A 72,089-nucleotide genomic window follows, 5' to 3' on the forward strand; every position below is an offset into this window, starting at 1 on the left:
GGTGTTCTAACTGATTTGACCTCAATGCAGCTGTGTTTAAAGAATGAGGAAAGCCCCAGGTCCCCCTATTTCTCTACCACTTTAACTCCTCCCTCTCTTCCACATTTTCCACAGGTAACAATGTGGCTTGAATGTGTAGGCAACACTATTACTCACTTGGTCTGTTCTTCTTTAGCAGAATCCTCCTAATGTCCACTGGACAGATTGAAACCACCCAATCTAATTTTAAGGAATTCTGGGCCACAGAGAACTTACAGAATTCATCTGACCCATCTCTCTAATTCTTTCTTTCTTCTTTTGAAATGTTAGAAACCTGAGGTTCCTGTGTGGCCCAGTCAGTTAAGCACCCGACTCTTGGTTTTGGCTCAGGTTGTGATCTCACAGTCCTAACATCAATGCCCGCATCAGGCTCTGTGTTCTGGGGAGGATTGGCTTGAGGAATAGCTCTCTCCCCTGCTCTCCTTGTTCTCCCCTTCAGACATGTGTGCTCTGTCTCTGTCTCTCTCTCTCAAACAAATAAATAAATAAGTCTTAAACAAATAAATAAAAAAGAAATGCCAGGATCCTCAAGGAGGGGGAATGAGTTCCAGGATTCCCTCATACACTTCCTTCTGAGTGTCACTAAGACCCTAATTTCAATTTTCCTACCTTCTTACTTTGGGTCTACAGATAAAGAGAAGTTCTCCGTCTTCTACCAATTTTACCATATAATAAGAGATAAATTTTATATAAGTGGAAAAATTGAGAGCCTGGTATAAGGGCTAACATAGATTTAATTTTTATGTATTAGAAAGTTTTTCCTTCTAACTTGAATCTTTGTTGCTTTTGTCAAGTTTACAAGATAGGGGAAGCTATTTTTACAACTCACTTGGGACATTGAGACCAAATGGTGAAATTATCTCATGTCAAAATCAAAGATTCGAACAGTTAAGATTGGTAGATTTGAGATCATCTAATCTCATATTCTCAGTCCTCATTCATTCATTTCAACAAATAGAGTGGATTGTCAAGCAGGGGCTTTTCTAGTCCTGCGGATAGAAAATAGACAAGTTTTCCCTCATGGAGCTTACATTATCTTCAGGAGAAAGAGGCAATAAACAAATTATATAAATAAACCCATATATACCATAAAATACTACTTAGCCATCAGAAAGGATGAATACCTAACTTTTGCATCAACATGAATAGAACTGGAGGGGATTATGCTAAGTGAAATAACTCAAGCAGAGAAAGACAATTATCATACGGTTTCACTTGTTTGTGGAACATAGGAATAACATGGAGGACAGTATGAGAAGGAAAGGAAAAATGAGGGGGAGACTTAGAGGGAGGAGAGGAACCATGAGAGACTATGGACTCCAGGAAACAATCTGAAAGTTTTAGAGGGGAGAGGGATGGAGGGATGGGTGAGACCAATAATGAGTATTAAGGAAGGCATATATTGCATGGAGCACTGGGTGTTGCATGCAAACAATGAATCATGAAATACTGCATCAAAAACTAATGATGTACTGTATGGTGACTAACATAAAAATTAGTAAAAATTAAAAAAAATAAATCTAGAATGTTAAATGGTATAATTCTGTGAAAAAATTATAGCAGCGCTATGGATTGAGAAGCGCTGGGTTTCTATAGGTGTAAGAGGAACTGGATGAGGATTCCGATGCTGAGAGATGGAAAGAGCCTTGTCCATGAATGGGCAACAGGCTTGAGCCAAGGTCCCTTACTGACAGTCTTGTGTTCATGCCTCTACTCCTCCTGCATGTGCTGAGATCAGAAGGTAGCCTTGTGAAACTACTGGATCCTGGTTACACTAATGAAATTCAATGGGGACAAAGGTTGAACAGTGCCCTTTTCTTAAAATATAGATACAGTAATCTGGATTGTGATTATAGCATAAAAATAAAATTTATAGGTGAGTTTGGGGAGTGATAGCTTGTAAGAAGAAACAATATAATGCTTTATTATGTATATGATTTGCAGTTAACAAAGCACTCTTTTATCCTTGTGTCTGATATTCATGACAACAACTTTAGAGAAAAGCTGCTTTCACATTATTATTCCCATTTTTAAACAATAAGGAAACTGAGGCCCACAGAGAGTAAGCTATAAATTTCAGTTTTCTAAAGTTCGCAGGGTAATGTGTGTCCTCTGTGGCCAGGACAAAGCCACTGTGCCCTGTTTGAGTTATGACGTGTGCACCTGGCAAGGTCTATAAGGCTGTGAACCCATGCATCCTCATAGTCTGTTTGCTTTCATGCACAGAAATCATCTGCTTTCATATGATTCTTTATCACTGACTAATTGTAGTCATAGCAACATGTTAGGAAGGTGAAAATTATATTAAGAAATTGTAATTTTGTCATGCACTAAACAACAATGAAAGAAATTTTCTTATGAGAAAAAAATTTTTATAAAACAACTTTCTGGGGTGCCTGGGTGGCTCAGTGGGTTAAGCCTCTGCCTTCGGCTCAGGTCATGATCCCAGGGTCCTGGAATCAAGCCCCGCATCAGGCTCTCTGCCCAGTGGGGAGCATGCTTCCTCTTCTCTCTCTGCCTGCCTCTCTGCCTACTTGTGATCTCTTGTCTGTCAGATAAATAAATAAAATCTTAAAAAAACAAACAAACAAACAAACAAAAAAACTTTCTTTGGCATTGCTCAGAGCCATTTGTTATTTCAGTTCAGGTCTCCTGTCATAGCCCTTGATGGAAACATCTCTGCTTGGAGACACAAGTAAGGAAAGACAGATCGATGAGAAGTGTCTTCTCTGAGTACCTCCATGTTAGTAATTCAAATACTCACACTAACAAAGAGGTAGTTAGGGGAAATGATCATGGGCATCAGCAGATAATACGATAGACATTTTCAATTAGATCTTAACAAGCACTGACCATCAGAATTCTCTGCCCCTATACAATTCATGTTATTAGCTGTGCAGGTTTTAAAACAGGCAACAGAATATGTACTGAGTGAGGGCAGGAAATTGCCCACAAATTGAGAATGTATCTTGAGGGGCACCTGGATAGCTCAGTCGGTTAAGCATCTGCCTTCAGCTCAGTTCATGATCTCAGGGTCCTGGGATTGAACCCTACATTGGGCTCCCTCCTCAGCAGGGAGTCTGCTTCTCCCTCTCTCTTGTGCTCTCTCTTGCTCTACCTCTCTCAAATAAATAAAATCTCAAAAAAAAAAAAGCAAAAGAAAACCCATGATTGAAAATTGCCAAAGAGTACAAGCTGATGACCAGATAATTGAGATACTTGTCTCATGAGAAAATACTGCTTTCCTACTTTAAAGTCAGCATGTCCTAAAAACTCAATGAAGCTCAAAAATGGAAGAAATCCGAGATATCTTTTTTAAGATATCTTTTTTAAGATATTTGTTTCCCAGGATAATAGAATCTTACCTAAAGTGATTAATAAATGCAAGGCATGATTCTCTGTTCCCTATATGGAATAACTCATTCAGTGCTCATAGCAAGCTTATGAATGGAGTGAATATTATCATTATTAAACAAGATGGCCTTAATGTTTCCTTTAACTTGATTAGGCTTTAGCAGGCTTCTTCCAGATTCTAGAGACTGACTCCCATTTTCTTATAGTGTTACCTTTATAGAACTTAGCATCATTGTAAATTCTTCCTCTGTCCCTTTGAGATGTAAATCTCCTCCCAGAGTCTGGCCAGTTTTATAACTTATGGAAGCCTTTCTTCAGGACAGGGAGTCATCTCTTTGAAATATAGTCATCAAAGAAGATTAACACTTTATCCCCTAATTTCTGTGGGAGGATAGGAGCCTAACATTGGAGGATGCCTAGCTCCAAGTAGCAAAATTATCTCCTGTCATACAGATATGAGAGAGATTTTTCCTCTGATAAAGTCAGTTAGCAAATACAGATGGCCTATGACCTCCTCTTAAGGTCCTCTGTTACTTTTCCATTAGCTCAGTCTGGCTCTTAAAAATTCTATCGCCCAGGATCACCTGGGTGACTCAGTCACTTAAGCATCTGCCTTCAATTCAGGTCATGATCCCAGGGTCCTGGGATGGAGCTCTGAGTCCTGGAATCAAGCCCCGCATCAGTCTGCTTGCTCAGCAGGGAGCCTGCTTCTCCCTCTCTCTCTGCCCCTCCCACCCGCTTGTCTCTCTTGTGTTACCCCCTCAAATAAATAAATAAATAAATAAATAATAAAATAAATAAAATCTTAAAAAAAATCCCCCCACCCCCAGTTCTATCACCCCTGCTTCAGCAGAGCTGAGGTCACACTCAGTTCTTTCCTCTCTCCCCTACTGCAATAACCACAGTGAAGTCTTTCTTGTCTGTTTAATTTTGGTGTGGTTTTTACGTCGACATTATCCACAACTTACTGATTAAAGAACCCAAGGCACAGAACACTTGAGTCACTTGCCTAAGATCACATTTGGTTCTAGGACTATCTCCTCACTTTGCTGACATACTAATGCCATGAATCAGGGTTTTCTGTTTCATTTGAATCCTACATAGAATAAATATCAGTGTCTCTAAAGCACTTTTATTCCATTATTTTATTTGATCCAACCCAATAAACTAGACAGGCAAGTAATTGTATCTTTATAGTTACTTACGGATATTAAACACCTTGCTTATTCACATAGCTGGGTAGTGAACAATCCAAGTTCATTCTTTCTCTTCCTTCCTTCCTTTCTTTTTTTCTTTCTCTCTTTCTTCTTTCAAGATTTTATTTATTTATTTGACACACACACACACACACACAAAGCACAAGCAGAGGTTGGGGGCATAGACAGAGGGAGAAGCATGCTCCCTGCTGAACAAGCAGCCTGATGCTGGGCTTGATTCCAGGACCCTAGGATCATGAACTGACAAAAGGCAGATGCTTAACAGACTGAGCCACCCAGGTGGCCCAATATAATTTTTCCTATGAGTTATTCTATCTAAACCCAAGCTTTGGGGTTCAAATCCCTACTGCACTCTGGAGCTGTGAATCTGACTAGAGTCAGATACCTGGGAAGAGCTAACTTGAAATCACCACCAGAGTCTGGGATCTTAGTAACTCTGGAAGCCTGCCCAGTTCCCGCCTCTCCCGTCTCCTGTGTGGGTAAGAGAGATGGAGTGGGTAGCAGGGCGGGCACCCAGATTAGGAAAAATGGATGGGAGGCATTAGCATTTCCGTGGTTAGGCAGGTGACTAAATTGGTCCCTTCCTCCCCATGCCAGTAGTAGGCACTCCCTTTCCCTCCCCGGCTCTTCCACCCAGCAGACTTCAGAGGCCTCTCTGTGGTTCAGGAAAGCCACCTCCTAAAGGCTTCTCCACCCACATTACTTTCTTTTGAACCTATTTGCTGCAACCACCCTGGGATTCCTTAGCCTTTTAGAATATACTTAGGAACTCCAATTTGAATGTAAATACTTGTCACTTCGCCTTGTGGGGCATGGAGGTATGAGCTCCAGCCTGTTTCTTGGAGGTCCCACCTCCCAGATTGGCCTCTCTTTATTATACACTGTTTCCTAGGTAATTCAGAGTGTCAATGAGGCTATGGGGCCATGGGTTTGGGGCAGGGGTAGTTGTGGCAGGGACAAATCAGCACTGAAAGGGTGCTGGTGAAAAAGGATTGTGTGGAAATGCTTGGATAGCACAAGAGAATGGTTCTAGTAGAAAAAACCCACAGTGTGATCTTGGTTACATTTATTCATTTTCCCTGGGCCCTTTTTTCTTTACAATCAGACAATTAAGTTAGTCCTTTCAAGCTGTGACATTCAGTGATTCTCAGGCCTCAGTTTTCTCAGTGGGAATGGGAATGTCAACCTTTTCCTTGTTGGTCTCACTGGGGTGTATGAGCTCAGTTGTCCTGATGGGGACAGCTGGTAAGGAGGGGTACATGGATCTCTGGGAGCTTTACTGAGACTACAGCACCTGCACTCCCCCTGTACCTGCCTAACCATGGAAATGCTAATGCCTCCAATCCATTTTTCCTAATCTGGGTGCCCGCCCTGCTACCCACTCCATCTCTCTCACCCACACAGGAGACGGGAGAGGCAGGAACTATGGATTGGCTCTGGGAGCTGTGAGCAGTTATCCAGCTATGACCAGCCTGGAGCTCTGTCCCACCTGACCCTTTCTCTGTCACTGTGGGGCATTTTTTTTTTTTTTTTTAAATTTCATGATTGTTACTAGGGACAAGGGTGGAACTGCCTGAATGTCCTTAGTAGGGAACGGGAGGAGGCGGAGCAAGGCAATTGCTGGAGAGAGCTAAGGCAAGAGAGAAGCTGGAGGAGCCTTTGTTTCCCAGGCTAATCATGGAGTCTTATCCAGATGATTCTGATTACTGTCCCAGTTACTGGGAATCTGCCTGGGAGGGGACTAGCAAGCAAATGCATTGTTTTTTCCCTCTCTCAGTTATTGCCTATGAGGATCCATCAGTTACAGACCTGAGAAGGTTATCCTGTCCATTCCTTTGGACAGTGCATCTGGCAGGAGCTCCATCTCCTGCCAGATGCACTTTCTAGAAGCCTTCAGTAAGTCACTCCTGTAAGGAATCTGGCAAAACCGAATGTGAAGGTTACCTCTTTCTGCAGCCCCAACCCATTTCCTCTATGAGATGGGGTCAGATATAGACTTTTAGGTTCTTTAAATGAGATAATCTCAGATCTTTCTGTTCTCTCTCATGGCCAAGATGGCCTTAATGTTTCTCTCAGCTTGACTGTAGTTGGACTCCCCCCCACCAACTCTAGGCTCTGACCTTCTTTTTCTTACAAAGCTTAATTTAGAAAGCTTGTACTGTAAATCCTTTCTCAGACCCTTTGAGATACAAATCTTCTTCTAGTCTTATTCCAAATTTACAACCCAGGCAAGTCTTTCTCTGGGACCTGCAAATCACCTCTCTGAAATGTAAACATCAAGGAAGATAGGGCCCTATCTCCCAAGTTCTGTGGAAGGGTGAGAACCTAACTTCAGTGGGGCCCCTAGCTTCCAGTCATCACAAAGATGCCAGAAAGCATACTTTTCTTTTCGATAAGGCCAGTCAGCAAACACAGGCGATCTAAGATTCCTCTACCCCAGCTCTTAAACTCTCTGGTTCTTTATTTTCACCTAGTTTGAGCACCAGACTTGGTCAATGCTCCCCAATTTCTCCCCTCTGGCCAGCAATATTATTGAAATAAAATCAACCTTTGTCTGCTCATCATACCTGGTATGATTTTTTTTCTTTGACCCTCATGGTTATGCTTTCTGTCAAAGCCCTCTCATCTGGTCTTTGCTGTCTTGCAATTTATTAGGCAACTGAGTAATACATTACTGAAAAAAAAATATATATATATATATGTGCACAGTGTGTGTGTGTGTGTGTGTGTGTGTGTGTATGTGTGTATTACCTTTCCTACTCTACCAACATTTTCTTAGGGGAGGAACATGTCTAAAATGCTCTGTACCACATACTGCCTCCTAGAGTATTGTAGGTGCTCAAGTCTTGTTTGTTAACAAAATATTTTCACTACTACACAAACCACAACTGTTAATTCTCTTTTAAAACATGCCAAGGTTTTAAAAAATATTATTATTTGTATGCTGAGTAATACATTACTGAAAAAAAAAATATATATATATGTGCACAGTGTGTGTGTGTGTGTGTGTGTGTGTGTGTATGTGTATGTGTGTATTACCTTTCCTACTCTACCAACATTTTCTTAGGGGAGGAACATGTCTAAAATGCTCTGTACCACATACTGCCTCCTAGAGTATTGTAGGTGCTCAAGTCTTGTTTGTTAACAAAATATTTTCACTACTACACAAACCACAACTGTTAATTCTCTTTTAAAACATGCCAAGGTTTTAAAAAATATTATTATTTGTATGCTGTTTCTGCCTGAAGAAAATATGGTGATTGCTTTGTAATGGCTAAGAGGAACAACGCTGAATCTCATTCAACTTTTTTTTTTTTTAATGAAGATATAAAGTTTGAGATAGAGGGAGAAATTTGGAATAAGGGGGAGGCTTTTCAGGTGAGGCTTCAAGAAGTAAGACAGGTGTCCTGGAAGACTTCCTCAAATTTAACTGGGAACACATAAGAATATAAAGAGGTTCTAAGGGAACCCCAGGGCTGGATGCACAGGTTTCAGAGCCAGGTGGTGGGAATTTCTCCTTCTTCACTTAGCTTGAGTCCTTTGAGAATATTCCAGTAGCAATCCTTGTTCTCCAAACTTGACCATTGTTAAATCCTCTAACTGCCCTAAACAGTGTCAAACCTTGGGAGCAAATTAAGTCTTTGTCTAGTTTAGCACTGTCTATCTTGTATATTTTAATACCCAGATGGTAGAAAAACCAATGCGCAGAGAAGTGAAATGATGTGCATCAGGTCTTTCTCTGTGTATGCAGCATGCACCATAGCCTTGGGGCGAAGATTCCAAGTCTCTCAGTCTGGTCTTCTTTCCAGTGTACAGTACTGTTTTTCTCCTACCAAGTTCAGGTGTTTGCAGGGCCAGGGAGCAGGACCTGGGTGTTTGGGGGCAGTACAACAACCTCTTCTAAAGAGAGGTGGGAATTAGACTGCTCTCTGAAGCCCGTGCTATCAGAGCATGTACGGTTGTGATGGTGGAGAAAGCCTGCAATGGGAATGAGAAGAAATGCATCATGCATTTTTGAGACAACTCTGGGGACTGGGGTTGATAGATGCTTGCCTACACCACCTGTTGAAATGTTTCTCACTACTGAAAGTCACATTTAGAGGGATTAGCAGCAGCAGCAGCAGCAGCAGCAAAGAAACCCTCATGTAACAGAGTTTCTGCTGTGCTCACCATGAAGTTCCTTGAAAGGTTCACTTCTTACTGTTTTTATACTTATAAAGATATACTTTTATTCTTATCTGTTTATATTGATTGCTGAACACAGCTAGAGAAAATTATTATTTTTTTTAAAGACTGAATTTGAAGAGAGTGTGTGCAAGCACCAACGGGAGTGGTGTGGAGTGGGGAGGAGGGGCAGAGGGAGAGGGAGAATCCTTTTTGAGCAGGGAGACTGAGGCAGGACTCCATCCTGGGACTCAGGGATCATAACCTGAGCTGAAGGCAGGTGTATAATGGACTGAGCCACCCAGGTGTCCCAGGAGAAAATTATTAAATCCCCATCAATACATATTCTGCACCTTAATCTGAATCCTAATATTATTCCCCTATTCAACATGTTTCTACTAATAAACATTCATCATTTATTTTTCATAGTGACAATCTCAAACCTTTACTATTGTCTTCAAATTTCCTGCCTTGCACTGTAATGACCCTTTCTTTAGGAAAAAGAGAGAAATCAATAGGCAGAAATTTCTTGACTTCTCCAGGTGACCAATGTAACTGTATTCATGCTTGTCCTTTTTCTTTTCCTCTAATCTCATACAAAGATCTATACCTCTAGCTCATGGCTAAACCCTCTGAAAGCACTTTGTTTTTATTTTTAAATTAAGTTCTCAAAAGTGATTTGGATCACAACTCATTCCAATTTTCCAGTGACTTCATATCATCATTCTCTTTTCCTTCCTGAACTACGGACTCCCCCACCCTACTGATTCTTTCAGCAAATATATGTGCTTAAACCTTCCCCATCCTAGAAAAAAACAGAACACTCCTTGGAGTCTCTTGACCCCATATCTACTTTATTTGCACAATTTCTTATTCCCTTTTCACATTAATATTTAAAGCCCTGTCATGCAAATAAAAATTCTCTTATCAATGTTTCTAATCATTGTATAGATGCAATTTTTTTTTAAAAAAAATTATTTATCAGGCAGAGAGAGAGGAGGAAGCAGGCTCCCTCCTGAGCAGAGAGTCCTATGTGGGGCTCCATCCCAGGATCCTGGGATCATGACCTGAGCTGAAGGCAGAGGCTTTAACCCACTGAGCCACCCAGGAGCCCCTATAGATGCAAATTTAATGGTATCTCTGCATTCTCCTTCTTGCTGGGTATTTTATGACATATGTTACTGAAACTATAACCTCTTTCTTGAAACAAATCTCACTTGGCTTCTGTCTGAAACTTTGTTTTACCAATCCACATGGCTACTGGTTTATGAACATCTTGTGTTTGATTGATTTTTAAATATAAATGTTTCTAAGAGTTACCTTTACACTTGGACTTCTGACTCTGCATAATTTCCCTAGGTGAACTATTATTTCTCATGCCTTCACATATTATAATTAAGCTTTGAATTCCAACAAAGTCTTTCCTCAAGTCCATATATCCAGCTTCCTTATGGACTTCTTTCTCCATTTTAGTATTTCAGAATTACCTCAAACTCATCTTATCTAAATCTTAATTCATCAAATTATTCTAGACTTGAAAACAAACAAGATTACCGGACATTCTTTCAGCAGAATGCTAGTCTTGAGTTTCTCTTTCCAGGGCTATTTTACTACTCTGTCCGGGTAGGGGTTACCTCACAAATTTATGTTGCGAAGAGATGCAAGTACTTTATTTTTGTGTAACCAATAATCTCTGAAATGAGATTTATGGTGTTGCTTCTTGGTAGCTAATGTTGTACCTAACTCAGGTTGTCTGTTCATAACTAACTTCTCAAATACTCTTAAGGACCAGTTCAAACACATTACTGGAATTCTTATTAATTGGTGAATTGAATAAAATCTTTGAACATGTTTGTCTTATCTTAACACGAGAGTCATTATTTTGCCTTTTTGAAAATTATACTTTAAAATATTTGCCTTCCAACTTGCTACTGCTACTGTATTTTGTTCTTAGTAAAAGAACATTAGTACTCACTTAGTTGTTTAAGAAGAAACCACGAAATTTTGCTGTTTTTTTTCTTTTTGTCCCCTTCTCCCTAACACAAGTCTGATTGGGCCTCAGTTTAGCCACTGAGCATATTAAATATCTCAAAGTAACACTTGTCCCCTCCAATCCTAGTATGCTTGTCTTATTTCTGGTTGTCCCATTTCTCCTCAGTCTTTTGTGGTATGCTTTTAAGTGATTTTCCTTTCTTCTTTGGTTCCCGATTCCATCCATCTCCCATATTTCTGCCTGAATGAGCTAAAAGATAAATCTCATCATATAACTTCTTTTGTAAATTTTTAAGTGGCCCCTTATCTTTCTAGATTAAATCTAATCTTTAAACAACATTGATGATTTTTGTTTCATATCTAATCTCCTTTTGTCTTTCTAGTCTTAATTTTGATCTCCCACACATATTCCCTTTCTCCCATGTGGCACAAGGTGTAGTTTTTGAAGATACTATGATATTCTGTTTCTCTTTGCCTTTGAACATATTTATCTCTCTATCTAGTGTATCAGTGTCCCATTGCTGCTGCTTCTACTACTCCACACTATTCTTCTCCTGTTGGACCTTTCCTCAGGTGTCCAGATTCATCTGGACATATCCTCTGGGAAGTTCATTTTCCTATGTCCCTGTGGCATTTAATGAAATTCAATAAAAGTAATTGTTGATTTTCCTTGTCATGTCTTTTGCTAAACTGTGAGCATTCGAGCTCAATCTGTATAACATTCCTCTTGTCAGTGAGTTTCTAAGAAGGCAAGCAAAATCCAAGGGTGGCAAGAGGGTATGGCACTTAGTGCAAAGGCTTAGGACACATAGTTCATGATGGTCAGTTTCAAGTACATGTTTCGAGCCTTGCTCTGATCCACAGCCACAACCCAAACTGTTGCACACTCAGAGCAGTGTGTTCTGATGAAAAGAGCACGCGTTTGGGAGTGAGGGGATCTGCATTTTAACTGGTTAGTTATGTGATCTTGCTAAGTAATTTTTTTTCTCATCTACTCTATATGATTAAAAGACTGACATGAGGTAACAGCTCTGAAGGTGCTATCATGAGGGCTAGGTAGGGTATTGCGAAGGCAGACGGGGCCTCTGCTCAGCACAACTCCAGGGACCATGTTTGCACTGCGGGCCACTTGCAGGTTGACCCCTGAAGCCGTGTGGCTTGACAGTCTTGGATATAGCTTTGGAAATCCACCAAAACATTTGAAATGTAACACAGAAAATAGATGTTATGCAATGCAGGTAGAGATGATCCTTCCACCTTCCACAGCTCCAAAGCAGAATGGGGCAGTATAAGTAAAGGGAAGGCCAAGGAAGAAGAAAGATGCACACACAGGTGCAATGGCAAATACAATTTAAAATAAGAGGCTTAATTTTCCCTGTCCTAGAAAAGGCTCCCCCCTCCTTTTCTGAAAGTGTGTTTCTTTAGAAAACTTCTAAGTTCTTTGTCTCTTTGAAATGTATATAAATCTTTTTAAAACACAAAATAAGCCTCTTGCCAACTTTACCACCCCTGAATGCCTTTTTCAAGGATTATGGAAGCCATTGCTTTGAAATGCAATCATCAAAGTCCCTCGTGCCCCTATCTCTCACTCCCCATGAAAGGGTAGGAGTCTAACTTAGGTGCCTGGCTCACATGGCAAATCCACCTCTGTCATGAAGATATGAGAAGTCTTATTATTCCTTTGGATAAAGGCAATTAGCTAACACAGTTGGCTATCCCAATTCCAGGTTGCATTTAGAAAGAACTGTGTGACAATGGTTTTGCAGTTTCTCTTCCGTGAGGATCAGTCATTTTGTGCATCTAAGGGGTTTTATCTGCCTGCTTACAGAAGAGGGTGGGATTTCCTTCTGTCTCTTTAGTGGGTGACCTCTGACACACATCATATTAAAAAACAAAAACCCTTTTCTTTTTCTTATACTTTTCTTTTTCTTTTTTTTTTTAATAAAGATTTTTATTTATTTATTTGACAGACAGAAATCACAAGTAGGCAGAGAGGCAGGCAGAGAGAGAGAGGAGGAAGCAGGTTCCCTGCTGAGCAGAGAGCCTGATCCAGGCCTCTATCCCAGGACCCTGAGATCATGACCTGAGCCGAAGGCAGAGGCTTTAACCCACTGAGCCACCCCGGCGCCCTTCTTATAGTTTTCTGGAGAGGTTTTCCGCAATGGCAGAATATTTTGTTTTTAGATTTTTTTTTTTTTTTAAAGTAGGCTCCACACCCAGCATGGAGCCCAGAGCAGGGCTTGAACTCATGACCCTAAATTGAGACCTGAGCCGAGAACAAGAGTCAGATGCTTAATCAACTGAACCACCCAGGTGCCCCAGAAGATTTTGTGTTTAATTATATTTCCCCAATAGATGCAAAATAACTTGGTAAGAATTTCAAGTGAGGGAGAAAAATAATTGTCACATTCTCATGATATCCTCTTGCCTTCCCCTCTCCCTTCCCCCATCTCTCCCTAAACCTTCTATCTGATAGTCTCTCTTCGGAATTTATTTTGGTATAAAATTAACTGTGTCCAGTGTGATCATCTATAAAATGGAGAACAATAAAAAAGTTATATCACTGGATTAAATGATTTAATTTCCATATAGTGCTAAGACTTGTGCCTGACTTAAAGTAAGCACTATATAGAAATATTTGTGGTTAATATTGTCACATGGGTAAATCTTACAGCAAAGAGCAAGTCTATAGCTACCTGGTTCATATAGGTTCCACTAAGTCCCAACTGATGGCTTTGAATTACCTGCCATTTGGGACCATGTAGGACTAGTTTTCTTCTTTATCCTATATTCTGCACTGGCCTCCCTGTTTAATCCTGCCTGTTTCCTCCCACTGCCCCCAGCAGAGCTGCCTAGAAAATGCAACTCCCATCTCTAGATATGATCACTTTGCAAATAGATTATATATATTAGTCTGATACCTCAGATCTGGCAAAGGAAAAAAACAGTAACAAAAAATAAAACATTAGGCCTGCTTCTTATAAACTTGATAAAGGTCAAACAGCTTACATTTCAGCAGCGGGGCACTAAGAGAAAGGGCTGTGCATCTGATATTTATGAATACAGTGTAAACTATGAGGAACGATGTGGGTCATCCTTTCCTAGGATCTGGGGGGAAGATTAGGACTTCTTCTCTGGCAGAGACTAAATGAGAGTGGAAGGGATGAAAACTGACAGCTGGGGATGAGATCCACTTTTAACAGAAGGTGGCCTTGTTTTAATTGCAGAAAGGCACTCACCTTAAGTAGATGAGCTAGAAAAAACAAAACAAAACAAAAGGAACTCCCTCTTAGAAGATGAAGACCCTTGAGATTAGCAGAGCTGAATTTTGATCCCCTTTGTCTCTTTGAGTGTCTTTGTGCAACATGAAGACTATAAATCTGGACCCCATGGCTGTCTGGGGTCTGCTACTCCTTCCCACCCATGCTCACACCTGGTGACAAGTTGTAGGTAACATGTGTAAGCTCTGCTTGCTACAGAGCTTCTGGAAGATCTTTAATCCCCAGGAGATCAGACCCTGGAGGAGGCAGAGAGGACTTGCTTCTCATCCCATCAGAGGAACTGCCCCAGCTCACTTGGCCTTTGATAGTAGTAGGTAAATTTCCCCCTTCCCTATTTATCACATAGCCTTTCATCTTGGTAGTCCTGAGGTGTTTTCATAGGTATTCCCCCCCTTCTTGTGATCTCTTAAAGGATGATAGAGGAATGGATTGAGAGAGATAATTAATAGCTTTGAGAAAAGATAATTAAACAAATGTATGGAATATCTGAAGCATTTGGAAACCTCTGTGACCCCCTGTCTCAGCCAAAGATTATGTCAGTGAAGAAGCAATCCCTTAGTCTTCTAGGGAATCATAGAAGGGAAATCTGCAAAATAATTTTCTCATTTACCTGAGAGAATAAGTACATTTAATTTCTAAAGTTACAGTGTTTTATTGAATCTGATAAACCACTTTTGCAAGACTCAATTATTTAATATTTCACTATGGAGGTAAAAAAAGAGACCTTGGCTGACATAATAATTGTTAAGACTCATTATATCACAGAGATATTAAAATGTGGGCAAATGTGTAACTTAGAATAAACGAGATACAGCATTTCTAACCACAATCTCTTGTGCTGTGATGAGATCCCATAACCCTGGAGGAAAATGGAATCTAGTTCCTTATCTGAAATATATAGCTCCTAGCAATATTTTCTCCTTGGCAATTCAGTTTCAATCTTTCTGTACATTGGCAGTTGGCCAAAGGTGGGGCAGCTGTGTGAGAGGAACTGGTATCCTGGATATTGCCCAGAAAGGACCTGATAGGTCCGGCACCCAGCCTGCTCTACTGGACATCTTGGCATTTTCTTGTGCGAGGCTGACATCTGCTGGACAAATAACATCTGAGCAAAGCTTTGCATTTTAGAGTAAATTAGGTTATTGGCAAAGTAACCTAGCAGTGGAGCATATACTCCACATTTTCTATTTTAATTTGATAAGTCTACCGGTTAGTTTCCTTTTCAAGTTTGTACACTGTGGCTGAGTCTGAATGAGCTGTAGCAAGAAAGCTTACCCTCAGTGCGTCTTTAATATATGAGGGTATTAAAACAGAGAGAATGATTAAAGCAGAGAGAATGAGAGAGAAGAGCAGGGGGAGGGTCAGAGGGAGATGGAGAAGCAGACTCCCCACTGAGCAGGGAGCATGACATGGGGGCTTGATCCCGGGCTCTGGATCATGATCTGAGCCAAAAGCAGATGCTTAACCACCTGAGCCACCCATGTGTCCCTAAAGCAGTTATTCTTCACCCTCATGGTGCACTGGAGCCAATGTGATGGACATTTATAAAATGGCACAACAACCCTCCCATTCCACATGGCTTTTTGCATTGTGATCTTGCCACTCCTGTTAAAACGTAGTCTATTTTCCTTTTCTTTGAATCTCGGTTGGCCTTGGGACTTGACTTAACCAGTAATGTGGTAAGGGGAACATTGTGAAACTTGCAACACATCCCTAAAAGGAAGCATTGCAATTTCTGTTTTTGCCGAGCATCCGCGTGAAACAAGCCAGACTGCCAAGGAATGACACGGCACACAGAGAGATCGCCCCCTGCCGGTCAACACCAACGTTCTAGAAGTGGGAGGGAACCCATTTTGACCTTTTGGTAGAGGCCAGCCAAATAGCCAAAAACAGCTGCATAAGAGAACACAGGTTAGAAGAGCAGAAGAACCGTCTGGTAAACCCACAAAATAGTGACAAAAAATAAATAACTTTTTCTTTAAACCATTACATTTTGGGTGGTTTGCTATGCAGCAGTAGGAAAGTTTTAAGAGAAGAAGAAACGATGATGCCCAAATCCAAACCTCAGAGATTTGCATTTAAGTCTATCGAAAATAGCAAACTGAGGGTTGCTGGGGGGAAGGGGTTTGGGAGAAGGGGGTGGTATTATGGACATTGGGGAGGGTATGTGTTTTGGTGAGTGCTGTGAAGTGTGTAAACCTGGTGATTCACAGACCTGTACCCCTGGGGATAAAAATATATGTTTGTAAAAAATAAAAAATTATATTAAAAAAAAACAAAAAAACAAACAACAACAAAAAAAACAAAAACAAAAAAAAAATCTTATAGGATTGAGAATCACTGATCTAAATATTTTATGCCCATGATTACCTTTTCTAAAATCAGCAGTAGCTATGTTATATTTCCTTCACACCCTCCCTGTAATATATTGAATCTCTACATAAATGCCTAGTTCATATATATGTATACACACACATACATATATATATATAATTTTATACATATATATGTATATAATTATTCTCCTATTACGTAAGATAAAATGAAAGTCAAGTGATTTTTGCAAGATCATGGAGAATTATATAGGGTCGGTCATTTGACGTCATAGCCTAAACTTTCCCAGCTGTATATGATGTGTTGCTGCCTTCTGATATTTACTTCTTTTGTGAGTAATTACTGTATACATATAATTTATATACCTGGGGAAGAAAGTAATGAGTAAGAGATAAAGGAGAGTGACTATGGCCCTAAATTCCCAGAGAATGAAAATTAAAAGAGTTAGAAGTATAAAGGTCTTTGTGATTCTGGACAAGTAACACTGCAAATTTAGGGTATTGACCAAAAATAACTATTGGGCCAGGAGGTGCAGTAAATTAAGGGATTCGAAATGGAGAGAACTCTAAGCAAGACTCATTGATTTGATTCAAGAAGGATATCAATTTCTACTACCTTAGAAAAATCATTTACTTAATTAATTAATTCCTGATGCCATCTTCTCTCTGGTACTAGGGAGTAGGTGCCTCATTTATCCTTGGTTTAAATAACAGATTTTTTTTTTTTTTGCCAAAGCATTCAAAGTTATAAGGGATATCTCTGATATTGTTAATCTTCAAAACTCATACTGAAAGGGAAGACATTTTAGCTGCCATAACCACCTATGTGAGATTGCCTTGTCAGGGAAGGAGAGCTATGGATCTCAGACCCTCACTGTAGGAAGGAATTCAGAGCTTAAGGGAGCATGGCTGTGAGATACCCGGAGTCTTCCCCATTTGGTCATGTGGGCTGATTAGAATGTAGTAATGAGCAGGAGCTGGGATGGAGTGTTTTATGATTGGTTCTCGCCTGCTAAAAAACTATAGCAGTGCACTTTTCAAACTTCAATGTGCAAACAAATCACTTTAAGATCTTGATTAAAATTGTGATACCTTAAATCTGGAGTGGGGTCCAAGCATCCACATTTCACAGAATCCCAAATGATGCTAATACTGCTGGCCGGCAGACTACAGTTTGAATATTAAGGTTATACATTTCTAGAACACTAGAATAGTTCTAAGACAGTGGTTGCCAGACCAACAGCATCAGCATCACCTGGGAACTGATTAGAAATTCAAATTTTTGGCCCTGTCTAAAACTTCTCAATCAGAAACTTTGGGACTTGGGGCTCAGACAGCTGCATTTTAACAAGCCCTCTAAGTGAGGCTAAAGTCTGAGAACCACTGATCTAGAGAAGTATCTAACCAGCCATAATAGAATCACGTGAGGCGCTTAAAAACAAAAAAGAAATCAGACACTGATTTCCATGCCATATCAATGAAATTGGAATTACAGGTTGTGGGACCCTTCCTTGTGGGTATTAAAAAAAAAAAATCTTCCTGGACAATTAGGAACATGTAGCCAGGCTTGAGAATCACTGCCTGAGGGAGGGTGGGAGGGAAAGAGAAATACTTCTTTAGTCTTTGCCAGCAAAAGTCTGGTAAAGGGTGGGGTGGGGGGTGTCTGGGACCATTGGGCTAGCATCTCTCTTCCTCCTCACTGTGGCTTTGCACCTGTAACCAAGATCTCAGCAGAACTAAGAACCAGTGGGGAGAGGTGTCAGATGGCAGGTGGCCATAGGGGAAAGAGGCTGAGTATACTTGAGAGACTTGGCTTCTTCTCTTGTTGCAGGAATGCAGTAGTGAGGAAGGCAGGAGTTCAGATGCAGCTCTGTGTCCAATGACAGGTGACACATATGCAAACAATATTGCAAATCATCACAGCTTCTCTTGTGGCAAGGATCTGAGGGCTTTCCCAAGAGAGGTCATCACTTGATGGCGGTACTGTCTAGAGTGCCAGACAAGAGGAGTCTTGAGTTTTTGAGAGTCCACAGGATGAAGAGTTGGTGGACCAACAGGATGTACTCATCTCATCCTGCACTGCCCCTTCTAGAACATGCTCTGGTTCCATAGGATACCGGGATATACTGTTCAGATGCCCCCAACTCTGCTCCAGGGAATTGCACTGGTTTTGCCAGTCAAAAGGGGTCACCCTCTCTACTAGTGTATGCACCCCCAGGAACAAGTGATGACCAACAGATGGCTATTTGTGTGGGTAGAGGTTATATGGTTTTGGATCTGTAGGCCAGGTGCTCACACATCTATGTGTGAAATCCCTTAAGGTCTACGATAGATCTGGGCATGGGAAGAGAAGGGGATAGGCCAGAGCTGGGGAGTGGCTCTGCCCACACTGCCATGTTCTAGCACAGAAGTCCTAAGAATCTGAGAATATTAACTTTGAACCTGGACCTCCAGGTCTTTATGGTTACAAATTTATTAAGGTAGAAGAGAGCACATTTTATTTACTAGTGTTTAGCTTAGTGTATAACCAGCATCTATGTGTATTCTGGTGCAGATCCCACAAATGATAGAGCCAGGTGTGCTTGATGAGGAACTTTAGTGAAGATCAGATCAGATGAGGAATTAGGAAAGCTCTGAAAACCGGGATGATCTTAAGAAATCAAGCCCATTTATCTTTCTTCTTCTCTATTAACTGGTTCCCAAAGTTTTTGGAATGTAATTCAAGAGTTGGTATATCTGGTGAGGACAGGGAGTCTGGATTCCCTTTACTGAAAGGCAAGAATCCAGAACCTTTATCTGCCAGCCTCTCTCTTGCCCCCAACTCACTTGTCTCCTCCAAGTCACAAGTGTCCTGTAGCTGCTGGGTCAGAGACTGGTGCCATGCTGGTTGCTCTCGGCTCTCCTGCATGATGGACAGGTCCAATGACTTAACTCTCCTGCTCATGGGATTCTTCTGAAACAAGCTCTTTTTTGCTCTGCTCTTTCTTCTCCAGAAAGTCTCATCCTTGGCTTCCTTATTGGTGGCCTGTAGACTCCATGGCTCTCTTTTTACCTGTGCAGGGTCTGTTCTCTGCTGTAAGGGCAGAGAATGCATGCAATGGGTTGCCTCTGGTTTAGGATGCAGAATTTGTGATGGTGCTTGCATTGCAGACATTCCCTGCTGTGTTTCTTCTCTGGGGCAAAGAGTACAGAGTCCAGAAAAAGTGGGTAGCTTTGTATCCCTGATGAGTGGCATAGGATCTTCCTCTGAGCCTGGCTCAAATCCAGGGTCTTGCTGGAAGACCATCTTCTCTCCTTTCACTCTGTCCATTACTTCCCACACCACTTGGTCCAGACTGTTCCTTTTGGGGATATTATGGGGTGGTGACAGCCGATCTCGGGGGCTTGTATACAGGCACATCTTGGAGATGGCTTTCCGGAGGCGGTCTCTGGGTGACTGAGGTTCGGGTTCTGGAGCCAGAATCCTGATGGATGGCACATCAGTTGGATTGTAATTCCAGAACATGTGGGATGGTGTAAACTTTTGGACAGGTGTCTTAGACACATAGGAGTAGAGACAGAAGAAGGCATCAGCAGTGACAGCCAGTGTTTGCACCTGCTTAAACCTGCCTGGACACAAGGGTTGAAGATGGTGAATCTGGGGGTCATCAGCAAATTATCTCTTGCTTCTCTTCCTTCAAAGCCTTCTTAAGGCTCAAAATTCAGAAGGAAGATGCCATTTTCCCCACCAGCGTTTTTCCCATTTAGTTTTCTCATACTCAGGATCCCCTTTGTTGACTTTCTTGACTTCTTGACTCCCCATCTGAATAGATATTTTCCTTCAGTCCAAAAATTAATTTTATATGGGATGGGGAAGTTTTCTATATCCTGATTTCACATATCCTTTCTGCTGTCAGTATGTTCTAAACAATGGCTTCACTTACTGTTTGATTTAGATGACAAACATGACCAAAATAAAGGACAAAACCAACCTTATTTTCTTAGACAATAACAAAACTTCAGGGTTCTAGAATGCTTCAGAGCATAAACAAATTGGAATAATGACAATTACTAGCCAATAGACTAGGGTACAGAACTTTTGATATCATTTTTAAAAAAGTAAACATCATGCCCAACGTGGGGCTCACACTTATGACTTTATCATTCTGTTAGACGTTTCTTCACAAAGTGTGGTCATAATCCAGAAGCATTGGCACTAGTTGGGAACTTGTTATAAATGTAGAATCTCAGACTCTATCTCAAGCATTTTAACAATACCTTTTGGTAATTCATATGGACATCCATGTTTGGAAAACACTGTGATAAGCCATATATCTCTTAAACTGTAGGCTTCCAAAAGGCTTAAGAATTGTGTACCTCTTGCCTAGTCCATTTTTCCAGAATTTAACACTTAATTATGTGCATAGTACATAAAATAAATTCAATCAATTATATTCTAATAGTGTGCATAAGAATCATCTAAGGTTGTGAAAATACTCTAACTCAAAATCTTTGTTTCAACAGGTAGAGCTCAGGAGCATGGTTTTACCAAGCTTATTTTAAGTTGAATCTGATGCAAAGAATCTGAAACAATACTGAAATAATACAATCATATTGGGGGTATAGCAGAATATAATTTGAAACATATTCTAATATATATAATCAAATAGAGTCTTTTATGCCTCATCCAGGTAGAGAAACTCTCTCATATCTTTCCTTAATATGAAACCAGAACAACTTAAATAATTGTTTCCCTGGATGTGTTCTAAAGATTATACATAAGAATCCCATGTGCTTGTTTAAAATAAATACTCCTGAGCCTTTCCCTCTATGGAAAAAAAAAGCCCATGAATTTGAATGTTTTATAAAGTCCCTGGACAATTTAACATATCTACCTTTGAGAACTTTGAGATTATTGCTCTAAAAGGAAATGATTTTAATACAGTGGCTGTAAAAAGAGAACATTCTACTGTTGCAACTGAGAAATAAAAACTAGAATAAGACTTAAAGACACTGTTTTCATTTGATTCAACTGAAGGAGAGAAAGCCTAAGAAAGCCGTAGTGATACGAGGTCTCTTGATGACTATTTCTTTAAGAGGAATAAGCAGACATCAAAGTTCTCCATCTTCACTGAAAAGGAGGCCGAGAAATAGACACAGAAGACAAAGGGTGGAGTGAAGCTGACTGAGAGAAAGCAGGATCTGGAGCCACTGATCGCTTTTGTGAATGGCAGAGAAGTAGAGCAGATCCATGGGAACACTCACTGGCCAGCATGAGGCAAGGGTCCTCCATCTCTATCCTCTGCACCTGGGCCTTCAGGAAAAGCTGGAAATCAATGCCTCTGGCCTGAGAGGGGGTGGTGAAAAATCGGGCAGGAATCCGCGAAGTTTCCTTGTGGTCCTCTTGGGCAAAGCCCAGACTGAAGAGGACATCCTCTGCATCTTCTTGCACCTTGTCCAGGATCTCAGAGACGCTGAAAAGAGGGAGTTTGGTAAATAGGGGCAACTTTGAGTTACACAGTCATCCAGAGTATTGAATAAATGTGTTAGGAGCTGAGTTACCTTTCCGATCATTTCTCTACCTTCCCTCCTGACTTTGAGAAAAACTTGCACTTCTGCGAACATACATTTTCTGTATGAAACATGGAACTACAATCCAGCCTTGGTTTAAAAATTGGATTAGATTCTATCACAGTAATTGATTTTCAAAGAAAAAAAAAATAAAAGACTTTATTTATTTATTTGAGGGAGGGAGAGAGACAGAGCAAGTGAGAGCACAAGCGGGGGGAGAGGTAGTGGGAGAGCGAGAAGCAAATACCCTGGTGAGCAGGGAGTGGGTCATGGAGCTTGATCCAAGGACTCTGGCCTGAGCCAGAGGCAGACGATTAACCAACTGAGCCACTCAGGCACCCCCATTGCAGTACTTTAAACACCATGATAGATGAATGAAAATGTGCTATGAGAAGGATTTGAAAATCAAAAACATACTAGAGTTCAAGAAATCTTGTGGTTATGTTATGAATCAATCCTTTCCCACCTGCACACATTATGGTTTGGCTGGCTTTTGCCTAGAGCTTTGCAACTTGCTCCCCAGCTTCACCTCATGGCTGTGTGGGACAGCAAAGCAAGAAGTATGTAAGAAACACAAAACTCTATTGTTACCCTGGGGTAAAAATTAACCAATGCAGGTATATTCAAAACATGATTTTGAGAGGTAGACCCTTTCGTAGCACTATTTTCAGGACAGAAGCCCTGCATTACAGAAGATCAAGTTCTCTATCTCTTGGAACGGCACTCACATGTACCTACATCTAAATCTGTTTGCCACCAAGCTGGGTGACACGAGAGCTCAGTAACTACCGATTCTATAGACATAAGTCATCGGGATGACAAGGATAAGACATATAGTCAGTAATACCATAATAACATGGTATATGACAGATGGTGACTACCTTTACCGTGGTGAGCACAGCATAATGTATACAATTGTCGAATCACTATGTTGTACACCTGAAATGAATATAACTTTGTATGTCAAGTGTACTTTGATAAAAATGTGCAGATATCAGGGTCTTATCTCCAGAGATTCTGACATAATTGAAGTGGGGTCTGGCCAGGGCTGTAGCTCAGTAAAGACAAATCACTTCCATGGCTAATAAATCCGAGGACCGGTTCTCAGATTCAAACTGTGACACCAAATTCCAAATACTTTTTATTATAACACATTAGTTTTCATCACTTTCTATCTTTTTAAAAGTTCTTTGTGTGTGCCTTTGTTCACTCTTTTTGATTGTTGAGCTTCTAGGGGTAAGCACTTGGCTTTGTCTTTTCTAATTCCACGTAGTTATGCCTGGCCTGCATTGGGGGATATGAGATTGCCCGAGTGAATTAATATTTTATTGTTTCATTCAATCAACCAACCAATCAATACCTTCATTAATTGTTGATTGAGCACTTACTATAAGTCCAGGGACTGTGATGACTCCCATGCTACACCTCCTGTGGTACAAGGTCACCTTTATTTTACAGAGCATCCAGCTCTGAGCAGTAGATTCCTCCACATACCTCAGTGTTCTTGAAGTAAATATGGCCATATTTTTCAAGTATGTGAGTGCATAAAACCTCCAGTAAGATATCCCAGAAAAAATTGACAAGGTTCTTGGTTCCATTCTCTTGGGCCTCTCCTCTTTCCACCCTTACATCCCTGCCAGACCCAATACCTACCTTGAACTAGTCTTGTTGGTGCCACCCGTCATGCTGCTGGAGGCCAAGCTGCAGCCAAGATCAAGGAGTTGGCAGGGCCGTACTGGGTCCAGGAAGCTCCTGCAGGGATCAGAGTTGATGTCACCATAAGCTTGTAAGCAGTCTGCACCCTGGATCCAAGACATGTTCTTCTGGGCATATTTACTCCCTGCTGGGTACCTTCTATCGTCTACTGGGAAATCTCAGTCTAGGGCCTCATTCCTGGTTGGAAAATCTCACTCTCTCTTGTGACTCTTGGGCTCTTTATTTTTCATCTCTTTGTCTCTGCCATCTATACCAGTTCAGTAGCTCCTGAAGAAGACATCATTCAGTTTGGGGGAACCTAACACTTACCTGGAGAAGACCCTGCCTTCAGTGGCCAATAGTGTGGCTGGACAAGGAACAGAAAGGCAAAGAGAAAGTTAGAAAGGAAAATGAAAATCATCTAAGCTGCCTCTCTGTAATTAGCACTCAGTGCCCTTCACTCCCCTCTGCCACTACTACGGGCTAGCTGAATCCCATGAACTCTGCTCTTTGTGGGGTATCTAAAGTTCATCAAACATAGACCAGGAAGGGGGGCAGATATGGCAGGGAGGAAGTGGTCCAGAGCCTCTGAATTATATACCATGACTGGTGTTGAGGCAAGAGTTTCTCTGTTCTGAGGAAGAGAACATCATTCAGCCCTTCAGGCTAGTGTTCCTGCCTCACATCATGAGTCTCCACAGGTCTCAGGAGACACTGGTAGGCTGCCACATCTCCATCCATTATTCAAGTTCTTTTCTCCTTCAGTGTGGTCTCCTACTTATACCCACTGTTCAGGCTGCTTTGGGTTTCCTATACAGACAACAGTTTTAAAAATGTCTGGGTAGCCAATGTTATGGTGATTTTATATGTTGTCCTCCCAGGGGACAGATGAAAGCCCTAATGATGGACTGGTAGATGTCATGTCAGGCTGGTGAAGAAGCATTTCTGGGCACATGAAGCTTTATGAGTTTTAATATTAGTTCATAATGAGACTACTCTTTCCCCACAGGTAAGACCCCAGGGAATAGGTTGTTTCTTTCTACAGCTATTCCCCTATTCCTTCTACCCTGAATTCGTCTCTTATATATCCCCTTCCTTGATTCCAACATCAAAGCGCTGTGCCACTTACCCTCTGCTCCTAGGGTCAAGTCATCTTCAAAGCTGGTTCCGTGGCTGAGACACCCTGTTAAATAAGGCAAAAGTCAGAGAAAATAGGCTTGTGCACACACACACACACAAACACACACACACACAAACACACACACACTATACACACACCTGTACATATGAACATCTGTAACCACGTAATCATGTCATACATCACATTTGCAAAATTTCCCCCAGCTCTACATATACTACCTCAGAAGTCACATTCATATTTTGATTTAGAAAGACATAAACAACAAAAAAGAAAGACATAAACAATCACCTGTAATTAACCTGTCCCCTATATCAGATAGTCATGTATACAATCCTCTGTCAGATAGTGAACACATGGGAGCATGTACTCACACACATCTTACAAAACTCTTTTCCCATAGCAGTGGTTGTTAGCTGAGCAACCACTGACGGCAGATAATCTTTAGTGCTAGTTAGCCTGTCAGCTCTGAGCCAACATTTACTCCCTCATTTGGATTTCCTGGATTGCCTTGTGACTACCAATAGACAGGCAATTAAAGCACAGCCTGCATTCTTATGCCTGCATATGTAAGTGCATGTGCATAAACACACACACACACACACAGCCATGTCCCTATCCTGGTAGAAGAACAACAGGAAAAAGAACAGAGCCTGTACTCACCATGGTAGCTTGACTGTCCTGTTTCCTCAAAAAACCCTTCTTCAGAGTATCTGAGAACCAAAGAACAATCTTATAGGTTGAATTCATACATTTTCCAAGGAACTTTTCCTCAAATGTGTCCCATTAGTTCTCATAATTTCCTAATGAGATCAAGCAGTATTTAATTGCTTTTAGGTTGAAGCAAACTAAGAGTAGTTCCTTGACAAGTTCTCCAAAGTGGCCAGGGGAAGTGGGACTGGAGAGCATTGGATTTTGTGCCGCACCGTACTGTCTTTGTGTAGGTGTGTACGTGCTGTACAGTGGGCTGCCATTGCACCGACTGCACTGTCCACAGTCAGCGTGGTGAGCAACAAGTCTGCACATGCTTGGTAAAATAGGAAAGACTGAATATAGAAGCAAAACCAGAGAGATACATTTAAAAAAAGCAGAGGGTTGGGAGCCATCACACATACAAATACTGATATTTTTCAACTTCTGGGAGGTCAGCTTAGCTCCCCACACCTTCTTCCTTTTCTCTGAGCCAGGTTCTTGCTGATGATCATATCTCTCAGGAAGCAGCAGAAACTGCATCTTGGTTACAGATTTTAATTTTACATTTTAAGATAGGGTCTTATCAAACTTCTACCATCTCCATAAGAGGAACAGACAGAAAACAGCATACATGGTGGCGAGAAACAACTCAGTTTTACAGACAAGGAAGAATTCTGTGTATAAAGCAGATGAGTGAAGCAATCTATGAAAAGTGGTGAACTGGGACCACAGTGCCTGGCTTGTATTCTTGCTTCCTAGCTGCTGTTGCGTTCTCAAATACCCAACAGGGGGATTTGGATGCCTATCTGTGGTCATTATCTAAGTCTGCTTCAAGGACTGAAAAGTCCTGAAAGTTTTTAAAAGGGAAGTTGCACATGATGCTTTGGATGTAATCTCAGTATATAATCACTCAATGAAATGTTTAATAATAGCAATGGTTTTACTAATTGAATATCTGTAGATCAAGCTGTGTTTTTTACAAAATAAATCATTGCATGTATAGACATCTTTTATAGACGCTTTCCTTTCAATAGTGAAAAATCAACTACATTTTCCAAAATCTGAATTTTTATGTCTTCATTAAAAAAAAACTGTACATCAAGGTACATTATAAAATGTATAACAAGGGGCATCTGGGTAGCTCAGTGGGTTAAAACCTCTGCCTTTGGCTCAGGTTATGATCCCAGGGTCCTGGAATTGAGCCCCGCATTGAGGTCTCTGCTTGGCAGGGAGCCTGTCCGCCCCCCCCCCGCCACCCCCGCCTGCCTCTCCGCCTACTTGTGATCTCTGTCAAATAAATAAATAAAATCTTAAAAAAAAAAATAAAATGTGTAACAATATCCGAGCTAATTAGGAGTGAGTAACTCTAGGGGCACCTGAATGGCTCAGTTGCTGGGTGTCTGCCTTTGGCTTGGGTCATGATTCCAGGGTCCTGGGATTGAGCCCTACATCAGGCTCTCTGCTCAGCAGGAAGCCTGCATCTCCCTCTCTCACTACCCCTTCTCATTTGTGCTCCCTCTCTCCCTGTGTCTTTCTTTGTCAAATAAATAAGTAAATAAAATCTTAAAAAAAGAATGAGTAGTTCTAATAATATAACTAGAACAACATATATGTGCTTCTTTTCCTAACAGATAATTATATAAAAATGTATTTTAAGATCATATCACAAACATAAATGTTAGTCTATATATCATTACAAATGTCAGTATAAATTATTTTAATATTATTCCCAAAACCCCATAACTTAGATAGTCAACTACTAGAATACTGAGATTTACTCTTGTGTTTAATGCTTGGGCTGCAGCTACACATTAATGCAAGTGCCAAAACTGACTGTTATTATAACTACAACTGAAACACACTAGTATTCCACTGTTTACTCTCAATAGAAATACCTATGTCTGTTCATCAAAAGAAATAATATTCATTATAACCCAGAGTTGGGAGACACCAAATCTGTATTGTGAAATGGAAAAATTGTATGATAAATATACATTTTACTGCTTCACAACAATAAAAAAGAATGACCTGTTGCTGCATGCAGAAACATAGACGAGCACCACAAACATCATGCTGAATCAAAGAAACAGACAGAAACACTGCATATTGAAAGAGGTACTAACTTCCAGTTATAAAATATGTAAGTCATGGAGATGAAAAGTACATATAGTCAATAATATTATAAGAATTTTGTATGGTGACAGTGACTACAGCCATCTTGGTGAGCATTTCATGACATATACAGTTGTTGAATCACTATATTGTATAACTGAAACTAATATAATATTGTAGTCAAGTATATTTCAATCACTCAGGAAGTTGGTAGACTTTCTTGGAGAGCTTGTCAGAAAACAAAACTGTCTTCCTATCAGAGGATGTCTGTTTGACATTGGAAAGAAAACAGAAACTATACAGTCTTGAAGTAAAATTTGAAAAACGCCTTGCAGGCACCTGTTAACAGAGCAAACAGATGTCCAGTGAATGTAGGTTCCTTGTTCACCTTCCTTCTTCTGTGGTCTCAACAGCCTAAGAGCTGAACACTGTGTGACGCAGAATGGCATATCTGCAATGCCATTTCCCCCTCTTCTTCATCATCTATTATCACAATCCAGTGTTTTGTCGCTATCGTCAACCATCATCAGCCCTTAATTTTTCTAATTTTCCCATATAACTAAGAAATATTACATATATATTAGAGAAGGTTAGAAAATAGAGAAAATTGGAAATATTTTATGAACCTAAATCCCCCCCGCAGAGACAAATATGTGTTAAGAGACTTTCCTGTAGGCTTTTCAAAGTGTAAATATTGACATTTTTTCAACACATAGAAAGGGAAAGAAAATGTGACAGACACCCTTGCACTTGCCACCTTGTTTTCACACAGGTAAACGTTTTGTCATTTTCATTTCTGATCTCTGTTAAAAATATAAATATAATATTAAAATATAACTAAAGTTTCATTTTACTCCCATACCTTCCTACTTTTTTCCTTCCCAGAGGTAACCACTGTCCTAGAGTTGGTGTGTATCATTTCTGGACATACTTTTCTGAGAAATAACGAGATTTAGACAGATAGATGTTAAGTCTATAGACAGAGCTGTTTTAAAGTAGCAGAAAGTCTCTTCTTTATAAATCTCACCGCTCACATTTTACTACAGGGCAGGGAACACTTGTGCACATATATTTTTTTTTTGAATTAATTTTTTATTTTTTATAAGCATATATTATCACATTTAAATCTCACAAGAAACTTTGAGACATTATTCTTCTAAATCTCCACCTTATAGGTGAGGCGTCTGAGCTAGGAGTTTGGTTGTTTTCTGACAGGTGTTCACACAGATAGTTTGCAGGAGTGTAGGCTCAACTCTGAGCCTTTTGATTCACCAGACCACTTTTTCAGTACATGTTTTGGTTTAGGGATTATTTCTGTGGAATATAAGTGGGGAAGGGTAATCTCTGGAGTGGAGAATCTTGTATTCCTGTGAATTTATTCTTTTCAGCTAGAATGTAGTATGTTTGAAGTCAAGGAGCATATTTTAAACTCCTTGGTCCCCTTCTAAGCCATTTAGACAATTAGACATCATCAAATGCTCTGTCATTAGTGATGTAAACTGACTCAGGAGTAATTAATGACATAAAGACATTAGCTGAGTTGACTGGTTCTCCTGTAGATACCAGGTAAGGCATTCCAAATCCTAGGACAGTTGTGACACACTAGAATGTGCAAACATTCCTGTTTTTACCATCCCTTCACTTCCTGAGCTTTGAGGACCCTTCACAGACTGTGAAGGCAATGAATTGTGAGCCAGGTCAGGACAATAAGGGCAGTCTGTTTTGCAAGCCCACAAAAACACAGAATAAATCCTTTCGGGCTTTACTTTCTGGGGCAGAGTTGAAATGAACAACCTTAGATAATTTGGTACTATTTATTTCCTACCAAATAAGCAAGGATGGGTTTATTTATGTGTTAATGGATGAGTTCAGATTAAAGGCTATAGAAAGTTTGAAACATTCCTGGAGGGGAAAGAAGGAGCAGGCAGGAGTTATAAATTCTCAGAATTATCACATAGATGATCAGACTTATATCTGTCTGGGTAGACTGAGCCTAAAATGGTACTGATGGGGTGTGGGTCCTCATATTTTAGTGTTTCTGAGGAGGGAGACACTGCATTTTGTCTTGAAGTACCTGCTCCTGTTCTTCACCACTTTGAATAACCAGGATAAACCCTTAGCCCATCGTCCTGTGTTCTGTAGTAGAAATAAACGCAGTGATGAATTCCTGTGCTCATAAGAACAATGAGGTTTCTAACTCCTCTTTTGTTACACGGTGTAAGACTCCAGTCTGAGGGAGAAGCGATGGAATAGGGATCTACCACTCAGCCCAGACAGTCCCCAGACATTTCCATCATTCTGGACTTAGACCACTTCCAGCCTGGATTTCCAGACCTCCACCCTAACTTCGTCTTAGCTTGGAGTTAACTTCATTTACAGCCCAGGCCCAGTTACTGGTAACGTTGACCCAGACCTGTACAGTCCACTCCCCCACCCCTCCAGCATTTCAACCTCACTCCTGATCTTTAGGCCCAAATCAAACCCGTTTCCCATCTCCTAGCTCCGAAGAGTCAGTACCAGCAAGCATCTCCACACCTGCGCCGCATTTACTGCCAGGGTCTCCCAGGACTTACCCGCAATCCTGCAACCAGTCTTCAATCTTGTTGATTGGATTTCCTGGAAATATCAGAGGTCAGATCACCGTGAGAGCTGAGGGAGGTCAGACTTCCTCCCTGCAACCCATCTCCTTCTGCAAGTGTATCCTTTGTGAGCCACGTCATAAGACTCTTCTCCCCCATAAAACTTTTCTTTAAGATATGACAGGAATACATCCATGTATAAAAATAGTGGGTGCTTCTTCTCTCTCTCTGCCTCCCGCCTCCTTCCTCCTAGAACCTGGAAAATGCCCAGGATGACAGGCCCACGGCTCCCTTCTCTCCAGGGTTTGGGAACAGAGTGGATCCTTCTTCTTAAAGTAAAATAAAAAATAAATAATAGGGAAAAAAGCAACAACAACAAAAATATCACAAACTTGTGTTTGTGCTTTTGTTTTTTGCCAGATGGGTTTATTTATATGAGGGTTTTTTGTTTTTGTTTTTAACGTTAATGTTTGTAGTCTTATTTGAACCTCAAAGAAGCTCTGAGAGGCTTGGAGGAAAAGAAAAGTCCTACTCAGACTTCAGGTACCACCACTTCCGTCAGACAAATATGTCTTTGTGATGTAAGTGACTTGCCAAAAGTCACACAACTTGCTCACAGCAGAGTGGTAACCAGAATCCAGGCATCCAAACTGAGTGTCATTTTGTTTCCCAGACAAAATAAAAATACCCCAAGGCATTCAGGAGAACCTGACCTCAGGCCCTTACAGAGAGCTTCTGGGGATGATGCAAAAATGTGTTTTATTTTTCTTTACTTTATGCCTATCTTTCTCTCCCCAAATTATATATTTTGCATTTCTTTACTCTTCCTTTAAATGCATTAAACCCATCAAAATGAGTCTCCTTGAAGACCCAGCCTCATCAAGGGACCCCCTGCAGAGGACACTCTGCAGACCTGTGCCTGCTCGCATGTTTCCCCTGGCACGAGACCATGGGCAAGTCTTTCTATTGTCTAACTGCCTCTTACCTTCCTGGAAAACATCGTCCAGGCTGGAAGGTTCTGGATCTGAGACATCTTGCAGGGCAGCTGTGGCCTCCTCCTCCAGGACCTGGGTCTGCCAGTGGCGGCTCTGCTGGAGCCAGGCCCGCCGTTTCTCCCAGGATGTAGGGCTCAGCACAGAGCCCTCCATGGCCCTGGCTCAGACTTTAGGGCCTCCTGCCCCAGGAAATGCTGCTTGGAGAGCTGAAATACAGTGATAACTCTCTCATGTTCTGTTCAGAAACTACTCCAGGGCTGCCCCCACATCTTCCCAGCAATGCACAGAGGAGCATGACCCCTCTGCCCTTTCAAAAAGGATGGGGGGAGTTGTCCAGCCCTTCCTCTGTCTTCGCCCCACACACGTCCCCCACAAACGCTCTGACATATACCAGGGAAAGTATTTCAAATCAACAAATTTTGGAACTTCAAACATCTTATGACTTAAGGGACACTGAAAAAGTTCTTCTAACTTAAAGAATTGCTACTTCTCACGATGGCCGGCATACTGTCTTAGAAAACAGTTTTCTTCAATCCTTAAGAAGGTTGTCTCTCAGACTCTTCCACTCTTCCACTAAAATTAGAATATCTTTAAATTGACAATTGATAAAGTCCACTCTATTTGGTCTTTATAAAGATAATTGAAGAATTTCCAGATCTCAAACATCAGACAAAATTTCCAAGGTGCCACAGCCAGGATGTCACTCCAACTAGAATCATTCTGAGTCTGTTGTTTGTTTGTTTCCCCCGCTCTTTTACATATTGGGGGTCCACATAAGATTTCTCTTGGGAAAAAAAAATCCCATAACACAAACAAACAGGCAGAGATGTTGCCTTGTACAATGAGCAGTCACGACCTGCAGAGTCATTCTTTTCTAATTTGTCAACGTGGGCTTCTCCACAGCTAGCAGTTAACTCCTCAGTTCATTTATACATTTATATTTCATTTAACACTGCCTGCTCAACATCTCTGTGTCTTCCAAAAGATATGTTCCGATGACACAAGCCACTTATTGAAAGAGGAAGAAAGAGGAGAAGAATCTTGCCCGAATGAATAAAGCTTAAAAAGCCTAGAGGCTAATGCACATAAATCAACGTGGGCTTCTCCACAGCTAGCAGTTAACTCCTCAGTTCATTTATACATTTATATTTCATTTAACACTGCCTGCTCAACATCTCTGTGTCTTCCAAAAGATATGTTCCGATGACACAAGCCACTTATTGAAAGAGGAAGAAAGAGGAGAAGAATCTTGCCCGAATGAATAAAGCTTAAAAAGCCTAGAGGCTAATGCACATAAATCAGTGGATGCTCAATCCTCCTGCCTCTCCTCCGCCTGCCACACTCAACCCACTGGACACAGAAAAGCCTGACCAGGGCTCTCCACGACTCATCCCTCTGCTTTCCACAGCTCCATCCTCATAGCTATGCTCTTAATGGTTGGAGTAAGGAAAAGCAGGAGGAAAAAATATGAGTTCAGGTTTCCAGAGACTCCTAACATAGCCATTTTTGGAAAGACCATCCTGAACCTAAAGTGCCTTCCTAGGGCAATAAAATTGTTTTGGATGCCTCTGTTTGCTACAGACAAAACATACCCAGAGAAGAATGATGATGCATAGTTACTGTGGTTAGACCTAAATTCTTTCACTTCGGTCCTGCCCATTCCCTAGTATTTTCCAACAAGAGACAGTTAACCTGAGATGTTGTTAACCCTGAGTACCTGGCTCTTTGTCCACTGCCTGGACCTTTGAACAGCAATTAAATGAGTAAATTCAGCTTGTGATGCAGGGAAACCACAAAGAGGAGGCACAGAGAAAACTTGTCCTTTAGTCATAGCTCTTGTGGGGTGATAAAAGAAAGGATGAAGCTAGAAGAACTTAGGAAATCTAAATGCCTTGATCAGGGTTTATTTACCTCGTTCTGCACCTTCAAAATATTGAATAGGTTGATGTCAGTTGGTCCAGAGGAGAAAATGTCAAAGGCTGACTTGACTACTGTCTCTAATTCCCAGAGTAAATGGACCTCATTTAAATCACAAGGATTCTTAGAATTCTTCAGCTCACAAAGAAGAATTTTTTGGTAATGAGGGGAATTTGAAAGGAAGACAAGAGGGCAGGAAGAAAGGAGGGAAGAAGAAAGGAGGGAATGAAGGAAGAAAGGAAGGAAAGGGGAAGGAAGGAAAGAAAGAAAGGAGGAAAGAAGGAAGATGTGACTCCCGCACTTCACTCTGCCACTTGCTAGTGGTATAACCTTGGAAAATTCGATCCCTTTCTCTGGTCTCAGTTTCTCAACTGGGACATTCTGCCCTAAAATTTGATGCTTCTGGTACTGTAAACTTCTGGATGTGCCATTTTATAGCTGAACCCCCATACCGCTTAGTGCAGTGCTAGAATCTTGCTAGTTGAGATGGTAGATAGAGACCTGTGCTTGGGTTTCGACATCCTCTGTGATACGAATTTATTCTACATGAAAATACATCGGACACATATAGGCTAATTTCTCTTTTGCCCCCTGAAAATGCTTATCTCATTTTAAACCTTATGTTCTTCTCATGTTCTTTTCCCTCTCTATCTTCCTGTCCCTCGGCCTTTGATGCGCTGCCCTTGCAAAGCCCAGTTCTTAGTGAACCTTCTTCATGAAGTCAGACCTGGCTTCTACAGCCTATGGAACAGAATCCTCGATGCTGAAGAATTCCAAAGAAGGGTTTATAAATAAATGACTATTATGTTTATGGCAACAAAAAGCCTGGATGAGTTAAGGACTCTACCGCCCACTGAGAATGACAGGCATTTTCTGAGCAATGCGGGTGAGAATGGAATAATTTTTTCCCTTGGGAAAGCAACATGGTTTCAAGCCTGAAAGAAAAGATGCAAGGCACATCTAAGCTAATCTCGGCTGTGGCAGACTGGACATGGACCCAGGGAATTGAACACGTTCATTTCCCCCCAATATCTGCTGCAGAGACATGTTATATGGGAACAAGATGAACACAGTGATATTATGAGGGAGGGAGGGATAGAACTGTAGTTAGAGATCATAGGAGGAAGCTGTGTTTCTGAGAGATAAGAAACTGGGTATTCTTTGTGGGAATGTGGAGGAAGCAGCAAATGATATCAGACAAGCACATCAGCAGTGACAGCATTAGAAAGAATTGCAGGCTGGATGCTTGCAGATGGCAGTTTTGTAATAGAGAGAAGGGCCTGGACATAGTTCCTTCAAGACGAGTCATACAAATACATACACCTAGATGTATAAGAGAGTTGGGAGCCATGAAAAGAGTAGTGACTAGGAATCAGGGTAGACATGGGCATTCTTTCAACTTTTTGGTCCAGCTCATTGACTCCTGACAAGTCAGTTAGGTTTCCTCCTCGGACAGCAGTTTCATTCTCTTGAAAATGAATTGGTGGGAGTCAATATACAAATCTGCTTTCAATACCAATGCATTTGAATTTATTCTAATTGAGTTTGAAATATCTGTATGGATAATACCTGTAAAAGAAAATGCTTTTGCATGGTTTTCCCCAGAAGCGTTAGGAAATGGTCCTGTGGCCTCTGGTGTTACTTCCCATTTGACAGATTCCCTTCCCCGGTGACACTGATTTATGACGTGCCTGCACTCCCAACTTCCACGGACTCAGGAAAGCAGTGAGTCTTGAACTGGGGAAGCCCAAAAGGGGCCCAAAGGAGTGTAATTCCATTAGGCATTGCTCACTGAGCTCCAGCACAGTTTGAACATTTTTGCTACTTTTTCTTTAGCTGATGCTAAAGAAGGTTTCATTGCTTCCCCCCCGCCACCCACACAAATTCTATCTGTACTTTGAAAACCTATCTGTCATCTCTTCTCTTCCCCACCTCTAGCAAATAACACATATGCCCACACCTTATGCTGCAAGAGAGAAGAGGTCACCCGTCTTGTCATCATGCCCCCTTCTTTGTAACCCTTCCCCGAAGCCCCATCTCAGGATCCAGCAGGGTACCTATTGCAGGAGAGGCTCAGCAAATGCTCTACCTACAGAGGAGCAAGAATCATACCGATGCTGAATAACTAACCTTATTAGTACATGCCATGGGACAGGGGCTCCTGACTCTCCATAGGTCACTAATCCTAATGTATATGTAATTTTATACCTTGTGGTGAAGAGCAGAGAGGCTTGGGGCATAGTCATGCTGATCTTTTATTGATGGGACACAGGGGCCACATTGAATTTTATAAAGCTTAAACTATCAAGTTCTTCTTTATTTAAAAAATAATTTCCTAGAAGTTTCCATTCTAAGTTTCCACTTCTAGGTCAAACATTCCCTGTGGAATCTGAGGACCATTTTCGTGATACTGGTTTATTGTATTTAATCTATTTGTATTTGGTATTTTATTTAATCTAACTCCTGTGAGGAAGGAAGTCCTAGCCTGCTGGTATTTTTTCTCTGATGTTCCTACTAACTGTGTGCTCCTCAACCCCCCAAAATTCCGCACTGATTCTATTGCTATTTGCCTGAGTCACTCTTTAAAAGCCATATTTTCCCTTTTGCTCTCATTTTCAGCCCCTTGTCCTTTCCTCTCTTCTACATCTCTTTAGAGGCTTGCTCCCTTAATATTTCTCCACAGTCTGGCCAATGTTCTGGAATCTGACTATAACAAATAGAGCAGGAGGGAATTCTTTTTGTTTTGAGGATGTTATTGCCCAAAGCAAAGTTTTTCAGTTGACAGGATAGAAGTTAGACAAACGAAGAGGGCACATATTGCATGGAGCACTGCGTGTGGTGCATAAACAATGAATCTTGGAACACTGAAAAAAAATAAAATAAAATTAAGATGTTAAAAAAATTAAAAAAAAGAAGATTCAGGAGTTAAGAGCTTTGAAAAGAGTATCCTCTAACAAAAATCGTCAGCAGAAGTAGCAAGTGTAGTAGCAGGAGGAAACCTTTATGGGTCTGTCATTATTATGCATTGCATATACCATATACATTCAGTCTGTGTTCTAAGGGATGTAGTCAGAGATTCGCCATATAGTAACATGTGCCAAAGTGATAGGTCCTAAAATTACTGGGATATACAGTAATTTTATATTTTATATTTATCCATAAAACCTTCTTGTAAACTATCTCACTTAATCCTGACAATCACCTTTGAGCTAACAATTGTTATGTGAAGCTCAGAGACATATGTGACTTATCCAAGGTCATATAATTAGGATCTTATAATGTTGAGAATTAAACTCAGGTTGGTCTGATTCTAGTTATATGGTCTTTCCATTAATTATAGAATAAGAAAATAAACTAATATCTCTACCCAAATATCAGTGGTACACGTAATTTGGGATAAAAGAAAGAAACTATTTCAGTGAATTCTGCATTTCACATGCTACGGAAACTCTCTACGGAAACTTTATAGCCTCATATAGAAGAGACAGCAAAAATCGAAATTAATTCATGCTTCGCTTTGTGTCAATCTTAGTGAAGGAAATGTTGCCTTTTTTGGTTATTAACATAGTTTTCCTTCCTAACTCCCGACTAGATTACGAAGCAATTCTGCTTTTGTCAGGCTCACCTGTCAGTTCAGCAGCAGGTCCAACAAAGTTCCAATTGAGAGGAAAAAGTCTGCCTGGGATTCCACATTGCTTTCGGATTGCTGTGCCATTCAGAACATTTAAGGGTGGTTATAGAGTAACACAGACCAATCAGAGTTGACACCAGTCACAGCCCCGTAGCTGGGTCCTGCAAGTATACAACATTGAGTTTCTGGCACTGGTCTGGGGAATCTTGTGGGGAGAGCTGGGAGAGTCAAGTTGGTCATGGGAAGTCACTGGACTTGGGGCAATTGATATTTATCATAAATTGGCATGGAAATATTTTAACAATCATTATGGGTCTACCAATTTGTACCTGCCAAATATCAGCTCTGCTTACAGGTGTCTCATGGGGATATTTTTAAGGGGCCCAGTGAAGATGGCCAACTCTTGGGAAGGAAAAGAGAGGGCCTGTAAAGAAAGAGCAAGGGACTTGGGATCAGAGTTAGCTTTGTTTAAAATCACAGTTCTATCTACTTACTGTATGTGTGTCCTTGCTAAAATCATCTGTCCCCTCTAAATCTAAGTTTCTTTGTATATAAAACAGGTAACACACAACTTGTTGGGCTACTGGGGGCTAATATCAGGTAATGGAGGTTAGGTACCTGATATATAAAGGAAGTGCTGATTAAACAATAACAATTATTATTATTAATCTTCCCTCAGTCTAAACCATTCACCAAAGTCAGAACACTTTCAGGAATAAGAAAGAAGAAGGAGTGAGCAGTGGCATACAACAGTGGGTATCAAATCCAGATGGCTGTGGAGCAGAGAGAAAACATAAACAGTAAGTAGTTCGTTCCTTCTTACTCCATGCCCAAAGGAATCTGAGAGATCATCTATCTAATCCTGGTCAGTCATTTTGAAAAAGAGAAAGGGTTGGGAGAGAGAAAGTGAGAAAAGAGAGAGAGAGAGAGAAGGGGAGGCTTACCCGAAATCACATAAATATTAAGGTTATAAATGGGACTGTAACTCGCAAGATCTGAGCCCGAGGTCTATGCTTTTTCCTTTACATAACATCACCTTCCTCATGCCACTCTGGTTTCCACTCTAGCTGGGCCTCCTCCCAGGAACACGTATTAGAAAGACTTCTCTTCTCTTCTTTCCATATTGTGCCTATGCCCAAACAGGGCCTGTAAACTGGGACTGAGAGTGAAAACAAGTGTGGGAGTAGATAAGAAGGAAACAGAGTTTCCATGATGGGGCCCACAAGAACTTCTGCATCTTATCCATATTTACAGCCAAGATATGCACATATCCCCACCCTTGCAAAGGGCTGGGAAATCCCAGGACAGCCATTTTGTTGTAGATAAGGACAACCTCCATCTCAGGCCAGGGTGACAGCACCCCATTTGACACACACCCCCAACCTGCAGTATGTCTCACATTCCTGCATAGATAGGAAATATATTCCTAATTTCTAGTTCTCTTCCATGTCACTGCAGTTGGGAAGATCTTCAGAACAAAAACTCCCCTGAATATAGCATCTGAGCATTCTGAGACTCCTATGATCTAAAGCAGCAGTTCAGTCTATTTCAGGGAAAAAGGGAGATGTTATTGGATAAATAATATAAAGAAAATTTTCAGTGAATGAATATAACTATTTTACCCTCCTCTCTTACCGTCTTTCTCACATAAATAATTTCAGCTGAATAAATACTGAAAAGTGACCATCTAAACCCTATTTCTCTCTCCTTCCTTTCCTTCCCTATGTCCAGCTTCAGAGTGTGAATGAGCTTTATGGAAGGCTCATAAAGTACCAGGGAAGCATTAAAGTTATATATTTGGAAAAGTAATCCTGTGCTCTCAGTGCTGTGAGACACTAATTTTTTTCACCTGGATGGGCTGCAAAGACAGCAAGATGAAGAAACCTCTGTTTACCTGTCCTGGTTTGCAGATGGCTTGGTCTGGAGACAGGAGTGAGGATGAGTGGATTGGTTAGTTCTTTGATTCCATGTCTTCAATTCTTTGGTCCTGTTTCTATGGGAATGCGGCTCTTTCTCTCATGTGCTCATTTTAATTCTCCTCTCTTTTTCTTTCACAATGATCTATACCCCTTCTTCTCAGAATCTGTGTTTAGGCCTTTTTGTATGGGGATTGGGTGTGGGGAGGGTAAAAAGTACCATGGGTACTGGGATACCCACTTAACTTTTGTCCTTTAGGTGGAAAGCAGAAGAGTTGCCAATTATCAAGTGACAATCACTGTTGGATCTTTTCCCCTTACTGTAGCCCTGGGTGGACCCATGAGTCATGATTTAAACTAGGACAAGACTTCCTCTCCATTCTCTATTAGAATACGAGTCATTCTCTATTAGAAACCCTGAACTAAAAATGACTGTGTTGACTCCCAGGGCCACTATGTAATGCTTAATTGCAGGGTTCCATCTCCCTTTCAGAGACCAGGGGAGTTATGGGGAATAGCTATCAGTAGGGCTATAAAGAGTTTCTAAACTCCCTGGGGTGCCCGTGAATAAGAAATCATTTATTAGATCTCTTTCTATCCCTCTTGTTCTATCTTCTGCTTGTTCTCTCTGATACTAATCTAGTAGAGATACATGATAAACCCGGCCTACTCTCCTCCTAGTAATGCTTCCTGTTATAGGAGACTCATACCAGATTTTCAGCTCCAATCCCTCAAGCTTAAGAACTGTTAACCTGCAGCTTGGGCACACAACCTGAAGGCCTACAACCTCCAATCTGCTAACCTCAGCACCTGCCACATACTGTTTAAGAAGTCCCCTTGCCTAGACAGGCAGCCATTTGTAATAGACAGAGTCACTGGTATTTATAAATCCTCATGATCTTTATCAAACCATTTCTGGGGGGCTCTTTTATCTTGTTGCTGTTCTGTGTCGGGGACCTGCCTCTTCTCCACCCAATGGAAAGCTCAGTTGCACAGCAGGGGCCTGGGAAAACCCCAGTGTGGAAGATCTTTCCATTTTTCTACTTTCCCCAAAAGTCACGTAGGTGGTGACATTCTCAGCCCGGCTGCCACTATGACAAAGGATGTTGCAGGAACATGGATCCTTCCCCACCTGAGATGATGTAAGTCATGAAGTGAACAATGTATCCCTATATCCATCTCTGAGATGTACAGCCTGAGAAACAATCCCCACATGTGCTTGTCCCTCTTGAGCCTTCCAGTTAAATTGGCCTGGCACTGTCCAATTGCATGACTTTTCCCTCATATCTACTCCCAACATATCTTTCTGTAGCTTATCTCCTTGTCAGCTTTCTTCTGCAGCTTCAGAGGAGAGTAGATACAAAGCAGCACTGATTTAGGAGAGGTATTCCCACTAGTTCACAGTTACGAGCACTAGAATGGGACCTGCAGTGAAGTGAGGAACTTTACTCCTTGAGAAAAACTTTCAAAGTTAGAATCAGTTTGAAATTACAGGACAAGGGAGTATATAGCAAGACACACAGAGGAACGTCCTACACGAGAAAAGTGAAACTTTTAAATAGTAATTTAAAATAGTAATTCAGACCATCAAAAGAACCCATGTTTTGTGACCCTATATAGAGTACCTTTCCTGTAGTAGGCAGGAGGGAAAAAAAAAAGTAAAGGGTCCTTTTTGCTCTGAGAGACACAGTGATGAATTTTTTAAGACTGAAGTCAGGGATGTGGAAGATTTTCTCTTGATTTTTCCCTTTTCTTGGCAACCTGATTTCTCTCCTCTCTCCCAGCACTATCCCATATCAGTATAATCTTAAAACTGAGGTGGAAATTATACTCACCTGTCCGCAGGTAGGGAGCAAAGTTTGAGGCAGAGCGGTTAGCGAAGCCGGGCGAAGCCCTTCCCAGGTATCGGGATCTGAGTGAGGACAGTGACAGAGTATCATATTGCATGTTGTACCTTTCTCTCTGTCCTCATTAAATTTCTGTTGCCAGCTCAGAAAGGGGAAGCGGAAATGAGAACACACACACTCACACACACACATGCATAGTCTCCACCTCCTACCCCAGCCACATCCTTTGCCCTAGCTCAGGAGACTGAAGAACAAAAGATCTGAAGTCACTGAGCTCACCACGAAAGAGCCCTTCCTGTCAGAGGGCTGCCTCAGTCTTTGTAAAATGAAAAGTCTTTTCCTATTAAGGGAAAGGTACCTCCCATTTAACAATGCATGTGTAGGAGTCTTCCTACCATGTTACTGGAATCTCTGTGTGATAAAGCTTTCTGTCCCCAGGAGGAGGGGTGTCTAAAAGTTAACTCACATTTGTCTCAGACACAATGCTCACAGCCCTATCACACACTTGAGACAGTTCTCAGCAAAATGGATGAGTTTGCATACCTCTTTCACACTCTGGTAATTCTATAGAAGCTTGTTTTTAAATATGCATGACATCGTGGACAAGTTCTTTTGGGGTTGACTTATTAGCCCTTTAAAAAAAATGCTTAAACCTCTTTAAATTCTCTTTCTTTCTCTCTCTCTCTCTCTTTCCTTCTTTCTCTTTCTCTCTTCTCCCCTTCTTTCTAAATAAATGACTGCTTTCCCAAGGGACTTTTAAAGATGAATTTTTAAAAACTCTGTCACAACCTGGAGATGTCTCCAGTTTATTGGATTTCAGTTCCAAGAAGTTTTTATAAACTCTGAAAAATTTTCCTCAACCCTCAATCACTGTCACTCCTGGCTAACATTTATCATTGGTGATCAGCTGTCTTCCCACTTCTCCAACACCTGCCATACAATGAAAACAACTAAACCAGTGGAACTCTTTAAAATTATTTTTAGCCCTAAGTTTCTGAAATGCAATATTTGCCTTAACAGTTGGGGTCTAGAGAGGAGTACCTCTACAGAAAGTTTGTAAATACGGAATGACATTTTAATTTTCCGAGTGACTGTCAAGCTGCTCCTGGTAGTTAGCGTCCGAGGGCCAAAGATGCTAAATGTCTTTGAAGATACAGGGCTTGTCAGCACAGGACTCATTGGTGGTTCTGTCCAAAATGCTAACATTTTGATCAATATTGGTAGTGTCTTGGTTAGGAGAGTGGGCGCCAGCATCAGACTCTGCCGTTAGGTGGCTCTGTAGTCCAGTGCATAGGAATTAACATCTTTAGGACTCAACTTACTGCCTATGCGATTTGGCTGTACAGCGCCTTGTCACATGGCCCGTGTGTCCCTGTGGGAGCCCTCTCCCTTGAGCATTAAGGAATTCAGTATAAACATTGAATTGGGAGTAGAAGGGACCCTCCACTTTAACATTAACCTTGTGGTTGTTACGTGGTTTCATGGACATCAGTTTCCTCTTCTGACAAATACAGAAATATTTTCAAATATTCTCTTGGCTCTAGGAATCTATGACCTCTGCAGCCATTATTGTTCTTTTCTCTCATGTGGCTACATGTGGTTTATTGTGGAAAATGAAAATATTAAGTGACAGACCTTTGGTAAGAAATCATCCTGCGGGTAATAGAAGATGCAGTAGAAAACAACTATTGTCCATGGCAAAGCCAAGTAAAAATTGCTTGTGAATGATATTATCCCCCAGACAGGTAACTGGAGAGCCCTGAGAGGTAAGAATGGTTTCTGAGTGGCCCAGCTGAGCTAGAGCTGGGAGTGAGTTCTGAGGCTGCAGGATGGAACACTCCACTGGCAGCTGGCCCAGCCTGATCCTAGCCAGGGAGCCCAGACAGCTGCTCAGAGAGGCTGTCCCGTGACAGAGAAGCTGCAGCTCCCAGCCCTGCTCGGGGCCAAGCAGCTGGGCCTCTCCACCCAGGTGCAGCTGCGAGTGACCTGCTTTTATTTCAGCCCTCAGCCTTTCTCCTTTCTCGGATGTGAGTGAGGCTTTGCAAACATCCATTCTTCACTGAGTCTGGTTCCTTCACACTGCTGATGTGGGAGTTTGAGTGAATTTTTCTCCTTGCCATATCAAAGGCTTGAAAGTGGAAATAGCGGATAGATTTGTAGGAAGGAAGGCTGTGGTTCAACTAATCGAGGGTTTTCTAGACTTTCTCCAGACAGAAAAGAGTCCACCAAGGTCATCTCCTTCTCTTTGCTTCTGTGTTCTGGGAGTTCAGGATTCCAAGAAATGGGATTTGCAAACTTTCCTTAAACACCCTTCCTGTTGAATCACTCAACTCAGTTGCAGGAAAGTCCTTCCTTCTGTCTTGCTATGGCTTCCTTGTTTGTAATCCTGCAGCTCAGAGGAGCAGAATGTCCTAGGCCTCTGTGGAGGGTACTCTTTCAGAGACCTGAAATTAAAATTCTATCCAAGTTGCATTTTATTAGGTGGTGCCAGAAAGAAGCGAGGTGCAGGGGCATATGAAGAGACACAATGTAAAATGCTCTGCCTTAGAGGGTGCACTCTCCAGTTGATTAAATAATTTGGGGAAACATATGGTCAACAAGAGACAAACGTGATTTCTAGACACAACTTCTTGAAGCTTTTAATAAGCTCATAAGAATGCGACTCCTTAGAAGGGGAGAGTTTGTAGTTCCCAAACATATTAGTGTATTTTTTTTTTTTTTTTTGAGGACTGTCCCAAGGAAATTACTTTCGAGAAAGTTTTCCTCCACCAAAGACACTACAGTTCTGTCTTCTCTAGATTAAATAGTGACACTCATGTCTTTCATCATACTCAGATGGTTTGAGCGTAAGATTGTTTAACTGTCCTATGAGCTGTGATCTATCTTTTGATCAAGCCTGTTTAACTTGAGAAGCACAGCACCTCATTAAGGTCTCAAGTGAGACACATACAGTGAATGCTCAGTGCTTTACAAGCCTATTGAAGAGCAAAGAGCCTGGGGCCCATAGTATGGAGTGTATGTGCAGTGGAGGAGGAAGGATCTGAGGATGTAGGAGGATGAGAGGCAGGGTTCTTTTGGGGCTCCATGGACTCGAGGGATAAGAAATGTGGAAATATTTTCATCTTGGTCTCCCTGTCTAGAAGAAAAGAGGGCTGCTGTTGGGTTCCCCTCCATACCAGGTACCTGGTATGGATCACTCATAACACTCATGACAATGATAGCATTGGTGGCAGGAAAAGAAAGAGGGGATGACAGAAAAACAATATAATTTTTTTGAATAAAAAATATTTAAGGGAGCACCTGGTTGAGTGTCCAACTCTTGATTTCAGCTTAGGTTCATGATCTTGGGGTCACTCAAATCGAGCCCTGTGTTGGGCTCTGCGCTGAGCGTGGAGCCTGCTTAAGGTTCTCTCTCTCCCCCTCCCTCTACCCCTTCATGCCTGCTCTTTCACGCATGTTCTATATAAGTAAATAAATAAGTTTCCCTTTTAAAAAAATCATTTATCTTGGGTTGAAGCTTGGAGGAGCTGTGAAATAAGTGCCAGGAGGTTAGTGACCCCATGGATTTGAGGAATATTTAAAACTGGGGTCTTTGGTCCAATAGTCTAACATCTTTAAGGGGATAGGCATTAAAAGCCACGACAGCAGGTAGAATTTGGTGGTTGCTGTAGATTTGGTGTAAGGGAAAAAAAATGTCGGGTGAGTATGGGCACTTACCTCTGTAAGTCGGGTGAGTATGGGCACTTACTTACTTACCTCTGTAAGTGCCCATACTCATGTGCATGAGCCCTTGCATGAGCACTTGGGTTACACTGAGGTGGGCCAGGAGGTGAATAGATTAGAGGGACGGGTGGCTCTTTTCTAAGCCCGTATTGTTCTCTCATCTCCCCAGAAGGGAAGCCCTGAAGCTCCGAGGCCATCCCTCCAAAGTCAGACTGTTCCCCAGTTGTAGTGAACTAGAGGCTCTGGTGGGTAAAGCGAGGGTATGGAGTGGAACCCAGTGAGGGACTGGAGAACAAACCAGGATTTCTGGAAAGACCTTATCATGCTGCATCAGTGTTGTGTCAGTTAATCAGAGGAAGTGGGATAACTGTCATTGGCTGATCAGAGGGAGAGTTGCAGGAGGGGAAATGATGTATGTGTTATCAGCCCTTGGTCTCTTGCAACAGTCTTGGTGCCAAGGAGGCATCCCTTTTTTAGTTTCAAAGAAAAGGAGGAAGAGGTGGAGAAGAAGAAGGAAGAAACATTGAACCAGACGGAAGCACAGAGGGAGACTCTGAAAGGAAGAGATTCATAACACAAGAGAAAGTGAAAGTGAAGCACAACCACCCTGATTGCTCTGGTCTACCTCATCGGAGGGAACATGGCACCCTTCCCCAGGCAGTAGTCCCTGTTGCACCATCCTCCTCCTTCCTCCCACTCTGGAGTCCCCTCCTGCCCTTACCCACTTGGAGCTAGCAGCTGGCAGCCTACCTTAGAAGGCAGATGAGAGGATGGGAAGATAAGGCAGAAAAGAAGACAGGATGAAAGATTTAAACCACTCAAAGCATTCTGTTTACCTATCATAGTTTTTGTCATGCTCATAATGAACTTACTTCTTCTGACCTACATTTGCTAAAGGACTGCGGGGTCAAAAAGTCTGTTTTTTAGGACTTGCTCTGCATCCCTCTTGGAATTCATGTTCCTTAACTATAAAATGGTAAAATGGAAATAAATGGTCTTTAAGATTTCAGTATACTATTTTATGTTTCTAATTATAATAACTCTCTTTTATTGCATGAGTATTCTGTGAAAAACAATGAATCTATCTTTAATTGTCTAAAATCGATCCATGAAATAGATTTTTATAACCCACAGATGGATCAAAGGAGGCTGCAGGCGGAATTCCTGTCCTGACTTTCCATCCTGCAAACTGGTTCACAGAACTCTTCAAACGCATATATTCCTAATGACCACCAGGTGGCAGCCTAGATTCAGTCTCTGAATTCGGTTTGTGGTTTCCTGGGTGAAATCCGAGGCTAGCTTACTCGGCCCTGAACGGTGACTTCACCCGGATTTAGGAGTAAACCCAGCAGACTGGATGGGTTTAGGAGCTAACAAGGGTTTCTTCCTTAACACTGGGTAATTTTTTGTAAGGAGGTCCAGGGTTGAATAGGATTTAAAAAGCTGAAGGAGTACAAAGAAGTCTGCTGGCAGAGAGATCTGAGTGAGAATGAAAACCAAAGTGGAAAATGTAGGGATTGTTTTGGGAAAAATCAAGCAGCTCAGGGTGGCTAAATGTGAGAATGAGTGGAACATAAGATTGTTCAGATAGTTGGAGGTGAGAGCTAAGAAATCCTCAAATGTCACCAATTTAGGGTTGAACCTTTTTTTTTTTTTTTTTTTGAATTTTGTTAATTCCTCTTTTGAAATAATTTCAAATTTACGGAAGAATTTTCAGGGTAGTAAAGAGAACTCTGGTACACCTGTCCCTTGGATCTTCAAGAGTTCATATTTTGCGTTATCACACTGCCTTTTTTTTCCCCTGAAACTTTTGAGTAATTTGCAGATATGTAAAAACAATGATTTTCACAACCACGGTACAATGATCAAAATTAGGAAATTTAAGATTGATACAATAGTATTATCCAACCTATAGACTTAGCTTGGATTTCATGATTTTCCTAATAATATGTAGAATCACAAAGAGCATATAGTTTTCTCTATCTCTTTTCTTCTTTAAGCCGGAACTGCTCCTTGGCTTTCCTTTCTGTCTCAGGGTGCTGACCTTTAAAGAGCACAGTTCTCCTATTTTGTAGACTGTCTCTCAGTTTGGTTGGCTTGCAGTTTCACATGATTTGATGTGGGTAGGACGATTTTGTCAGGATTCCATATGTGCTCCTGTGCCCTCAGTGCCTCACATCGGGGAGCACATGGTATCACTTTTCCCATTACTGGTAACACGAGATGCTACTCTTCTTCTCTTTACTTTTATTGGTGGGTATTAAGGAGGGCACGTATTGCATGGAGCACTGGGTGTGGTACATAAACAATGAATCTTAAATCACCAGAAAATTAAAAAAAAAAACAAAGTAAACAAACAAAACAACCTATCTGCAAACCATAATAAAATGAGGTACACCAGTTAAAAAATTATCATTTTTAAAAATTATGGTGCACTTCTAAAGATTTCAGGACTCTGTAAATACCCTGTTCCTTGTGAAACTTTCAGCTCTCACCTGCTAGTTTTAGCATTTCATTTCCCTAACAGTGGGGAGTCAAAAATATATCAAAAGTGGATCGAATGGGGGCAAAGTATAACCAGAGTCTTGTTTAGAAATCTCAGTCTGGAGGCTGTGTCTATGGATGTGTATTTGTAGCTCTGTGTGAGATTTCACTGTCTCTAATGTCCATGCATTATGTCTTGCCTGGAACTCTGGTACCGGAGTCCCAGCGGGCTTCAGGAAACCTTTTAATGCGTGAGTCTAGGACAGGGCAATCTTGGTAGATTGGAGGGCAAAAATGACACTTTTCTTCCAGGTCAGTGCAGCTGGGGCTCAGAGCATGTGCTTTGGTTGTATTTGGTCCCTAGGGGAGGTACCTTTACTCAAGGTCCAGCCAGCCCATCCATAGTACAGGGGTCTGCAGCCCTGGGTTGGATTTGGAACACTGGGAGAGGACAGACAGAGGTGGCTCTCACCAGCCACCTATCTCTCTACTAGGTGTTTCGCTGCCCATCCCCGCATTGAATCCCATGATAATCCTTTGAAGCCGGCAATCTTATTCCCAATGTACAGATGAAGAAAATGAGCTCCAGCCATCTCAGGAAAAGGCCGGGATTTCATGCCTGATCTGCCTGATTGTGAAACCTGTGTCATCGCTGCTGCTCTGTACCCTGTTCACTGTGGTGGCCATACTAAGAGCAACCCTGGCCATTGCCTCCATAACTGACGTAACTGAATCTTCACGGACATTTTCCTCTCATTCTTACCACTTCGTGGGAAATACAGAGCAGTTGCCATTTGCCACATTCTATAGATGAGGATAGCGCCCACACAGCTAGGGGTGAACCCAAGCTTTTTGATGTTCAGCCAAAAGTTCTTTCCACTTATAGCATGTGCTGTCTTCTGAGCAGGTTGGGAGGATTTTGGGGAGTAACAGGGAGGACAGAGGGAATAAAAGCTATATGAGTGGAGGATGTCAGAGGTAGGGAGACCTATGAAGTCAGGATGTCTCTCCTGGCTTCCTAGACAGGGACTGTAGAGTCCCACAACAGTGCCCACGGGCTTTGGGATGCAGGACACATCTGCGCCCCTTTTGGCTCCTTTTGCCAGAGCCCAGGAGATTGGCAGAAACCCTAGAGTAGCCCCACTCCTGGGTGCAGGGCAGATGCTGAGCAGCTGAGCAAGTAGGACAGGCAGACAGGGAGGGCCATCTCCTCTAGCTAACTCTGTTGTCCTGAGGCCAGCAGATCCTCCCTCCTTTCCTCCTTTAGGAGGAGGAAGCTGGCTTCTCTCCCTTCTTGCTCCCAGTGGCTCAGCTTTCCAGGTCCTGGAGGGAGGTCTTTGCCTGGGAAAAAGGGAGCTGAAAGAATCATGGAACTGAAAGAAAAAGAAGAAGCAGGCCTCTCCCTGTTTGGGTTTGTGCTTTTCTAAGATGAGAGGATAGAACAGTTTTGCAGGTCTTTGCAGAGGAGGAAAAAGACTAAAAGCCACAGAGAAACTTGCTGATAGAGCAAAGAAAAAAAATCCCTAATACAGCTCTGTGTCTTCCTACTGCCTCAAATAATAGGCTGAAATATGATTTGTGCTTGCTGAGGCTTGAAATTAAGGAAGATTTCTGTGGATCTTTGAAGTTTCATGTCACTTCCTGGGATGGGTAAACCTCTTGGCTCCATCATGGACACAGAGGGAAGGGGGCAATGACACCTGATGGAAAGTATGGCTCACAGGGAGACAGGGATGAAGAGAACGGGTTGTCTGCATTGAATCCCTGCTCTATCCTGAGCCTGACATTCGCATTTGGGCAAGTGGCGTAGCCTGTAAGCCTTTGTCTTCTCACATAACATGGGGCAGTAATAGTGCCCATGTCCAAGTGTTGTAGGGGTGAAATGAGAGTGCATGTAACCCAGGACACTCTACATGAGCAGAGAACTTCACAGTTATTATCATGCTCTTAGTTCTAGTGACGAAAGCATTGGGTTGAGGGTGAGGAAAATAGCCTTTTCTTTCTTTCTTTCTTTCTTTCTTTCTTTCTTTCTTTCTTTCTTTCATTTTATTTATTCATTTAGAGAGAGAAGAGACAGGGGGAGAGAGAGAGAGAGAGGGAGGGAGGAGGGGCAGAGAGAGAAGGAGAGAATCCCAAACGGACTCAATGTTTAGCATGGAGCCTGACACAGGACTCGATCCCACCATCCTGAGATCATGACCTGAGCTGAAATCAAGAGTCAGACACTCAATGGACTGAGCCACCCAGGGGTCCCTATTTCTGTTTCTTTAATGTGTCCAGTTCTTATCCTGGCAAATAATATCTACCTCTTTGCCCTGTAAGTCCTCAATGCAGAAAGGCAGTACAGTGTGAGACCCAAGTCCTATTTCCAATTGTGATACTAACTCACAACTGAGGTTGTTGGTTTGTTGCTGGTTAGCAGCATCTTGTCTAGAGTCACACAAGACTGATTTCAATCATCTCTTCTACCTTTACTAGCTGGGTGATTGAGGGCATCCTATTTGACTTCTCTGAGCCTCAGTCTCCTCAATAGTTAAGTGGGGATTATAATACCAAATACCTTGTCGAGCTTTATAAGAACTACTTAATAAAGTATAAACTGCTTAACCCAGAGTCCAGCACAAACTCTCTAGAAATAAAATTAGCAGCTGGTTGCTTTTTGGTATGAATGAAATCCCCTAAGAAGTATTCTTTTAATCACATTTCTTTGGCCAAAGGCAAAGAGGAGATAATGTGCAGATTAAAAATGCAGATTTAAAGTCCTTATTCTGCTTTCCCCATTTAGACTGATCCACTGAAAAAGTATCTAAGATTTGTCCAGAATTTAGCCATAACCTGCTCCAGTACTATTTCTCCCATCCCTTCCAAGGTAACCAACAAGGCCATCCATCAACCCTTAGTCTCACCTTTGTCATGCAGAGTGGAGTAGCCCCTAGCTACAAAGCCAGGGCCCCCAAACACACCAACATGCACACACATCCAGCATACCACATACATAATTACTCAAAAGCCAAATTAAAGTTGCCATCCATCCACTGACAGAAGCCTATTGCTTATTCCCTTCTCCCAGGGGAATCCTCACTCTCCCTTGACATCACCCTCCCCCCTCCCCCCTGGACACAGCACAAACTGGTCATCGTCCCACTTCTCCTCCCCTTCTCTATTGCTCTGTAATTATATTCTCCGCCTCCCAGTGTCATGCTAATACAGGCTCCTGGCACAGCTGCCCAGATTAAATTAGAGCCCAAACCAGCAGGCTGACTAATTATATTCTCTGGCCCAGAATTCTCTTCCCCCACCTTTGGGGTACTGGGCCAGTGCAGAGTAAATGAGCACTGCCAATATTTGCTGAGGATATTTGACTCCTCTTGCCCGGATGGTTTTGTCCTCCCCAACCAATCTGGGCCCCTCAAATTAGATTAGACTAGAATGAGAGAAGAGAGTTTCACTCAAAGGGACCTTCCATTCTGCTGCCTGGCTCCTCGGTGCCTGGCCACCATCATCAGGCTGAGGGGGAAGAATGGCATGGAACTCTTTCTCAAGAATGAGATTCTACTCTTATCTCTACTGGTCCTTCCATTCTTCCCAACTCCAAGGTCTTTCCTGCAAATATTCATCACTGCTTGTCCTGCCATATTGTTCCTGAATTCTTTTAGCTCTGTTGCTTGTGGAAAAGAATGCTACTGCCCTTATAGAGTCCTGCTTTATAACCTCTCTCTAATGTTTTCTTCCTTATTCATGCCTACAACATAATAAATGTTGCGATTTGCCTAGGACACAGCTTACCTGGCCTTCATGTCTTGATTCCATTAACATGCCTCTTAGTCAGATGGATGGTAAAGAAGTAAAGACATGATTTCTGTTTTCAAGAAGAGGAAGGCAGCATGATTGGTCTAGATATATGTAGATGTGCCAATAGGTCTTTCAAGAGATCTGTACAGGGCGCAATGCTGGTGCAAGAGGCTTGGGGTAGGAATCAGGAAAAGCATCACTGAGGAGGTCTCACAAGGGAAGCTTTGAAAAATTGCTCAGAAACCACAACAGGATGGGAATTGTCAAGAAGGTATAGTTAAGACAAAAAGGAGTAACCAGGAGGATGAGTCTTGGGAAGTAGAGGAATGTTTTATTTCTGGAACTTTCTGGGCCCTGAATTCATTTCTTTTACTCAGGGAGAACAACTCTGCTTCTCAAAGACCTGAGCTGCTCTAGTTAGGGCACTTGACTTTGTATGAACTTTAGTCTTCAAATCTGTGTGCAATAATCCCTCCCCAAAATAACTATCCCATTCTTCTTCTTCTTTTTTTTTTCCCCTAAAGATTTTATTTATTTATTTGACACAGAGAGAAAAAGAGAGCTTAAGCAGGGGGAGTGGCAGAAGGAGAGAGAGAATCAGGATCCTCACTGAGCAGGGAACTCGATGCAGTGGGTCCCAAGAGCCTGGGATCATGACCTGAGCTGAAAGCAGTCGCTTAACTGACTGAGACGCCCAGGTGCTCCACTATCCCATTCTTGATGACTAGCTCCTTTGGCAGTGCATTTAAGGAAGAGCTAAGATTTCCAAAGACTTGAATGGAAAAATTTTGGCATGGGATTGCTAAATATAAAATAGAACTGCCCTATGACCCAGCAATTGCACTATTGGGTATTTACCCTAAAGATACAAATGTAGTGATTCAAAGGGGCACATGCACCCGAATGTTTATAGCAGCAATGTCCACAATAGCCAAACTATGGAAAGAACCTAGATGTCCATCAACAGATGAATGGATCAAGAAGATGTGGTATATATACACAGTGGAATACTATGCAGCCATCAAAATAAATGAAATCTTGCCATTTGCGACAACATGGATGGAACTAGAGCGTATCATGCTTAGCGAAATAAGTCAAGCAGAGAAAGACAACTATCATATGATCTCCCTGATATGAGGAAGTGGTGATGCAACATGGGGGCTTAAGTGGGTAGGAGAAGAATAAAGAAACAAGATGGGATTGGGAGGGAGACAAACCATAAATGACTCTTAATCTCACAAAACAAACTGAGGGTTGCTGGGGGGAGGGGGTTTGGGAGAAGGGGGTGGGATTATGGACATTGGGGAGGGTATGTGCTTTGATGAGTGCTGTGAAGTGTGTAAACCTGGTGATTCACAGACCTGTACCCCTGGGGATAAAAATATATGTTTATAAAAAAAAAAAAAAGAAAACAAAACAAAAACTTGGACTGGATCTCCATATCTTCTCTTATAGTCACCAATCTCCCTTTACTCTTTATTCATTTACATGCTGATTCAGCATGTATGTTTTTAGTCCTTATCTGTATGAAGCACTATTCTAGAGATGGTAAGTAAGAGAGTCCTTCCCTTGAGGAATTCAATTGAGAGGAAGATAGGCTCATCTCTAGATAAATAAAAAGAGGGTATTATGAAAGGGTGGAGGAAGAACACCAAATCTTTTTCCTAGGGCTGCTGCAATCAAGTGACAACAGATATTTGTTGTCTTAACGCAACAGGTATTTATTGTCTTATAGTTTTGGAGGCTAGACATCCAAGATCAAGATGTTGGTCAGGCCATGTTCTTCCTGATGCCAGGAGTGGAATCCATTTTTCCTCTTCTTACCTTTTGGTGGTTTGCTAGCAATCACTGGCATTCCTTGGTCTATACATGCATCACTTCCATCTTCTGTGTTCACAGGACATTCTTCCTGTGTATCTCTGTCTTCAGATGATCTTCTTATAAGGACACCAGTCATATTGGGTAGGGGCCCGCCTGCTTCCAGTATGACCTCCTTTCAACTAATTATTTATTCTCTAGGAAGATCACATCTAAGGTACTAGGGGTTAAGATGTCAATGAATCTTTTTCTGGAGGGAACACAGCTTGCATCAGGTAACTAACTCTTCCTAGGTGTATCAAGAAGTTTTCTAGAGGTGGGAATGATTGAACTAAGTTTTGGTTCTGGACAATCAAATAAGATTCAGCCAAAAGGATGATTTGGGGGAAGATATTCTTTTGGAGGATGTAACACTGGAAGACACATGAAGCCATCAAAAGGGCATGAACAGACAAGGGAAGTGTGAAGAAGTTTCTGCAGCTCTAGAATGGAATATTGAGACACAAAGCAGTGAATGATGGGCATGAGAAGTTTGCTTGGATCTCAGAGTGGCAGGCTCTAAGAAGTGCACACTTTATCCTGGTGCCAGCAAGATGCTGTGTCTTACTTATGGACTTGGATTTATGGGTCTGACTACAGAAAAATGGGAGGCTGAAATGCTAGTAAGTGGGATATGGGAAAGAGGAGTGAGGGATGGCTCTTCCTCAGTGGTTGAAGTGGCCCTCCTACTGACCTCCTAGAGACATGGGCATAATTTTTCTGGACCACCCAATGAGATATCAATCCCACAGGAAAGAGACTCTGTTCTGTTCATCACCATATTCCCAGCTCTTTGCACAACAGTTGACAGAGCGTGCGTGCTGGATTTAGATGGCTTGAATGAATGGGTAGACATAAAGGTGCATTAAGTGCATCAAAACTCTGAGCAGGCTCTGTTGGTCAAATAATTCATTTTGGCTCATGCCATTTACCGATCCTGGTGTCCACTTCACTCCTTTCTGCTAGCTTTAAAGTTGCTTCAGGTCTTGAGGACTGTAAGGAAAGACTCACAGAAATCTTTCCAAATCCAGGTTTATTACCTGGCTATATGGGGAAGTAAAGTAGCATGAGAGCACATGGCAGTGACCCAGTAATTCTGAGTCCCAGAAATGCCAGGATATTGATGCACAGGAAAGGAGACTGAGATAATTAAGGACAAAGTTAAGCTCTCTTTCCTCACCTCCTGTGTGAACATGAGTTTGCACTTCCTGGGAGAAGATCTGATGAGGTCTTCTCACCAACATCTGAAATGAAGTTTTCCTACTGGTGTGTAGCCCCAGGCCGTTTCAGAGGGGATCATCTTCCCCCACATATAACCTACGCAAGGTCTGCCTCTGACTGCTGGTACAGTCAGCTCCATTGTTGGGTTTCAATTTTTAGATAGAGCCTGAATTATAACTTTAGGGAGGATGAAGCACTATTCTCAGAAAGGCACAGGAGCCAGCAGACACTTGTTTTTAAGACTCCTCCTTAGAAGAAGCAATTGACTATTATCGAAATGATCTGGGTGTGAAATTCCACAGCCCCCGAGGATTCTGCCACTTCTTCAGCAGGCACCTTGTGTGGACTTCTTCATAATTTATATGCTACATTTCATACTCTTTCTCACACATGAGCCTTATTTATTTCCCCAGTCACTCTGGGCAATCAAAAGATTATGAGCTTTTCAGTCAGGTAAAAATGGTTTGGAGTCCTACTGTGACAATTAATAGGTATGCACGTCATTTCATCATTTACTTTTTTATTAATTCATAGTCTTTATCTGCCAAAGAAGAAGTGTTTCTTTGCAATTCATTTGAGTATTATGTCGGTCAGCGTTCTCCAAAGAAACAAACCAAGAGGAGATTTATCCATCATCTGTCTATCTATTATCTATCTATCTATCATCTACCTATTATCTATCATCTATTATCTGTCATCATGATCTATCAATCATCTACCTATCTATCATAGGAATTGGCTCATTTTACCTTCTATGCTGCAGCTTACTTCCCTATTTCAAGCCAGTCTGCTTTCTCTTTTTTGCATTCTAAACTAACTCCCTGGATGGGTTCGTTCCCCCATCACTTCACTATTTTCTCTTGGGATGCAGAGATAAACTTTGTAACACATCTAATTCAATTGCTTTTACAGTGTTCTAAGCATTTTAAAGTCTTAAGCTTGAAGTCTGCAACAAAATATTTGAGTTAAGAATTTTCAACAAGAACCTCTCACTGGGAAAGAGAAATAGTATTTCAGACAGGTTGAAACCAAGGTAGAACATTCTGACTTCAGGAGATTATACCTGAGAAGCACTTGTGAAATTAAATTTTCTAGTTTCTATTTAAGCATAAATAATACAATGTAATTGGAAAGGGATTTGTCAATTGAATGTCCCACTAGTTCCTGGAACAGTGTCTGGCAATCATATGGGCTTAAGAAGAATTTATGCAAAGATATCAGGTTGTCCTATCAGCAGTGCAGGATTCTTGGGATAACTTCTCACAGTTCAAGTTCAACAAATGTAATAACTGTGCTGTGTTGCGGACCACAGAGATTTCACTAGAGACTAAGACATATTTCAACATGAGGAGAACATGAATTATGTAGGAGAAATGTACTAACAACATGGACTATGATTAAGTCAGCATATCCTGATAAGTGTTATGGTGGAGATTTAAAAAAAAAGTTCTTCTTTCTCTTACTGGAAGGGTAGGCTGATTCTTGGAAGGGATATTATTGAGGAGGTGGCATGCTCTAGACCAATGAATGGGCTTTTAACAAACAGTCTAAAAACTATTTATTGGGAGGCAGAATAATCTAATCGGAATATAACTTGGGATAAAATAGGGTGGTAGGAGATGAGGGTGAGAACACAGGAAGATGAGGGTCTTTGAGGAACAACAGAGAAGCTGGTGATCCTGGAGCAAAGCAGACCAAAAGAAAAGATGATCTGAGATCAGGTCAAAGAGGTTGTGGGATAGGGAGAAGGGAAGATGTGTAGAGAGTTGTAAGTCATTATAAGGGTTTTTTTGAGGAAAGCATGAAGTTATTAGAAGTTTTTGAGCATAAATAGGACATAATTCTCACTGAGAACAGAGAAAAAAGATCAGAAAAACAGACAAGGAGAACAGTCAGGAGACTGTGACAATAATCCAGATGAAAGATGATGATTAAGACCAGGGTAGTAGGGTAGTAGCAGAAACAGTGAGATTCTGAATAAATTTAGAAATTAGGGCCAAAAAAATTGGTTGTTGGATTGGAAGTATAACAGAAAGAGAGTATGCAGGAATGGTGGTGAGCTTTTTGCCAGAGTCCTGGGAAAGAGAGGTTTTGCCAGTAGTAATTGAGGTGTGAAATCCTAGAGGAGAAGATCTGGGGAGGGGAGTTGCTCAGACGTAAACATGTTAAGTTTGTGATGTCTCTGAATCATAACTTGGTGTTATTAAGCTGCAGTCAGATATATGGATCAGGAGTCCAGGAGAGGCCTGGTGTATCACCACTAGTGCAGACAGCTTTAGAGTATTATCATATACAGTTAGATGTAGGAGATTAGTATTACTAGAGTTCGTGCAGAGTCAGAAGAGTGAATTATAAAAGGAAGACAGAAAGCATTGAGATTTCAAAGTCTATGCTCTGAACCATCATCATGTTGGATTGCTTTCAAATTATTTTATGTTCTCTGAGCCTTAATGGCATGGAATGCATCTCAAGAAAATTACAGAGGGGTGCCTGGGTGGCTGAGTCGGTTAAGTGTCCGACTCTTGATTTTGGCTCAGGTCATGATCACATGGGTTGTGAGATTGAGCCCCATTTTGAACTCCATGCTTAATGGGGAGTCTGCTTAAGACTCTCTCCCTCTGTCTGTCCCCCCCACTTGCATGCATGTTCTCTCTCTCTCTCAAATAAATAAATCAATCTTTAAAAAAAGAGAAGCCCACAGAGACTTCATGGTATTTATACACTGACTAATAGTTAATTTTAAACTTGTGAAACACACATTTTTTAACTATACAAATTACGAAACAAAAATCAAGCATAGCTTACTGTTTAAGTGGTAACGATTATTACAAATCTTTTGTATTTCGTTCTTGCTTTTTTTTTCTTTAAATATTAAAAAATGCTGGATTCCTCAAAACTTCTACCAATACAAATTGCTTATAAGACAATTTATTTTCTTACTTTCCATAGCAAGGGAGATCACTTTCTTGTCAGAGTCCCAAGAGTGTTTTTTGTTTTTTTTTTTTTTTGTTTTAGTCAAAAGGGACCAGACTATTTATAAGATGGAAGTATAGTTTAAGAAGGTTCTTTCAATGTGAGAGGTAAAGATAGTTGAATAAAGATAATAGAATAATTAAAAGCAAGGACTATAAGATGAGAATTTAATTTAATTTTATGATTTTATTTTATTTTATGATTTTATTTATTTGTCAGAGAGAGAGAGAGTACAAGCAGGGGGAGCCCAGGCAGAGGGAGAAGCAGGTTCCTTGCTGAGCAAGGAGCCCAGTGCAGCACTTGATCCCAGGACCCTGGATTAAGATCTAAACTTAATCCTATCTTAATCTGATTTTAATCAGCTGAGCCACCGAGATAGCCCGAGATGAGAATTTTATTTTAATTAATTAATTAGTTAATTAACTTTTTCTGAGATGAGAATTTTAAAGTCTTGACAGTAAGCTGTCATTGAATATACTGTTGAACATTATCTGAATATACTGTTGAACATTATCAATGTTCATTTATAATGGTTTGTTTCAGCAAAATTCTTGAAATAAATAGTAAAGTTACTTGAAAGCTCTTTCCTCTGAGCAAGAACTTCTAGAATAGGAAAGCCAGATTAACATAGACAGTAAGCTGCGTAAGTGAAGAAAAGGTTCATTCTTAACATACATTGTAGGTAATTGAGCTCACTTGTATATAAAATTTTATATAACATGTTCTTCTTATTTACTTTATGCCATTTTCTATGTCTTAGACATCTGTTGTAAACACCCAGGAAAAGCAGCAGTTTTGTCTGATGGATTCATAGAACTTGAATTAACTATCCTATTGAGCCCATTTTAGTTATCTTTTATGTTAACTCATCTAAATAATGCAGGGAAGAATTTACTTACCCATGAGGCTATTTCTTAATTGGGATTTTTTCCTCTAGCTAGATAATTTGAGGCGAAATTATAAAGTCAAAGGATTTAGTCACATCTTAACACTACAGTGGCGATAAGTCGTTTTGGTTGTTTCCAGACAAGTTTCAGTCACCAAGACAAACCCTCTCCCAGGGTAACCTCATTCAAGCCACTCTCCTTGTGGACATTTTACTTTTTCTTTTTTCCCCATTCACACAATAATTCACACTTTCTGCCCAAGGGAGTTAAAACTAACTTTAGCTTAGCAGATACTTAGAGCTCTCTGAAAATAGGAGCTTGCTTGTATTCTCAATGGCTCTAAACCGTTGGAATCTTAAAAGCTAGCACTATCGTGCAACACATCTCCCAGAAAACAAGTTACTGAATGATTAACCCCAGCCAAAAATCTGTGGATTTTCCTTAGCACTCACAAGCAAAACAAAACACAGAGACAGAACACTCTAGGGTTTTCACCTTAAACAAATAAACTCCACAAGTTTGCTTATACACAGTACATAAAATAGATTAGTGTGGTGCTTTAAAGAAAAACGCCTATAAATGCCCGGTTCCCACTTGGTGCTGAGTTAGTGGGAGTACATCTGTTCAAGGCATAGCTCAGGTTTTGCCTCCTGCTAGAACCATTCCCTGAGCCTTGAGGTATCTTTTTCAAGAGCCTGGAGCACATTTTCTCCACTCATCACTATTTTCCTTGATCAAAGTTATTTGTATATGTGAATAGCTTCCATCAGACTATGCATCCTTGGCTTCCTTGGGGTGTTTCATATTTTATTCATGTTTGTGTTTCAAGCACCTCCCAGGAGTTGAACAAATATATATTTGCTAAGTGGGATATAATTTTGGATTATGGGCAGTTTGGGATTTTCTGCATCATTGCCCCCTATCGTCAGTGTGCCTAATCCTGAACTTACTGAGAACCCAATGTACTGTTAGATCAGCAAGTCTTAATTATATGGCATCAGTTGTCCCAGTAGGGGAGAGGGCACAAAGCGACTTCATCGACTTCATGGACTGCACTTTGTCACTGGCTTCTGTGGCTTCAAAGCCTTCCTTTGCAGGGATGGCAAGAATCAAGCTGAGTGAGGATGGGGGAGGGCAGGGGGAAGGAAATCAACAAGTGAGGGCTGAAGCAGGAAGAAGTGGGGTAAGGGAAGTTTGCCTTAATCTTCCCCAGCTCTCTTAGAAACTGCCCACAGGAAGGGAAAGGGAGGGAGGGGTGATGGTTGGGGGCTGAGGGGGTGGATGGGGAAAGGCTGACAGATGGAGTGTTCCCTCTGAGGGCTCTCTAAGGACCGACCGTTGCAAAGCCACACAATGTACAGAAGTAAATCAAATTGAGGAACATGTGCACTAAGGAAGGGGAAGGATGGGAGGGGGAAGAGGACACACAGTGGGGTGGGGTCAGAGACAGCGGGATGGAGCCCTCCTCGGAACTTGAGGAGGAGAGAGCAGAGGAAATTGGAGAAAGAGAAGGAAGCCTTGTCTTGAGATGCTGGCATTTTCCCAGAACAGTTAGGAAGTAAGAAGAAAGCTAGGACACGGAGGGTTGGAGAGTCATAATTCCCAAGGCCTCAGGAAACCTGGAGAAGCATTTCAATGACTCTCAAATCTAGGCAAGACTGATTCTCTATACTGCTGATAAATAACATTCTAGGAGAGAAAAGCAATATCTAGGGAAAGACCTCGCCAGCACCCCGAATAATAGGCGGCAATTCTCCCCACGAATTACTATAGGAGTTTCCTGGAAGATAGTGCTGCGGTTTTAGCTTGGCCTCAGCTGGTACCCAGGGAAAATATTCAGAGCTGTGATTAGCCTTTAAAGATGTTAAATCCCTTCTAGCCTGGGGGAATAAACAGCTCCCACCCTTAAAGCTGGATCTGGGCCTCTAACTCCTGGCTTCAGCTGGGTGCCTGCAGAAGGGCGGGGGGTAGGATATCAAGAGCTGGTCTGGGGTGTTTTTTCATGGGGGGGGTCACTGAATGGGTTAGAGGGGGTTTTGTCTTTGTGTCTGCTTTTTAACCTCTTCTCCCATACCTTACCTTCCCCAATTCTCATTTTAATCATCTTTTGCTCATAAAGCCTCACCCTGCAATATCTTCACAGCCCTCCAACTACCTTTAACGTGGAGTAAACTAGTGCGAACAAGGGAGGGCTAAGGTCCTAAAGTCCAGGAACAGGCAAGTTTGGAACTTCAGGACAGAGTGTGAGTAGGGTGATCAGTATACATGAAAGCTGGGTGTTTTTTTTTTTTTTTTTTTTAAGATTTTATTTACTTATTTGTCAGAGAGAGAGAACACAAGCAAGTGAGGCAGAGACAGAAGCAGGCTCCCTGCCTAACAAGGAGCCAAATGAGGGACTTGATCCCAGGTTTCTGGGATCATGACCTGAGTCGAAGGCAACAGCTTACCCGCTTAACTGACTGAGCCACCCAGGCATCCCAGGGATTTTTTTTTTTAAGTGAAAGAGACTCTAAAGTAATTAGTGGACATTAATTAATCTACAACAGGCATAAACTGACTATACTAGCAAACCAGAACTTACAGTCACCCTGGATATGAAGAAATGGCATGTAACACAATAGTTGTGTGTTGTCTCTGTGTGAGTGTGTGTGTGTGTGTGTATGTGCACAACCGTGTTTGGGAGGATGGGTGGGGATGTGGAGACTGTTGAACCTGTCATAGAGAATCCCTTTTTGTGGAACTATCTGGAAGCATTACTTGCCTTTATTTGATCAATGTGACTTTTTGGAGGAGGTCGGAGTATTTACTTCGTTTTCATTTGAATCTATCCTCCCAGTGCTTAGGGATTAAAAGAACAGAATAATAATAAGAATAAATAAAAGGGACATACCTAGGCTTTCAAAGCATAGACTTCATTTCTTGGCTGTGTGATCTTGGGCAAGTCACTTGTCCTTTCTGGTTTGTTTGCTGATATATCCCCAGTGCTCACTGGACATAAGAAGCAGTCAAATATTTACTGAATGCATGGATTAATGAATCTCATGCTCCTCATCTATTAAAAAAAAGGTGATAATACTAGCCCCCGTCCCAAAGGGTTGTTGCCGCAATTAAATGAAGTCATGTTGGTAAAGCTCTTGGAAAAATGTTAAAATTCACAAAATACTGGTTGTATTTCTGAAAGAGATGATATATGCAGATTACTGATGCAGCAACTATATGGTGTAGACACATTGTAAATGTCAGTTTCCTGCTTTATCCCTACCCTTTCCGCACACTAGAATTCTGGGATCTTAAAATACTCATCTTTGAACCCCAAAGGGCCAGCAGAACTTTATATTCTCTTTGTTGCCTGATCCCCTGCCTTCCTAACTCATACCAGAAATTTAAATGTCTGGAAAGGAACGCAGTTCTGGCTGAGAGAATGGGTGAGCAGGGAGAAGGGAAAAATGTTTGAGAAATTCAACCAGACTTCTCTGGTTGAAAAATCACTTATTGCAAAAGGAGAACACCAGAGTTTGGGAACTGCACTATGTAGATATTTCATGTATTCTTCTGGTACTTTTGTTCTCTTAAAATTAGTGGGATAAAGGAAAAACTCCACCTTGGAAGATGAGTCTAAGGCTGGTCAACAGTATATGGTCTGCTTCTACAACTAGCTCCCACAATGGTCTTTCAATACTCTACTTGGCTCAAATCCTAACAGGTTTTACATTTTATTTTCATAAGAGAGGTCATTCTCTCTGCCCTGGATTCATAAAATACTGTCTCAGAGCATGAGATCTGGGCTAGATTGCGGCTCAGGAAGGCCAGATGAATGGAAAGTAGTTCTCCTACTATGTAAGCTTCTAGGTACAAAGATGTTACCCTCTCTCCATATTGAAGTATCCATTGTAGAGGTAAAAAGTCTCCTGAAATTGACTCTCAGCCTAGTATATTATGAGCAAACCATGATTCTTCTAAACATACCCTGGACAGGAAGGAACCAGATAAGGATGCCATCCTGTCAGCTGTTCCTGGCAAACACTGTTAATCATTTTACTTTTAGTATCCCTGCTGGGGAATTCAGGGAATAGATTTTAGATGTAGAGTTAACTATCAGTTACCTACTTCAAGAAGGTAATATCATGTAGTAGAGGTAGACTATTTGTATCCAAATTCCAACACCATCATTTAAGACACCATCACTTCCTGAGTGGCCTTGGGCAAGTGATTCACCCTCTCTGTATTGGATCAATTTGCCTCTAAAACAGAAATGATTCTACTATTACTACCTACCTACTTCATAAGACTCTTGTAATGACAAAATAGATTAATACATGAAAAGCCTTCAAAATAGCATCTAAAATATGGTATATGTCCATAAAGATTAGCTATGAATTATTACTGTTAGTAATCAGTTTCTTCTCATTGGCTTCTATCTCACTCAGTTCATGAATGTTTAGAAGTGATGGGCCTAGGGCACTGGCCGAACAAAGCAGACCTCTGAAAGCTACCACAGATCTGGGGACAGACAGTCTCTAAGATGGTGTTGTGTCCACTTGGAGGAGTGGAGCTTTGGCTGTGATGGAAGAGTGCCAAGGGGAGTGCTCTGCTTCTTCCCAGAAGACTTGGTTTTATTCATTTTTATTCTAATCTTCTGCCAGTGGCATAAATTAAGGCTGGATTCTTAGACAATCCTTATTGCCCTCTACCATACATTTCTTTGGCTTAACAACCACATGACTGAAGCCCCTTAAATTCTACATAAAGTTTGCTCCTAAAATTTGGCAAATGCTCTTGGGACTGAGGGTATGAGGGCAGAGTCGGTGGGAGCTAGGGTGATGGTCTTGTTATGGAGGAGGCATGTGGCCATGTAGCCAGTGTTTGGGGCTGGGGTGGAGGGGATTGTTAGATCTCCCTGAAAATAAGGTTGGCTATGAGTGGGAAATCAGATTTTTAAAAAGTTAAAAAAAATCTATTTATTTGACAGAGAGAGAAGGAACACACCCAGGGGGAGTGGGAGAGGGAGAAACAGGCTTCCCGCCGAGACGGGAGCCCGATGTGGGCCTCGATTCCAGGACCCTGGGATCATGAACTTAGCTTAAGGCAGATGCCTAATTACGGAGCCACCCAGGTGCCTGGAAACAAGATTTTTGAAATAGCATACATTAATTTATATATTAATATCAATATTGCATACAGAGATTATATAAGAATACATTATTCTTGGACAAAAAGAAAACAATTTCCTTTGATAACTACCTAATCTCAATCTACTTAATCTCAGTAAGAAGATATCCTGAGGAAAAACTCACTGTTATCAGTTTGTAAATGTGTGTGGACAATATCTATTATTTAGCATACGCATTCAAAAAATTAAACGTATCATATGGAACCTATATTTCTACCCATTGCTTTACATTTCCTCCCACAGCATGTTAATACATACAGTACACTTCTTGTTAGCATGTATAGGCCAGGTCATGCAAATTAAGTAATATTCTATGGGTTGGCTAAACCATTGGTTACTTAAAGTGTTGATAACGTACTTTCTCACTATTAAAAACAACACTGCAATTAACATCTCTGTCCTATACGTGGCTCCTGGGGCACATATGTAATTGTGTTAGAAAGACATTGAGAAGTAGAGTTTTTGATTTATATACTTACATAATTTGGTTCTCCACCTCTGCCACTGTGCTGAAAGTTGGTTAAGAATGAGGAATCTTATTCAGCTCTGTATTCCCAGAATCTTACACAGTACCTAGGGTTTTATATACACATAAAATTCATTTCTTGGATAAAGGAATATAATATGGTCATTCTTATAAAGGAGGAATACTAATATGGAGGTAGGAGCACAGAAATATGAACTCTATATGAAGACCTGACATCAGTTTTTCCTCGATTTCTAAGAGATGAAAAATCAGATTTAAATGTTTAATTCAAAATACCAACAAAAACTGCAATTTATTGAGTACTTGCAAAAAGCCTGCCTCTATACTAGGTACTTTGCATACATTATCTCATATTTAATGAGATACATACTCCTCAGGGCAGGTTTATTGGATAAACATTATTACCTTCAATTGACAGACAAAGAAATTGAGGCCCAGAGAGACAAATAGCTTCTCTGAAGGGACATGATTAGTAAAAGGCAATGCTAGGTTTCAAATGAGTGCAGGATGACTTTGCTCGTAGAAGTTGGGTTATTGCAAGTACAGAGAAGGTCACTGAGGCAGGTTGTAGGGCTCCCCAAGGTTCAGAAGTTTCCCAACAGATTTTTAACAAATGCAGGTTATTATTTTGTTACTGGAATGAGTCACTCTGTGTGCCTTGTGAATGCCCAAAAGAATAGATCTTGAATGAATGGGGTAGGAGAAGGTTTAGTCAGAAGTGTCCTTCTGGAGTGCCTGGGTGGCTCAGTGGGTTAAGCCACTGCCTTTGGCTCAGGTCATGATCTCAGGGTCCTGGGATGGAGCCCCGCATTGGGCTCTCTGCTCAGTAGGTAGCCTGCTTCCCCCCCTCTCTCTACCTGCCTCTCTGCCTATTTGTGATCTCTCTCTATGTCAAATAAATAAATAAATAAAAATATTTTTTAAAAAAGTGTTCTTCCCCAAAAGACCAGGAATCTGGATGGAGAGAGGACTCCCATGTCTACTACCTGTTTTCTAAACCTACTTTTGCCATTAACCTGGCTTGTTATCTTACTCAAACCTGGGGACTCAGACTGTATACTTTTGAAGGTCTAGTGTTATTCATTCTCAAAAGGGGAACTGTAACATTGAACTGTGTTATCATCACTAAATATTAGAGCTGGAAGGAACTGAAGAGGTCATGATCCAACCCAATCATTGACTGATGATGTGAGGCACAGAGAGCTCATATCACTCATCATGGTCACACAGTTTGAGGCAGACCAAGATTTAGAACACTTTCCTTACTCCCAAGCTTTTTTCACCCCACTACATCTCAGAGTTTTGTAAAAGAATGAAAGAGTTTACAGTTGTAAGGGAGGATTGTTAAACGCCCACATGCCGGTCTCCAGACCCTTCAGAAACTCAGCTGACTCAACTCAGCTCTGTTCCACTGCAGTCTTTGTTCAGAGAAAGTCGTGTTCACAAATCACTTTGTTTCAACCTGTTTCACGATTATTTTTGGCCCCGTGTCATTGCCCGACTGGAGCTTAGTGAGGGTAGGGACTGTGCCTCCTTTACCTTCTGCCTCTATCTTACCCTACTCGAACCCTGTACTAATCCTTGGAGAGCAGCTTCAGGATTGGTTCAAGTTTTATCCTAAATATGGGCAGCCTCAATCTTTACTTTCTACCATCCCTGATTTATGGCTCTGGACTGCATTTGTTGATAGTATTGGTTTCAATTCAGCAAAAGCTAGCTGTCTCCCGAGGGAAGGTGAGAAGGAGGGACATCTGGGGATCTTAACAACAGGGTCTGTGGCATGTAGCTGAGCACCCTGGGGCCTAATGTCAGGCATTGGTCCCGGGACTTCAGTGTGTCTGGTTGAAGAAGGCAGTTTCTAGTCCCCTCAGGGGCCCGTGGGCCAGTCTCCTTTGGGGGTCAGGATTACTGGGAATACTAATTAATTCATTAGTGGGGTTGATGGATTATCAAGCTGTCTCCTGGCAGAGGGGCCTGGGGTGGGGGGAACAGATTGCTGCCCATAAATCTGCCTGTTGCCTCCCTCCTCTCTGCTTCAATGGCTCTGGGCTTGTGGGCCGGCAACTGAGCACTGGCTGCATTTTCCCCACCCAGCAGATGGTTCTAACAGGTTAGCTCACAGCTTTACAAAAAGCATAGAGAAAGAAGGAAGGCCTGGGGATTGGCCCTCTGGCCCAGAAACCATGTCGGGGAGGAGAATGAATGTAAATGTTCTGCAGGCAGTCACCGCCCCTTTCCTCAGCTGACTGCACGCACCCCTCCGGCACGGCCCCCTTCCTGCTCCCTGAGTTCAATAGCCAACCGTCTGTACAACCTTCCAGGAGTTGTGATGAGGGTGACCCGATGAAATAAATTCCATCCCTCCCTCTGCAAAAAGCAATTCATAAAGAAAATTCAGCGTCCTCCTCAATGCCCTTCTCAGGCTGCACACACAGGCACACACACATACACACAATTGAATGTGTTTTGAGAGCTAATCCTATTGTGTTTAGTTTCTTACATCTGTCAGAGACAGCAAAGAGCCCCACAGAATGTTCTGTCCCCACCCTCATCTTTGTCTCAATATGTTCACCTTTCTGCTAATCCACAATCCACTACTCTCACCTGCCCTTTGAGCATTGCATAGGCAGGATACTAACATCACCAATATCCTGAACTATCAAATATCCATGGACATGGCTGTGAAGACACAAAATAGGGGATCAATCCATTCTATACATGCTCATTGCAGCTCTCTCCTAAGCACAAATTACTCCATAGATAAATTTCTTCTGGATGAAGAGGAGAATCTGATCTGGTTTTCAGAAATCCACCTTGTCTAGCATGCATTATTTAATTCCTCTGAAAATGAAGTTTATTTTGCTGAGCAGATATTTCAATAGAGGAAACACAAGAGGAATAATTAAGAGCTTAAGATTCGCTGAAGATGAACAACTTCCTATAAAAATTGAAAAAAAAGTTAATTATGCATGTGTAAAGGACAAGAGTCATATGACACCTATATCAGAGTTTTATAAAATGAACTATTTCAAACCTAAGATATGTTTTTCAGCCTTATTGACAGTAAACCCATCTTTTGTTTTAACCTTCTGCACCTTTCTTTGCACATAAGGCATTCTCATAGCTCTTCATCTCTAGTAGACATGTGCCCATTGCATTGGTAGAGCAAATGATTTCCAAAAACCTGGAGGATTCTTTTCAAGGCAATTTCCAAAAGAAGTAGAGCTTGGGCTCAGAATTCTATCTTGCTACTGATGGAAAAACTGATCAGATCCTTTTACAGATGTGAAGACTGATATGGAAGTGAAGTTGAATTACTATCATTCAGTCAGTTGCTTGATCCAAGCACCCTTCCCTTTCCTCCCCAGAGCCACTAGAAGTTTACAAAATCCTTTACATCTTAAAATGATCTATGCTTTGCCTAGGTAGCTCTCTGTAATAACACATATCCGTATGTTTTCTTTAAATCTTTCCAGCTGTAGTTTTCTTTTTCTGTTCTAGCCAATTAATATTACTTCAAAATATCACAGGGATTTAAAAACTTATAGGACCTTTCTTTTCTTCCAAGTCAGCTGCTACTCAGATGGACCTTTTCTAACTCAATGCTTAACAATATATTTTGATATATTTTTGAAAAACAATCATGGATACCAGTTTGTGATTTGAGGAGCTAAGAGTCCTTACAATGAAATATTTCACTCATTTACTTTATATTTTTATAAATTTCAAGCAAACAGAAAAGTTGAAAGAACGGTACAACAAATAGAGATGTGGCTTTGGCTATATTCACTAATTACAGTAAAAAGGTTTTTCCTACCCACTTAAGCCTCCATGTTGCATCACCACTTCCTCATATCAGGGAGATCATATGATAGTGACTCTTAATCTCACAAAACTGCTGGGGGGAGGGGGTTTGGGAGAAGAGGGTGGGATTATGGACATTGGGGAGGGTATGTGCTTTGGTGAGTGCTGTGAAGTGTGTAAACCTGGTGATTCACAGACCTGTACCCCTGGGGATAAAAATATAGGTTTATAAAAAATAAAAAATTAAAAAAAAAAAGGTTTTTAAATGGAAATAAGTTTGACATGTGGAAAAGAAATGAGAGGAGGATATTTTTTCCATCCACTTTTAGAATTCTGAAGTTTTAAAAGAAAAGACACCAATCTACATGCATAAGGTGACAGTCAATGATGCTGTGTTCTGGGCCTGTGTCTTTCTTATTTTTTGACTCTTCAGACGTGGGCCACTTTCCATTCACTCTTCTTAGCTCTCTCTCCAAGTCGACCTCAATTTTCTCTTACCCCATTTCTTACTTTTTTAATCACAAATATTTGCAGTCCTTTTTTTTCTTTGTCTCTCAACTTCGGCAACTCCCCACCCCCCATATTCTCTTTCTACTAACTTTTATCCCTATTCAAACAAACAAACAAATAAACAAAACAGTTGAATGGTAAGCTGGACTTGGCCTGAGGGGCCCTCTGAAGTAGGTGTGTCTTTCGGCTGGGGAAGGGGAGGAGTTAGATCCGGGGCGGCATCACCGCGCCCTGGTCAGCTGGGAAAGCAATCAAACTGCTGCAACTCGGAGGCTCCAGTCAGAGCTCAGGAGCTGCCCAGAGGCTGTGGTTCTGAAAACTCCACTCCGGGGAACTAACCACGCAGAGGAGGTACTGAAGACCAGTTGCAACGGGGACATCAGCCCAAAGGCGTCCTGGAGGAGGATACAGAACTCCAAGGAAGGAGGAGAACAAAACACAGTCAGAAAAAGCAGATTCAGTAGCATTTCTAAGAGGCAGTGGTCGGTTTAACATGGATCGCTAATAGCATCTCCTATGATCTGGATGGTCAGGGAGAGTTGGGTTCTCTGAGTCTCCTCCAGGACGCAGATTCACAGAGTTCATACCAGGCACTGCCACTGACAGAGGTGAGCCCTTGGATGGGTTGGTATGGGACTGTTAAAGTTTCTGTGGGAAGTTCCCACAGACCTAGAGGAGCAGCTGGGTTCAGGTAAGGTTCTTCTGGGCTAGGAGAGGAGGAAGTGGGGTTTAGGAAACTGGAACCGAGAAGCAGAGAGAGAACACTTAGAGACAGATATTAAAGTTTTAATAATTTCACTAATTCCCATAGCACTTATGACCCAAAGTGAAACTCCTAGTCCAAATCATTTTTATAAAGCTGATATTACAAATTATCTTCCCCCTTTTCTGTCAAACCCACCCTTCCATTTTATTAATGCAGGAGGAAAGTGTCTAGAAAGTTTAACTGCTTTTCTGAGATGGCTCAGCAAGTAGGTTGCAAGAATTGACTCAATCCTTTGCTCTGCTCACCGCATTTTAGGGCTGTGCAGAAAGTGGATGGGGAAAAGGAGGAAAGGCAATAGAACAAGGGATGAGAGAGGATGCTGGAAAGCCATGGGGTATATTCTTACCATTGCCCCCATTTTGTCTGCTAAAAATTCTTAGATAGTTGTGACAAAGTGGGGAAACTTTCCTTTTCCTCAGTTCTTCTGCTTAGAAATCAGAAAAGAAATATTGACCATGTATATTTTCATCTCCTCTGCCTCTCACTCATCATTAACCTCCCCCAAAATGTATTCATAACAATACTAATAAGTGTAAAATGCTTGCCTTGTTTTTTGACAGAAAGACCAGAGGTGAGTGTTTGAGAACAAGTGGTCAAACTGAAAGATTGAGTAATTTCTGTTTGCAAAGTTCACCATTTGAATCTGAGGCTATGAAGATTGAAGTATGACATGGTTATGTTGAATAAGATGTGCCTGTGTGTGTGTGTGTGTGTGTGTGTGTGTGTGTGTAGATATTAAACAAGTGGTAGAGTATAAAAAGTTGTATTGGAAGAGCATGAAACAGTCTCACAGGATGTTTTTAGGTAGGGCAGCTTGTGAGCACTCTGGTCTGCATTCTGTCTTTTCAGAGGGAAGACTCTGCAACTCTGAGCAAGGCATTCAGCCTGTCTGGTGCTTAGATTCCCTAGAAACTGAGCTGGATAGTTCCCTTTCTGTTGCATTTAGGATTTAGTCATAGGATAAGGAAGTGAAGGGAGTACAAGCAGCTTCCAAGAAGAAAGACACTGTCTAATCACCCACACACACATGCAAGTACTCCTTACTCACTTATTCATCAGTTGAAAGTTCTCCACAACAAATAAGAAAATTAGTAAAAGTGTCAGATGAATTCAGTACAGCTCCACATAATAGTCATGCTCAATGACCTCAGTCTCAGTATTTAAAGTATTGGGTAGTCAAAATCATTACCTAAGCAAACATTTTGCTAGAACAGGTTTAAAAAAAAATGAGAGACAATTCCAAATTTGAAAGAATTGGGTAAATGTGAAATTTAAGAAGACCCTAAAGATAAGCCAAAATTTTGTTATAATGTGTAGATGCGTAAGGATGTCCCAATTCCAAGATCAAAGAATAAAACGGGCTTTAGAGAATTAGAATGCATTTGAGGATGGAGTCAAGGAAGGCTGTATGCTTCCTCCAGAGCCAATATTCATTGATTTTGCCACACTGGAGTCAGCTCCATGTATATTTTGAGAGCTAATTTCTTTTGTAAAATTTGGGGAAGCTTAAAATCGTTTATCACAATACTCTGTGTAGCGCTATAGACTTTCCCATACTGCTTTTATCAAACAATTGCCAACCATTACATTTACATAATAACTTTACAAAGTATAAGTACTTGTGCTTGGTTTCCTTGCTTTTCATTAAAGCTTCTGAATGCGACATGAAAGAGAGAAATATCATATCCACTTTGCCCTAAGGGTAAAAAAATTAAAATAATTTTTCTATGTTCATTTAATAGGTAAGTAATAAATGAGTGAAGAGGTTCTCAGTTTCATGATTCTTTCAATATACCCCTGAGCTGGTTCATTAACAGGCTAAAAGCCATGGTAGATTTAGACACTTGTTCTGGAGAGAACTAAGCTAGTCTCCTTGAACTATATCACAAACATTTCAATTTTCAAGTCTAAAACTGGATGTTCATCATCTTTTCCCCTCTGCTAACTTTTTTTTTAAAGATTTTATTTATTTATTTGAGAGAGAGGCAGTGAGAGAGAGCATGAACGAGGAGAAGGTCAGAGGGAGAAGCAGACTCCCCATGGAGCTGGGAGCCGATGCGGGACTCGATTCTGGGACTCTGGGATTCTGACCTGAGCCAAAAGCAGTTATCCAAACAACTGAGCCACCCAGGCATCCCGTCTTTGCTAACTTTTTGATGCATTGGAGATATGTAGGTGGAAAAAATCAAAGGCAAAAAAAAAAATTAAAAAAGTCTTTGAGGAGTCCTGGCTTTTACTTCTATTTGAGAGACACTTTATTTTTCTCTTCAGAGCTCTGGTATTTTATTCTGGTAGGAAAGTCTTATCCCCAATAGTGTTTAATCAGACAGAAGGAAAAATGTCCAAGGGTCAAGAATTTTCTATATTCCACCAGAAACTTTATGAACCTAAAAATTCATGTAATTGAGTAGGAGTGTCCATTAAATTTCTGTCTCCAGATTTAAAAACAGAATGAAAGAGCCTAACTTCCTTCTTGAATGGTGGAAGAGTTTTAGTCAATCTGGTAGAGGCAGCTGATAGAACTTCTTTTCCTCATCTCTTGCAACGGGATAGAAGCTTTGATATTTAGTTTCAATAGGAAGTTAGAGGAGTGGGTTCGGCAAACATTTTTGAAAATGTTTGTTGAGATAGAGCTATTGGCTTTTGTTGGCATAAAATCAATATTAGGCACAGATTGCAATTATGCTTATTTTTTTCCATGTGACTGGAAGAATTCATGATGAACTTTAGGAACAATAGTACCTAACACTCACGTGGCATTTATGATGTCTGGCATTATTCAAAATATTTAAATACATTAGCTCATTATACTCACAGTAATCCTATGTGGTAGGACTATTATTATTCCCATTTTAAAGAGAGGGGATAAGGCCCAGAAAAGTTATGAAACTTGGCTAAGGTCACCCATCTAGTAAGTAATAGAACTGAAATTTAAACTCAGGTAATCTGACTCCAGAGTCTGCTGTCCAGCTGCATAGGGCAATTGTCAGATTATCTTCTGAGCCAATCAGAGGAGTTTTCCTCAAGATAATAATGGGCACAGTAGTTAGTACAATCTACTTTTACCATTCATCTGTGAGAAGCAATTTCTATTTTTGAATATGCAAATGTGTAAATAGATTAGATAAGAGAATTAAAGAATAAACACAAGATTAATATATGGATAATGTTTTATAGCATTTAAGGTCTACAAAACCTTATCTTATTATTTACCATGCAAGAACCATGTTGAATATACCTTATTCCTATTTTATCAAAGAGGAAATGGAAGATCAGAGAGTCATGTAATATGTTTGAGATCAGCAACCAGGAATCAGAAGAGTTGGGCCTAGAGTGTGTGTTATTTCACCTTCCAAGATTTCAAAGCCACATCAAATATCCATGGGTTTCTCTTAGGGCTAAGGGGCCAGAAACTAGGGGGAAAGAGAGATTTAAATTAGAGCCATCCATTCTTCCCATGATTGTCCTTTTTCATGGTTTTAGCTAAAGCCAGTTGGTTGTTTTCCTTCATACCTGCTGATAATCTAATTTGAAAATAGCTCTTTGACTCTTACAGGAACCATTAAGTTATGTTAAAGGCAAAGGATAATTTACTCTTCTCCTAATCCCATTTCTTGAGGAGGATGAGGATTGACAGAGCTTGGCTAATTTCCAGAGGTAGGGGAGGTGGAGATAAAAATAAAAATAAAATAATAAAAAGGTCAATTACAGAGGCTAGAGTGGTATTCAGTTTCAGGGGTAATTCAGGAGATTCTGATTTCCTCTCTTGAATCTTCCTTCTCAGTTGTTCTCATGCTTGTAAGTATGACTCAGTGATATGATGGTGAAGAGGAGATGAGAGAAAGAGAAGGAAGAGAGGGAAGAAAAGGAGAAAGTAGAAGATTAAGAGAAAGTGGGAGAATAAAAGGGTGGAAGGAACAAGAAAAAAATTTGGAAGAGGAAGGAATCCTGGAATATGAGAG

The 72,089-nt window shown here is 41.2% G+C and overlaps 2 protein-coding genes across 4 annotated transcripts in view; one reads left to right on the forward strand and one right to left on the reverse strand.

Annotated features, from left to right (window-relative positions):
- Positions 1-17,841: 17,841 nt before the first annotated feature.
- On the reverse strand, positions 17,842-40,617 carry TESPA1 (thymocyte expressed, positive selection associated 1). Of its 3 annotated transcripts, none has more exons than XM_082739043.1 (10): positions 40,442-40,617; positions 36,685-36,851; positions 31,133-31,348; positions 30,142-30,184; positions 25,427-25,476; positions 24,755-24,808; positions 23,956-23,992; positions 23,584-23,682; positions 21,625-21,833; positions 17,842-19,989 (listed from the first exon to the last, which is right to left on the reverse strand). In XM_082739043.1, exons 3-10 carry the CDS (start codon positions 31,293-31,295, stop codon positions 19,040-19,042), a joined length of 1,605 nt encoding a protein of 534 aa, XP_082595169.1. In that variant the 5' UTR covers positions 31,296-31,348; positions 36,685-36,851; positions 40,442-40,617; the 3' UTR covers positions 17,842-19,039. The 3 variants fall into 3 exon arrangements, with proteins under 3 accessions (XP_082595169.1, XP_082595170.1, XP_082595171.1); XM_082739044.1 differs by having other exon boundaries at positions 36,685-36,765; positions 40,442-40,590; XM_082739045.1 differs by lacking the exon at positions 36,685-36,851 and having other exon boundaries at positions 40,442-40,586.
- A 27,232-nt stretch (positions 40,618-67,849) lies between these two features.
- The window catches only part of NEUROD4 (neuronal differentiation 4), a 9,826-nt gene continuing 5,586 nt past the window's right edge, over positions 67,850-72,089 (forward strand). Inside the window, exon 1 of the mRNA XM_082738674.1 lies at positions 67,850-67,969. The gene's annotated coding sequence lies outside the window, so the exon portion shown is untranslated. The remainder of the gene's footprint in view (positions 67,970-72,089) is intronic.

Source organism: Mustela nivalis (assembly GCF_964662115.1).
Source record: "Mustela nivalis genome assembly, chromosome: 7".
Lineage (NCBI taxonomy): Eukaryota > Metazoa > Chordata > Mammalia > Carnivora > Mustelidae > Mustela > Mustela nivalis.

Excerpts from the sequence above, each read along its gene's own strand:
- TESPA1 (XM_082739043.1), bottom strand. The coding sequence starts at position 31,295 with ATGGAGGGCTCTGTGCTGAGCCCTACATCCTGGGAGAAACGGCGGGCC. Across the intron at positions 23,683-23,955 it reads GAAGGCAGGGTCTTCTCCAG|GAGCTTCCTGGACCCAGTAC; the intron begins GTAAGTGTTAGG and ends TGATCCCTGCAG. Across the intron at positions 21,834-23,583 it reads ACCAACAAGACTAGTTCAAG|CGTCTCTGAGATCCTGGACA; the intron begins GTAGGTATTGGG and ends CCCTCTTTTCAG.